The sequence below is a fragment of the Papaver somniferum genome, chromosome 6 (assembly GCF_003573695.1).
Source record: "Papaver somniferum cultivar HN1 chromosome 6, ASM357369v1, whole genome shotgun sequence".
Taxonomy (NCBI): domain Eukaryota; kingdom Viridiplantae; phylum Streptophyta; class Magnoliopsida; order Ranunculales; family Papaveraceae; genus Papaver; species Papaver somniferum.
Genome location: NC_039363.1, coordinates 6,497,845 through 6,566,985, shown reverse-complemented (window position 1 = coordinate 6,566,985; position 69,141 = coordinate 6,497,845). Strand labels below are relative to the sequence as shown.

General features: G+C 40.0%; 3 protein-coding genes across 3 annotated transcripts in view; all 3 read right to left on the bottom strand.

Moving 5' to 3' along the window:
* Positions 1-27,964: 27,964 nt before the first annotated feature.
* Positions 27,965-30,470, bottom strand: LOC113290400. The gene is made up of 2 exons (XM_026540008.1): positions 30,125-30,470; positions 27,965-28,473 (listed from the first exon to the last, which is right to left on the bottom strand). Exons 1-2 carry the CDS (start codon positions 30,468-30,470, stop codon positions 27,965-27,967), a joined length of 855 nt encoding a protein of 284 aa, XP_026395793.1.
* A 2,876-nt stretch (positions 30,471-33,346) lies between these two features.
* On the bottom strand, positions 33,347-34,018 carry LOC113290399. Its single transcript, XM_026540007.1, has one exon. The coding sequence runs from the start codon at positions 34,016-34,018 to the stop codon at positions 33,347-33,349; it is 672 nt and encodes a 223-aa protein (XP_026395792.1).
* Positions 34,019-68,606: 34,588 nt separating this feature from the next.
* The window catches only part of LOC113290398 (5'-3' exoribonuclease 3-like), a 5,617-nt gene continuing 5,082 nt past the window's right edge, over positions 68,607-69,141 (bottom strand). Inside the window, exons 3-4 of the mRNA XM_026540006.1 lie at positions 68,895-69,141; positions 68,607-68,798 (exon numbers count right to left, since the gene is read on the bottom strand). The exon at positions 68,895-69,141 is cut by the window's right edge and continues 76 nt beyond it. Of these exons, the coding sequence (XP_026395791.1) occupies positions 68,607-68,798; positions 68,895-69,141 (439 nt within the window). The remainder of the gene's footprint in view (positions 68,799-68,894) is intronic.

The following is a 69,141-nucleotide window of genomic DNA, read 5'->3' as shown; positions in this document are numbered from 1 at the left end:
TCACAAACTGGGGGTTGCTCATCAGGGTATTGGTCTGGCGGTTTACAACGTGCGGCGTACACTACGCCTGTTACAAGAAAGTGTCATAAGAGTGAAGCGGTTAGTAAATACAAGGAGTAATGGTGAAACGTTTCCTTCATTATGGGAACATCAATTCCAGGCGTTACCCGCTACCGCTTTCTTCCATTTAATCAACCGTTTCCACTTCTTACGAGACCAGGGTACATTTTATTGAGACTTGTATAAACAGGTCTCACATATTTCCACCAAAAACAGGTTTCGGTCAGGAGAATACAACACTCAGAAATCAATTATTAGCTTCCCAATCTGCTAGCATTTCACTTTCTGATACAAGTCGTCGAACAACCACTCTTGCAGAATGAACTATTCTGGTCTCAACACTCTCTTCGCTTGCCTCCCTAAGACCAACCCTTCTCTTTCACTTTGTGACAGAAGCAAGTCTGGAACGAACATTTCTTGGTTTAGGCCGAATTTGTACAGATTGATCTCTCGAATCAAAGTACTCCCTTGCAATACATTGTTTAGTGTTTAGACTCGTTCCTCACCCACACAGACGAAATTACCGAAATCAGCAGAAACCGTTTTCACCCTCAAACAATTGGCAACCACAGTGGGAGATTAGTCTCTCTTTTACAATGTCAATTTCCAATTCCCGATTTCATTCTTCAACCCATATTCTAAGATGGTGAAAGCAAACGATCCGCTCGGGGATCAATGGCTCAGTCACCAAACGGCTCAGTTACCAGTTATCACACGACAAGGGGTGACTGGGGACTTCTAAGATGGTGAAAGCAAACGATCCGCTCGGGGATCAATAGCTCAGTCACCAAACTGATCAGTTACCAGTTATCACACGACAAGGAGCGACTGGGGACTTCTCACGGTCAGGACGGCGTCGCCCATAAAACTATGGCGGACATGCCTATGGATAGGGTTTGCACCAACAACAGAAGAACAAAGAGAAAAGAAGAAACACGTAGATACGTACCTGGAATATGTCCGCCTGCTTTATTACTACCACTCTGCCGCTAGCACTAAGACATAGAAACGAAGCCAATAATACGAGCGCTAACAACTTGCGTCCTTCCAGCGCCGACAACTTGCATCTTTTCCAGCAGTAACAACTTGCGTCCTTCCATCGCCGGAAGCTTGCATCTATTCCAGCGCTAACAGCTTGCGTCCTTCTAGTGCCGGTAGCTTGCATCTTTTCCAGCTAACAGATTGCGTCCTTCCAGCGCCGGAAACTTGCATCTTTTCCAGCGCTAACAGCGTGCGTCCTTCCAGCGCCGGCAGCTGGCATTTTTTCCATCGCTAACAGCTTGCGTCCTTCCAGCACCGACAACTTGCATCTTTTCCAGCGCTAACTTCTTGCGTCATTCCAGCGTCGGAATCTTGCATTGCGTCTTTCCAGCGCCGACAGCTTGCATCTTTTCCAGCGCTAACAGCTTGCATCCTTCCAGCGCCGGCAGCTTGCATCTTTTCCACCGCTAACAGCTTGGGTCCTTCCAGCACCGATAGCTTCCATCTTTTCCAGCGCTAACAGCTTGCTGATAGACGCATTTATGTATCTATTTTGTTCTCAATTATGTATATTATTAGTGCTCGATTTTGTATTTAATTTGGCTTTTTATGTCTTTGTAGGTGTTTTTGGAAAAATAAGATTTTGCGGGGAAATTGGCTCGAAAAGTGTTTTTTTGCGTTCATGGGAGGATATTTGCTATTAGGACCCTCACTTTGGATAAGGGGTAACCTAATTACTAAGGGGCATCCCATTTCCAGGTAGCTGCTAATCACACCCCTACTCTGGATAGGGGGCGACCATCTTCTTCATTTGAAAAACACAAGAATTGGCGGGAAACAAAACCAGTTACGTGAGATTTTAGGGTTCAATCTCTGGGCAACTTCCGAAGAGATTCAATCGGAGAAATTCGTTGGTACGTACTTAAATGGAGTAAACAGGCATGGTATGTTTGTTTAAATCAAGAAACTTGGGCTGTTAACTCGGTGTTAGTCGAAACAGGGAGGCAAATATCATGGGTTTCTATTTTACGGAAACGTGGAGAGTTTTACTTGGACTTTCTCATGGATTTCGATTGGTTTGGGCTGGATATTTCAAAACAGGGTTCTTATGTGTTTGAGGCTCGACAAAAAGAAATTTACACGGAATTTATTCAAAACAGGGGGGGATTAATATTACGGGAATTTTTGGTTGTATTTGTGGAAGGTACGTAGTGAGATTGGAAGGATATGCACTCTGCAAGATTTACTGCTATCTTTAGAAGAAGTTTCAACAAAACATAAGACATAGAGAAGCTTGGCAGGGAAAGAAATCCCGAGACTTGAGGTGGAGGGAAGATAAGAAGAGCCGAAGATTTCTTGAAGTAGAATCGACCTGTGGGATATAAAAGAGGGTATGGGGTCGATAGAATCGGGGCAGAGAAGCGTAGGTGAAGTTGCAAGAATATTCACCTGCTGCTGGTGAAGAAGAGAAGCTGAAGAACATTGGACAGAGGAGGACAGTCGCAGAGGCAGTCTTATTCAAACAACATAACAGAAGTATCGTTGTTCAACAGATCTCATATATCACAAGCTTGTCATCTTTTCTCTGTAACAGTTCAAAACCCATTGTAACAGTTTGTTTGTAACGCCTTTCTAGCGTTGCAAACTTTCTGCTTTATTAGTTTTCTCTTGTTTTTCACACTTTTGAGCTATAAACACCTATTTTGGGAACGTGAATAATATGAGGATCTGAACTCCAACACTGGGATCACGGAGGAAGCCGTGTTTCACAATTGTTTGGTAACTATAATGATTCTTCATGACTTTTTGCATTGATTTAATTGTTTTATGATTTTTCTTAATTAGTTGTGAAGTCGTATGATGATGTATGCTTGGTCTAAGTGCTTTTGATGCATCATGATAGTGATTTACAATTAATCTTTTTAAAATCTACCCTGGCAAAGAATTAGAGTCAATAAACTAGTGCTATAATTGTCTAAGAATTGATTGTTGAACCACATGATATGAGGTTTGGTGGAATCCTGAGTCTCAGTAATCTCTCGACATTGTGATAAACCTTGTGTATATATTTTCTTTATTTTTATTGTTTTCTATTATTAAGTCTGAAATCGAGTCTACACAAGTCCGAGTTGAACGAACTCTATTTACCACTTGAAAAACTACATCAATTTTTGGCGCCGCCGACGCGGATTTGTATTTAGATTTGTTTTAGGTTTATTTTTAGTTTTATTATTTTTGTTTTTTTTACACGTTTTGATATTTTTCGATTCTTTTCAGATTTGGAGCGAAGTTAGAAGGAAAGAAAAATTTCTATAAAAGGAAAGCATCGCCAAAGAAGGAAAGAAAAGAGGAATCCGAAAGGAGTGAAGAAGAAGATTTTGTATATAGTTATTTTGTTTATTTTTAGACACTGTAAATAGGATTTTATTTTTGTAATTATTCTTTTCCTTTTTGGACATTTTTATTTTTGGACTTTATTTTTGGACTGGACATTATTATTATTTTGAAACCTTAAGGAAGGGTTAAAAATTAAATATAAACTGTTTGCAGGGAAGGACGACAGTTACGATACTGTCTCGGCCCCTCGGGTTCGTACACTGACATTGGAGTCGGTGGCCTGAGTCGATTTCAACGGTTCATCGCCCGTCTGGTACGGGAGGTAAGACTCTATCCACCCACGAATCCCCTGTCAGTGGGTTTTATTTTGTGTGATAACTCACACCCCTGCAGTAGAATGTCGAACTGGTATTACAATAGCCAATCAACGAATATCCGACTGGGTTTCAAAATGGACGTTACTACTTTGACCATAGTGTGAATAGTGGTTGGGAACATCAGCCTTTTGAATATTATGGTCCATACCATGGTGAGCCCAATTACTATCCACATACGTACCGCTCATATGAGCAAAATTCTTATATTTCTCCTTTAGAAGAGTCTCTCAGGAAATTAAAAGAGTCGACACGTAGGATAGCTGAGACGAATAACTTATTTTATGACGAAAGAAAACTTTCTATAGAGGAATCTCTCAATCTGATAGCTGAGACGAACGAAAGAATTGCTCGAAATAATCTTAATTTTCAATACAGTGTCTCCAATAATACCCTTGAAAATGAGGATAGTTATTTGCATAAACAGGATGACGAGGATAAAATTGGTTACACTACTTGTTTAGATGAGGTTCAACCATTTTCATGTTCTTATAATGATGATTATGATGAGGATAATGTTGATGAAGAATTTGAAATATGTAGGCATAGTGATCAGGAATTTGTTACTCCAATTAAGCTTCACGATGATAATATTATTTATAGTTCAAATCCAAATAATTTTAATAATTATTCACCTATTCAAAAGGACGAGGATTTGACTAGAGATACCCCCGTTTTAGACGATGTAGTATTTCCTGTTTACGAAGTCGATAATGGTTTAAATGAACGAGTTTATTCTGAGGATACTGTTTTAGACTCCTAGGAATTAGAAACATTAGTCTTAGACGAAGAAGATGAACTCGAAGAGATTTTAAATATGAGTGAGGATGCATCACCTGAGTACAATCTACACGAAGAAATTGAACATTTTCAGGATTCTGATGATCTAGAAATTAGGGAAATTGTAGCTAGTCTATCTAGAGACACCCAAAACTCTAAGTTTGGGGGTGATTATCATTCACCTTGTGCCTTACCTTTACCTAGGGGTTTAAAGGCTTATTGCATACGCTAAATGCAATCGATGACGCCTGCGACAGTGAGTTAGGATTTTATTTTCTGGATTTTATTTGATCGAGGACTAGCAAATAATAAGTTTGGGGGTATTTCATAGACGCATTTATGTGTCTATTTTGTTCTCAATTATGTATATTGTTAGTGCTCGATTTTGTATTTATTTTGGCCTTTTATGTCTTTTTAGGTGTTTTTGGAAAAATAAGATTTTGCGGCGAAATTGGCTCGAAAAGTGTTTTTTTGCGTTCATGGGAGAACATTTGCTATTCGGACCCTCACTTTGGATAAGGGGTAACCTAATTACTAAGGGGCATCCCATTTCCAGGAAACTGCTAATCACACCCCTACTCTGGATAGGGGGCGACCATCTTCTTCATTTGAAAAAACAAGAATTGGCGGGAAACAAAACCAGTTACGAGAGATTTTAGGGTTCAATATCTGGGCAACTTCCGAAGAGATTCAATCGGAGAAATTCGTTGGTACGTATTAAATGGATTAAACAGGCATGGTATGTTTGTTTAAATCAAGAAACTTGGGCTGTTAACTCGGTGTTAGTCGAAACAGGGAGGCAAATATCATGGGTTTCTATTTTACGGAAACGTGGAGAGTTTTACTTGGACTTTCTCATGGATTTCGATTGGTTTGGGCTGGATATTTCAAAACAGGGTTCGTATGTGTTTGAGGCTCGATAAAAAGAAATTTACACGGACTTTAGTCAAAACAGGGGAGGGTTAATATTACGGGAATTTTTGGTTGATTTGTGGAAGGTACGTAGTGAGATTGGAAGGATATGCACTCTGCAAGATTTACTGCTATCTTTAGAAGAATTTTCAACAAAACAGAACACATAGAGAAGCTTGGCAGGGAAAAAAATCCCGAGACTTGAGGTGGAGGGAAGATAAGAAGTGCCGAAGATTTCTTGAAGTGGAATCGACATGTGTTCTATAAAAGAGAGTTTGGGGTCGATAGAATTTGGGCAGAGAAGCGTAGGTGAAGTTGCAGGAACATTCACCTGCTGCTGGTGAAGAAGAGAAGCTCAAGAACATTGGACAGAGGAGGACAGTCGCAGAGGCAGTCTTATTCAAACAACACAACAGAAGTATCGCTGTTCAACATATCTCATATATCACAAGCTTGTCATCTTTTCTCTGTAACAGTTGAAAACCCATTGTAACAGTATGTTTGTAACGCCTTTCTAGCGTTGCAAACTTCCTGCTTTATTAGTTTTCTCTTGTTTTTCACACTTTTGATCTATAAACACCTATTTTTGGAACGTGAATAATATGAGGATCTAAAATCCAACAGTGGGATGACGGAGGAAGCCATGTTTTACAATTGCTTGGTAACTATAATGATTCTTCATGACTTTTTGCATTGATTTAATTGTTTTATGATTTTTCTTAATTAGTTGTGAAGTCGTATGATGATGTATGCTTGGTCTAAGTGCTTTTGATGCATCATGCTAGTGATTTACAGTTAATCTTTTTAAAATCTACGCTGGAAAAGAATTAAAGTCAATAAACTAGTGCTATAATTGTCTAAGAATTGATTGTTGAACCACATGATATGAGGTTTGGTGGAATCCCGAGTCTCAGTAATCTCTCGACATTGTGACAAACCTTGTGTATATATTTTCTTTATTTTTATTGTTTTCTATTATTAAGTCTGAAATCGAGTCTGCACAAGTCCGAGTTGAACGGACTTTATTTACCACTTGAAAAACTACATCACTTGCGTCATTCCAGCGCCGACAGCTTGCATCTCTTCCAGCGCTATCAGCTTGCGTCCTTCCAGCGCCGGAAGCTTGCATCTTTTCCAGCGGTAACAGCTTACATCTTTCCAGCACCAGCAGCTTGCACCCTTCCAGTGCAACTTCTCCGCACATAGACGATTGCACCAACAGCTCCGCGTCCCAAGCCGAGCCAACGACGTTGACGGCTCACCAATCCAAGATGGCGCACGCCGAGCCAATGCTAGCGGCTCCACTTCAAAAAGATCACCGGCGGCTCCATGTCAAGCTGACGCCAACAACTCGCGTCCTAGCCCGCAGCGCCATGGGACATTCCTTAGCCGGCCGGGGCAGCGCTATCCCCCTTTCCATAGCCATCCAGAGAACCATCTCACGGAACAAGTTGCAGTGCCACCGCTACCTATCAGTAGTCAAAGTTGCAGAGTTGACTCCAACACTCAATGACCAAACCAAATTTATGCAAAGATGCGAATGCAAGGATCACAGATTCTTCATGACTCCTAACAAAGTGATATTAATACGCCACCTGTCAACACCAGCGACACAGAAAATGTCCCTTCAGATGTTACACCTCCGATCACCAGAGCCAGAGCCGCTTCCGCCACCCATAACGTTTATTTAAGTGTGACATATCCAACCGTCACCAGAGCCGCTGCTACTCCACCATCAGGACGAGAGATTGGAGGATCCAGAAGAAGCCGACCTCCTTTTACCGCTATTGATTTGATGAAAAGATGAAAGGATCTCGTAAGGCTCAGACAGACATGGCTACAACTCAGAAAGATATGCATATTTTCCTCAAGGCACTAACGGAGCGTCCACCACAAGAGTTACGTCAACCCAATATGGAGATGGAAAGGAATACTGTTAACATCCGGTGCAGGCACTTCAGCATGACATGCATGTATAGACGAAGAGTCTCGCGTTGCTCTTGAACGCCAAGTATAAGGGAATCAGCAATCCAATTTCGTCACACGTGAAGATCAGGAACGACTTCTCCAAAATCGAGGCAGAGAAAATCAACAACCCTCCTGAGTTCACAAAGAATCTCTTCCTGTCAGAAGCTGCATGATTTTCGGGGACTTCTCCCACAAAATCGTGTTGTCTATGATGAAACACTTATATGAGATTCTATATTTCCCCAAGGCGCAGCGTCAAGACATAGTTACAGGCCTCAACCGAACTGTATCAGGAAAGCAGTTATTTCCAGCCAGAGAAGTCGTTCCCAAACCCCAACCTCTCCTGGAAAGCACGATTGATAGATGAAACTGGGGACTCCTAATCACTGTTCGCTTGAAGGGTGTCCAGTTTGACAACACACCGATTGACGTAGCCGCTCCGCTTCAACGTTCTCCAGCAGCGTCTCCGCTTCAACGTTCGCTCCAGCAGCCGCTCGGCTTCAGCGTTCTCTCTATAAGCTGCTATAGGATCCGAAGCCGAAGCTTCAACGTTTGGATCCTTAAGTTTCAACGTCCTCTCCAAGAGCCGAAGCCGCTTCAACGCCGCTCCCTCCTGCAAAGGATCGTACCGTTGCCGCCACTCCTTCCTGCAAAGGGTCTTGCCACCACACTCCCAATGTCAAGGATCATGATCGCAGCCATCCAATCTTCTTAGTCATGGCCACCTGTTGATCCATTCCGCCAAAACTTGTGATCATGGACAGTTTCCTCGCTTACACATCCAGCCAATCTTTTTACTTCCATGGATGCCCATACAATTCCAGCCAACCTACTTTGTTCCCACGACACTATAGTCTCTTCTGATTATATCTGCTACCAAGAACTGTTTCCGTTCATTTGTTGATACCAGTCAGAGCTTCACCGCAGCAGCAATCACTACAAAGGTAACCCGTACTCCTCCATATTTTATTTTCATGCGGAAGAAGTAACAAAATCACCAGTACGAACGCACAATGGTGATGTCTTTATCAAGGTGTTGATGGTGGTTTTTAGCTTAGGGTCAAAATCGTAAAACTGTACATCCGACATGACGTCACTATGACCATTAGCGCATTTATTGAATCAATCAGCATGCCTACGTAAGATTTAACGGGGTACCTTTTTTTTTACATGGTTCATGTTCCACGACAGAACCCTTAAGACTGACTGACATCATCTATGCCAAACCCTAATTCTCATGCTACCGCGCAAACGCATGCCAACCATGCCAGCCGCACCACTGTGCCAATGGCAGACCATGCCAGCCACATCTCCGCGCCAAGGAATGCCAACCATGCCAGCCACACCACTGTGCCAATGACATACTATACCAGCCACATCCCGCACCAAGGCATGCTAACCATGCCAGCCGAACCTCTGCGCCAAGGCATGCCAACCATGCCAGCCGCACCTCCGCGCCAAGGCATGCCAACCATTCCAGCCGCACCACTGCGCCAATGGCATGCCATGCCAGCCGAAACTCCGCGCCAAGGCATGACATGCCAGCCGCAGCTCTTCTCCAAGGCATGCCAACCATGCCAGCCACACCACATGTGCCAATGGCATGCCAACCACCTTTCCGCGCTATACCATGCCGACCTTCTCTATGCGAATACCAAAACGAAGGCGTGCGATTATCAACGGCCACCCTTCCATCTTAGATGCAAATCTTAGTCGTCCAAGTTCGCCAAACAACGCATGGTAATATTTGGCCAAAAACCCTAGTTTTGGCCACGCCAAACCGCGCCGAGGAATGCCATGCCACATGTGTCAATGGAATTCCAACCACCTTGCTGCGCCATACCATATCGGCCTTCCCTATGCGGCTACCAAAACGAAGGCGTGCGATGATCAACGACCACCCTTCCATCTTAGATGCAAATATGATCCGTCCAAGGTCGCCAAACAACGCATGGTAACCTTTGGCCCAAACCCTAGTTTTGGCCACGCCAAACCGCGCTAAAGCATGCCACATGTGCCCATGGCATGCCAACCACCTTGTCGCGCCATACCATGCCGGCCTTCCTTATGCGGCTACCAAAACGAAGGCGTGCGATGATCAACGACCACCCTTCCATCTTAGATGCAAATCTTAGCCGTCCAAGGTCGCCAAACAACGCATGGTAACTTTTGTCCCAAAACCCTAGTTTTGGCAACGCCAAACCCGCCAAGGCATGCCACATGTGCCAATGGCATGCCAACCACCTTGCCACGCTATACCATGCCAGCCTTCCCTATGCGGCTATCAAAACGAAGGCGCGCAATGATCTACGGCCACCATTCCATCTTAGATGCAAATCTTAGTCGTCCAAGGTCGCCAAATAACGCATGGTAACCTTTGTCCCAAAACCCTAGTTTTGGCCACACCAAACCGCACCAAGGCATGCCATGCCACATGTGCTAATGGCATGCCAACCACCTTGCCACGCCATACCATGACGACCTTTCCTATGCGGCTACCAAAACGAAGGCCTGCAACAATCAACGGCCACTTTTTCATCTAAGATGCAGATCTTAGCCGTCCAAGGTTACCAGTTAACGCAGGGAAACCTTTGGCCCTAGTTTGGTCGCGCCTAAACAAATCCAAAACCTTAACTTTTGGCCGCGCCTAAACTAGGCCATATTAAAGCCATACTGATCATGCTTTCATGCCACTGGCTACCAAAACGAAGGCGCGCGATGACCAACGGCCACCCTTCCATCTTAGATGCAAATATTAGCCGTCCAAGGTCGCCAAACAACGCATGGTAACCTTTGGCCCAAAACCCTAGTTTTGGACACGCCAAACTGCGCCAAGGCATTCCATGCCACATGTTCCAATGAAATGCCAACCACCTTGTTGCACCATACCATGCCGGCCTTCCCTATGCGGCTACCAAAATGAAGGCCTGCAACAATCAACGACCACTTTTTCATCTAAGATGCGATCTTAGTCGTCCAAGGTTACCAGCTAACGCATGGCAGACTTTGGCTCTATTTTGGTTGCGCCTAAACAAAGCCAAAACCCAAACTTTTGGACGCACCTAAACTAGGCCATATTAAAGCCATACTTATCATGCTTTCATGCCACTGGATACCAAAACGAAGGCTTGCAACAATCAACGACAACTTTTTCATCTAAGATGCAGATTTTAGCCGTCCAAGGTTACCAGCTAACGCATGGAAACCTTTGGCCCTAATTTGGTCGCGCCTAAATAAAGCCAAGACCCTAACTTTTGGCCGCGCCTAAACTAGGCCATATTGAAGCCATACTGATCATGCTTTCATGCCACTGTCTACCAAACGAAGGGTTAAAATAATCAACGACTACCTTTCCTCTTAAGATGCAAAATCTCGACCGTCGAAGGTCACCACCGAGTCGGCAAGTCTCCCAAGCTCAACTTTCCAGAAAACAACAACATGCTACATGTTTTCCACGAAAGCGCTCGAGACATCAACACATGTCACAAAATGGGGGACGCTTATTTGGTATTGGTTTGGCGGTTTACAGCGTGCGGCGTACACTACGCCCGTTATAAGATAGTGTTATAAGGATGAGGCGGTTAGTAAATACAGGGAGTAATGATGAAACGCTTTCTTTTATGGAACATCAATTCCAGGCGTTACCGGTTACCACCTCCTCCCATTTACTCACCCGTTTTCCATTTCTTAATGAGACCTGAGTACGTTTCACTTCGACTGGTATAAATAGGCATTACCTATTTCCACCGAACAATAAGTTCAGGTCAGGAGGATACAACACTCAGAAAATATTTTCTAGATTTCCATGTGTTAGCTTCCCACTTTCTGATAAAAGTCGTGAAACAACTACTCTTCCAGAATCAACTATTCTGGTCTCAAAACTCTCTTCGCTTCCCTCCCGAAAACCAACCCTTCTCCTTCACTTTGTGACCGAAGAAAGTATGGAACGACCATTTCTTGGTTTAGGCCGGATTTGTACAGATTGATCTTTCGAATCTAAAGTACTCCCTTGCAATATATTGTTTAGGGTTCAAAATCGTTTCTCACCTACACACCCGAAATTATCAAAATCAGCAGAAATCGTTTTCACCCTCAAAAAATTGGCGACCACAGTGGGAGATCAATCTCTCGGTTGCAATATGAACTTCCAAATTTCCGATATCACCTTTCACTTCCAACTCCAACATGGTGGAACCCAGATCCGGATCAGCCACCGAGAACACCAACGCACTCCTTCAGGTGTTAACGCTACTTCCAATGGGATCACTACGCCGCATACTAACCCCAGCAGCACCGAAAGCACTCCTTCAGGTGTAACACCACCAATCACCAGGGCCAGAGACGCTGCCGCCTCTAATGTTCCTGCAAAACTTCCTAATCCTGGCAGTACTGAAAGCGCTCCTTCAGGCGTTACGCCGCCAATCACCAGGACCAGAGATGCCGCTACAGCTCCTAACGCTTCGTCAAGCATGGCGCCTCCAACCGCCACTAAGACTCCAATTACCCCACCAAGGGGACGAGAAACCGGAGGAAGCAGAGGAAGCCGACCCTATGTCACCATCGCTGATTTGATGGAACGACATGAATTTCTCGCTAGATCCCAGACGGACATGGTCTCGGCACAGAAAGAAGTACTTTTTTTTCCTCAAATCCATGACAGAACGGCTGCAGCAGGATTCACTCCCTCCAGGGCCAATGAGAGACGCCTTCAACACCCCTGGAGCCAGCACCTCGGTGGAATGCATATCCACGAACGAGGATATTCGTGCCAGAACCCCATTGGAAAGAAATCAGTCGTCCAATTTTGTCACACGAGAGAATCTGGAGAAACATCTCCGGAATCGAATCAAGAATGATGAAATAGACATGCATCAGCATCAACATTCTTACCCACCTGAAATACAAAGAATTCCTCTTCCAAGAGGATACACCTCTCCTCAATTCACCCTGTACGATGGCACCGGAAATGCACGTGAGCATGTCTCTCGATTCTTGGAGTCCCTAGGCGAACATGAATACAATCACGTTCTTCGTCTGAGGGAGTTTTCGAAATCGCTTACCGGAAGAGCATACACATGGTACAAAAGCATCGCGCCAAACAGCATCCCCAACTGGGGTGGCATGGTTACCGCATTTTACAAAAAGTACTTATTTGTGTCTGAACAAGTTACCTTCTCGTACCTAGGAAGGATGTACCAACGGGACAACGAACATCCAAATGATTTTGTCAAGAGATTCAGGGTTCAAGCACTAGACTGTTATGACCCAAACGTGACCGAATAACAGCTGGTGAATTTATGCATCAACGGTATAGCTCCCATTTACCGCGCCTTGCTAGAAAACCTGCGTTTCCAGACATTTTCTGAGCTCCATGAATCTTCCAGGCGATCAACAACGACAACACCAGCATTATTATAAAGATCTAGACCAACCAGAGCCGAAGACGTGCGGGAAACTCGTAGGAGTAGACGTCTCATCAACAAGCAGTACAACGCTGGTCCCTCCTCTGTGAGCGTAGTAAACGAGGGAGGAAAAATGAAGGCCCCAGCTGTAGACCAGAAGCCTAAACGCGAAGCACCAGCACGAGGAGCAACTCCGCCACGGAAGGACGCCGCTAAAGCTCCCATGTGTCCTCACGAAGCTGAAGGAAATGCTCTGGATTTCCCGTTTCCCATTGAGGAGGTGATCGATCTCTTAGAAGCATGGATTCAAGATGATGTTATCAGACTACCATCTCCCAGACGCGCACCAACTGAGGCCGAGATGGCAAACCCCAAATACTGCCACTACCACGGATTTTTTTATCACCCAACCAGTGATTGCAACAGAATAAAACATATTTTCAAAGAAAAGATAGAGGCAGGGGAACTTCAGCTAGGAAACGAGGGAGTACATCGATACCCACTTCCGGTGAGGAATTGTGGAGTCTGTGGGGACTCCCTGCACGAGACTGTACGATCCATGATGCAGCACGTATGAGAAATTCTCTACCTTTCCAAGGTACAACGCCAAGATATCTTCACGGCTCTCAATCATGTCATGTCGGGAAAACGGCTTTTTCCCACTACGGAAGCCACGCCAAGAGCCCAAGCTTTCTCAGGAAGCGGAATCGAAAAAGAAAACTGGAGACTGTTGACCACGTCCTATTTAAGAGTTATTGAATTCGACGACACTCTAATCGACGCGACCTCTGACTTCAACATTGTTACCTTTAAGACTCTAAAAGCTGCGAGATTTACGAAACAAGAGGCTACCCATTCCCCATCCGTGATTAAGTGCCCGTGAGGGGAAGCCTTGAAAGCGTACGGCTACATGAAACTCGAGATCAGGATGGGAGACGCTATAACGCATAGCAAACTCCACATTGTCAAAGAACTGGTTACGACATGATATTGGGGAACTTGTGGGTACTCGACAACAAGACGAAATTGGGAACATCCCCTCTACCGATGTCAACGCCCGAAAGAATATCCAACAAACCGTCCCACCTGCTGCCGCATCGACGAGATACCGATGGAACTAGGTCACCTGGAGAAGACCCGTTGGCGCTAACTCATAGGTTCCAAACGCGAGTAAGTTTGGACGAACGATCTTATCTACAACCAGTCATTTCTTCTCCTATTCCGTCATGGGGACTCAGCGCGATTACCGGCGCGAACACTGTCAAGAGATGTGAGTGGGGCGTTGGGCCATTCAAACGCTTTGCAAAGAATTTGGAAGCTGCAACCGATACCGACGAGACCAGGATTCAAGCGGTTACACAACACCCGAACTCGTTTCAGATCGGAGATATGGTGGTCAAAGCGAACTCGTTTCAAGTCGGGAAGATGACGGTGAAGATAACTGTTCAGACCGATTCACCCAAGGAAAAAGAAGACGAGCCATATATGGTGGCAGACCTCCTTCTGGGGGTTACTGCAAGCTCATCAACAAAGAAAAGCTGGGAGGTGTGATAATTCACTCACGATGGCTCAAACCCTTCAATCCCTAAAACGATGTACTACTCTCTTCCAGCACTCTCCCTTTAGTATTTTCTTCAACAATTTCTCCTTCCACTTGATATTTGTATTTCCCCGAGATGAATGCACCATTTGTATTCTCCATTAGGGTTTCGTTTTTATTCAAAAGCATACCTTTCTTTCCGAATGAGTTTTCCGAATCTCAGAACAAAAAAACATCCACCAAAATAAATCCCAAATCATGGAGAAGCCATTAACCATCCAATCACAACCAGAAACATCAACCCATTCTAATGGAAAACTTGGGTCTTTCAAAATGAGAAGTTTTATTCAAAGATAGAAACCGCAAGCGGGATTCTAATTGAAGAAACCCTAACTTCGCCACAAATATAAGGAAGGTAAAAAAAATAAATCTGCAAAACATCAGGACAACTAAGCGACGAATAAAAATAATAAAAAGGGAGAAGCTAGTCATTGAAAGTTAATGCGCGAATCGCCAATGCCTCGGTCAGAGCTCTTTCAAACACTTTCCCCAACAGTCTTTCGGGCAGCGAAGATTCCTCCGGAAGCCACATCAACAATAGCAGCCTCAACATCCCACCCGGAAGTCTTCTTAGAAGCAACAACATACGTCTCTTTACCGACATCCGCCTCGACAACCAACCAATCCAAGGTGATGCATGTCCAGACTAAGCCGACGATCTTCATCTCACCACTTCACGGTCTACACCACAAATAGAATCTATGCAAGTCCGCCAAACACGAGGATCATGAACTCTCCTTACCTCTCGAAAAATGTTAGTCGGACCTTCCTGAACATCTTTTCACGACCTGTCGTTTCGATTTTTATCCACTCCTGTCACCATCTTATGCTTACCTCGCAACAATGCTCCTGTTCCGAGCTAAGCAGGAGACTTAATGTTGATGGTGGTTTTTAGCTTAGGGTCAAAATTGTAAAACTGTACATCTGACATGACGTCACTATGACCATTAGCACATTTATTGAATCAATCAGCATGCCTACGTAAGAATTACCAGACACCTTTTTTTTACATGGGTCATGTTCCACGGAAGAACACTTAACACTGACTAACATCATCTATGACAAACCCTAATTCTCATGCTACCGCGCCAAGGCATGCCAACCATGCCAGCCGCACCACTGTGCCAATGGCATACCATGCCATCCACATCTCCGCGCAAAGGCATGCCAACCATGCCAGCCGCACCACTGTGCCAACGGCGTACCATGCCAGCCACATCTTCGCGCCAAGGCATGCCAACCATGCCAGCCGCACCACCGCGCCAATGGCATGCCATGCCAGCCGCACCTCCGCGCCAATGGCATGCCAACCATGACAGCCGCACCTCCGCGCCAATGGCATGCCAACCATGACAGCCGCACCACTGCGCCAATGGCATGCCATGCCATCCGCACCTCTTCTCCAAGTCATGCCAACCATGCCAGCCGCACCACATGTGCCAATGGCATGCCAACCACCTTGCCGCGCCATACCATGCCGTCCTTCCCTACGCGGCTACAAAAACGAAGGCGTGCGACGATCAACGACCACCCTTCCATTTTAGATGCAAATCTTAGCCGTCCAAGGTCGCCAAACAATGCACGGTAACCTTTGGCCCAAAACCCTAGTTTTGGCCACGCCAAACACGCCAAGGCATTCCATGCCACATCTGCCAATGGCATGCCAACCACTTTGCCGCGCCATACCATGTCGGCCTTCCCTATGGGGCTACCAGAACGAAGGCGTGCGATGATCAACGACTACCCTTCCATCTTAGATGCAAATCTTAGCCGTCCAAGGTCGCCAACCAACGCATGGTAACCTTTGGCCCAAAATCCTAGTTTTGGCCACGCCAAACCGCGCCAAGGCATGCCATGCCACATGTGCCAATGGCATGCCAACCACCTTGCCGCGCCATACCACGCCGGCCTTCCCTATGCGGCTACCAAAACGAAGGCATGCAACAATGAACAACCACTTTTTCATCTAAGATGCAGATCTTAGCGGTCCAAGGTTACCAGCTAATGCATGGCAACCTTTGGCCCTAGTTTGGTCGCGCCTAAACAAAGCCAAAACCCTAACTTTTGGCCGCGCCTAAACTAGGCCATATTAAATCCATACTGATCATGCTTTCATGCCAATGGCTACCAACACGAAGGCCTTCAACAATCAACCTCCACAGTTTCATCTAAGATGCAAATCTTAGCCGTCCAAGGTTTCCAGCTAACGCATGGCAACCTTTGGCCCTAGTTTGGTCGCGCCTAAAGAAAGCCGAAACCCTAAGTTTTGGCCGCCCCTAAACTAAGCCATATTGAAGCCATACTGATCATGCTTTCATGTCACTGGCTACCTAACGAAGGGTTACAATAATCAACGACTACCTTTCCTCTTAAGATGCAAAATCTCGACCGTCGAAGGTCACCACCGAGTCGGCAAGTCTCCCAATATCAACTTGCCAGACAACAACAACATGCTACATGTTTTCCACGAAAACGCTCGATACATCAACACATGTCACAAAATAGGGGACGCTCATTTGGTATTGGTTTGGCGGTTTACAGCGTGCGGCGTACACTACGCCCGTTATAATACAGTGTTATAAGGATGAGGCGGTTAGTAAATACAAGGAGTAATGGTAAAACGCTTTCTTTTATGGAACATCAATTCCAGGAGTTACCGGTTACCACCTCCTCCCATTGACTCACCCGTTTTCCATTTCTTAATGAGACCATAGTACGTTTCACTTCGACTGGTATAAATAGGCATTACCTATTTCCACCGAACAACAAGTTCAGGTCAGGAGGATACAACACTCAGAAAATATTTGCTAGCTTCCCATCTGTTAGCTGCCCATTTTCTGATACAAGTCGTGAAACAACTATTCTGGTCTCAACACTCTCTTCGCTTCCCTCGCGAAAACCAACCCTTCTTCTTCACTTTGTGACCGAAGCAACTATGGAACGACCATTTCTTGGTTTAGGACGGATTTGTACAGATTGATCTCTCGAATCTAAAGTACTCCCTTGCAGTACATTGTTTAGGGTTCAAACTCCTTTCTCACCCACACACCCGAAATTACCAAAATTAGCAGAAATCATTTTCACCCTCAAACACATGGTCAACCCACTGACCATACAAAATGGAAACATTTAAACCATACTTGGGGACATAGGATCTACACAAAATCCCTTCACTATCAAAGCTCAGAAGACACAATCAACCAAAGGTCATATCCACAACAAGGTCATCTACTCTTCAAGGGTGTACCGCATGAATATTATCACCTCTATGTCTAGAAGACGACTTCAACACTCTACGAGGCCGCGGTTGATCCCAAGCCTTCTCAGAGGAAAACAACTTCAGAAACCAAAGAAAAATGCATCTGGGGACTGCTCATCGTAGTCCATACCGACGACCATCAAAGACTCATGAGATAACTCCAAAGACGCGGCTGAAATATTTTATTGAAGAAATATAGGGAGCCACGATAAACAACATAACTTTCTCATTCCTACCTCTTCGCTATCCAGATTATTTCGTCCATGTGATATCCTGAGCATCCCAGCGTCACACCCAGAAGAGTTCAATAAGCTTGTATTAAATCCCGGGACATGGATTCAAGGCGATGCAATGAAAATAGGCTACACATAGGGAATACCATCATGGGACGCTTTCACTCCCCTCAACCTGGTTATTTATGATTTCAACATCATCACTGCCGAAGTTTTACGAGCCGCAGGAATTTCTCAACATGAAGCCGTACATGTGAATCGAAGACTCCAAAAGCACGCCACAAAGATACATTCACATATTCATCCATACCATCAGATCTAATAGAAATATAACTGGGGACTGCTCACTGCATCCCATTCCATGCGATAGTCCAAGATTCAGAAGCTAGTTCGAAGGATGTCTCTAGGAACAAAGTCCTTGAAGACTTGATAGCAGCACACCGGCAACATAATGTCTCCCAACTCATCTATTTCACCCTATGGATTCAGAATATTTCTACCATACAATCATCCACAACATATCATCATCGCGATCAGAAGGTCCAGACACTGAACAACCTAAAGTCAAGGATGGACCGACAATGCAACCACAATCCCTAAGATTAGCTCTGACATGATCGTTGCCGAGCATATATTTCATCCATCCATCCCAAGAATGCAATGGAGTTCGGAAAATTTTGGAATCCACTGGAGACACTGCAGGTGAAAGCACGGATCCAGACGAGCAACATAAAATAGAAGAGGGTCGATACCTTTTTTCATGCGGACGGAGTTTCTAGAGTTTGAATAGAATAAAGATTCCTTCTTGCTCCATGAACGTGAATAGATGACTGGGCGCAACTATGCCACCTCGGGCCCGTAACATCCCTCCTGAATTCTTCCTGAGTTTTGCTGTCGGACTGTTTTCACCTCTTAACCGAGCTCGAAACCTAAATATTTCGGCAAAGGGGGATAGGAAATTCTTTTCCGTTCAGAATGGAGGGGTGGACCGTCAAAATCCGAGTTCGTACGAGAATTATACAACGATTTTAGTAAGGAGCGCTAATTAGGGTTTCGGCATGCCAAACCCTAATTTAGACAAAGTTGCCAGGCGCCATCATCACGGTTTGGTAGCCGAAGTTCCGAAATCAGTTCCCATCCTTCCACGGATCTGAAGCCAGACGTTATCCTTCCACGGAACTGAAGCTAGTCGTCATCCTTCCACGAAACTGAAGCCAGTCGTCATCCTTCCACGGGACTGAAGTCAATTTCCACCATTCCGAGGACTGAAGCCAGTTTCCACCTAGAACGAAGACAGTTTCCACCTGTACCACTCCGCGGCCTAGCTAGAAGCACCACGAGAAGAATCTACGCAAATCCACCAACACAAGAATCACGAATTCCCCTTACCTCTCGAAAAAGGTTAGTCGTATCTTCCTGACCATTTTTTCATGACTTTCCATTTCGATTTTGTCCTTGTCTGTCACCATCTTATGCTTACTTCGCAACAATGCCCCTGTTCCGAGCTAAGCAGGGGACTTAATGTTGATGGTGGGTTTTAGCTTAGGGTTAAAATCGTAAAACCTTAGTCAGATAGTGACGTCACACTTGAGTAATAATGTCGCCACTAGCACATTTATTGAACCATTCAACATGTCTGCGTAAAATTACCGGGGTACCTTTTTTATATGCCATGCTCCACGGCAGATCCCTCGGTACTGACTGGCATCATCTCTGCACAAGCCAGCCGCGCATGCTAGCCAAACGTGCCAATCATGCGTGCCACATATTTTAAACTAGGGTTTCGACACGCTAAACCCTAATAGCCATATCTCCACGCCAAAGACATGCCAACCACGCCATCCGCACCACCGTGCCAATGGCATGCCATGCCAGCCACATCTTCGCGCCAAAGGCATGCCAACCATGCCAGCCGCACCACCGTGCCAATGGCATGCCGTGCCAGCCACATCTCTGCACCAAAGGCATGCCAACCATGCCAACCGCACCACCGTGTCTATGACATGCCATGCCATCCACATCTCCACGCCAAAGGCACGCCAACCATGCCAGCCGCAACACCGTGCCAATGGCATGCCATGACATCTACATCTCTGTACCAAAGGCATGCCAACCATGCCAGCCGCACCACCGTGCCAATGGCATGCCATGCCAGCCACATCTTTGCTCCAAAGGCATGCCAACCATGCCAGCCGCACCACCGTGCCAATGGTATGCCATGCCAACCACATCTCCGCGCCAAAGGCATGCCAACAATGCCAGCCGCACCACCGTGCCAACGGCATGCCTGCCAGCCACATCTCCGCGTTAAAGGCATGCCAACCATGCAAGCCGCACCACCGTGCCAATGGCAGGCCATGCCAGCCACATCTCCGCGCCAAAGGCATGCCAGCCATGCCAGCCGCACCACCGTTCCAATAACATGCCATTCCAGACACATCTCCGTGCCAAAGGCTTGCCATCCATGCCATCCACACCACCGTGCTAAAGGCATGCCATGCCAGCCGCACCACCGTGCCAAAGGCATACAATGCCAGCCACATCTTCGCGCCAAAGGCATGCCAACCATGCAGCCGCACCATAGTGCGATTGGCATGCCATGTCAGCCAAACCTCCGCACATAAGCCATGCCGGCCATGCCTCCATGCCGCTGGCTGCCAAACGAAGGGTTGCAACAATAAACGACCACCCTTCCTTCTGAGATGCAAATCTCAGCCGTCCAAGTTCGTCACCAAGCGCGTGGCAACTTTTGGCCCAATGCCAAGCCCTAATTTTGGCCACGCCTAAACTATGCCAAAACCCTAATTTTGGCCGCGCCTAAAACTATGCCAAAATCCTAGCTTGGCCGCGCCTAAACCATGCCAAAGCCACGCCGGCCATGCCTCCATGTTGCTGGCTGCCAAACGAAGGGTTGCAACAATCAACGACCACCCTTCCTTCTGAGATGTAAATCTCAACCGTCCAAGTTTGCCACCAAACGCGTGGCAACTTTTGGCCCAATGCCAAGCCTTAATTTTGGCCGCGCCTAAACTATGCCAAAGCCCTAATTTTAGCCGCGCCTAAAACTAGTCCAAAATCCTAGCTTGGCCGCGCCTAAACCATGCCAAAACCACGCCGACCATGCCTCCATGCCGCTGGCTGCCAAACGAAGGGTTGCAACAATCAACGACCACCCTTTCTTCTGAGATGCAAATCTCAGCCATCCAAGTTCGCCACCAAACGCATGGAAACTTTTGGCCCAATGTCAACCCCTAATATTGGCCGCGCCTAAACTATGTCAAAACCCTAATTATGGCCGCGCCTAAAACTATGCCAAAATCCTAGCTTGGCCGCGCCTAAACCACGCCAAAGCCATGTCGGCCATGCCTCCATGCCGATGGCTGCCAAACAAAGGGTTGCAACAATCAACGACCACCCTTCCTTTTGAGATGCAAATCTCAGCCGTCCAAGTTCGCCACCAAACGCATGGAAACTTTTGACCCAATGCCAAGCCCTAATTTTGGCCGCGCCCAAACTATGCCAAAACCCTAATTTTGGTCGTGCCTAAAACTATGCCAAAATCCTAGCTTGGCCGCGCCTAAACCATGCCAAAGCCACGCCGGCCATGCCTCCATGCCGCTGGCTACCAAACGAAGGGTTGCAACAATCAACGGCCACCCTTCCTTCTGAGATGCAAATCTCAGCCGTCCAAGTTCGTCACCAAACGCATGGAAAATTTTGGCCCAATGCCAAGCTCTAATTTTGACCGCGTCTAAACTATGCCAAAACCCTAATTTTGGCTGCGCCTAAAACTATGCCAAAATCCTAGCTTGGCCGCGCCTAAACCACGCCAAAGCCATGCCGACCATGCCTCCATGCCGCTGGCTGAAAAACGAAGGGTTGCAACAATCAACAACCACCCTTCCTTCTGAGATGCAAATCTCAGCCGTCCAAGTTCGCCACGAAACGCGTGGAAACTTTTGGCCCAATGCTAATCCCTAATTTATGATGTGCCTAAACTATGCCAAAACCCTAATTTTGGCCGCGCCTAAAACTATGCCAAAATCCTAGCTTGGCCGCGCCTAAACCACGCCAAATCCATGCTGGCCATGCCTCCATGCCGCTGGCTGCCAAACGAAAGGTTGCAACAATCAACGACCACCCTTCCTTCTGAAATGAAAATCTCATCCGTCCAAGTTCGACACCAAACGCGTGGAAACTTTTGGCTCAATACCGAGCCCTAATTTTTGCCGTGCCTAAAACTATGCCAAAATCCTAGCTTGGCCGCGCCTAAACCATGACAAAGCCATGCCGGCCATGCCTCCATGCCGCTGGCTTCCAAACGGAAGGTTGCAACAATCAACGACTATCATTCCTCCTGAGATGCAGATCTCAGCCGTACAAACTTGCCACCAAACCTCTTATACCAATCTCTTGGCTATGGTGCCAACTCTTGGCCACGGTGCCAAAGCCTTAATTTGGCCACCCCAAAGCCATGACGGCCATGCCTCCATGCCACTGGATGCCAAACGGAAGGTTGCAACAATCAACGACTATTCTTCCTCCTGAGATGCAGATCTCAGCCGTACAAACTTGCCACCAAACGACTTGTGGCAACCTTTGGCTACGCTGCTAACTTTTTGGCCACGACACATACTTAGCTATGCCAATTCTTTGGTCACGGCACCATACCCTAATTATCCATGCCAAGAGCATGCGCAAGTCATGCCATCACCGTGGCCACGCCACTGGCTACCAACGGAAGGTAACCACAATCAACGGCTAACCTTCCTCTCAAGATGCGAAATCTCGGGCGACGAAAGTCGCCACCGAACCGGCAAGCCTCTCAATCTTAACTTTCCAAACAATAGAAATATGCTACACGTTTCCCACGAAAACACTCGAGACATCAAAACATGTCACAAACTGGGGGATGCTCATCAGGGTATTGGTCTAATGGTTTACAGCGTACGGCGTACCTACGCCCGTTACAAGAAAGTGTCATAAGAGTGAAGCGGTTAGTAAATACAAGGAGTAATGGTGAAACTTATCCTTCATTATGGAAACATCAATCCCAGGCGTTACCCTCTACCGCTTTCTTCCATTTACTCAACCGTTTCCACTTCTTACGAGACCAGGGTACGTTTCGTTGCGACTTGTGTAAACAGGTCTCACCCATTTCCACCAAAAACAGGTTTTGGTCATGAGAATAAAACACTCAGAAATCACTTTTTAGCTTCCCAATCTGCTAGAGTTTCACTTTCTGATACAAGTCGTCAAACAACTACTCTTCCAGAATCAATTATTCTGGTCTCAACACTCTCTTTGCTTTCCTCCCTAAGACCAACCCTTCTCCTTCACTTTGTGACCGAAGCAAGTCCAGAACGGCCATTTCTTGGTTTAGGCCGGATTTGTACAGATTGATCTCTCGAATCAAAGTACTCCCTTGCAGTACATTGTTTACGGTTTAGACTCGTTTCTCACCCACACACACGAAATTACCGAAATCAGCAGAAACCATTTTCACCCTCAAGCACCAACGAGAAGAATGAGATTTTTAAAGATAGGGCGAGGGTTCTTCGAGAGAATTATGAGCTTCACGTAATTCTTGAGAAAATCCGGAATCGTCTTAGAATTGATGGAAATAATAATTTTGATAGGGCCTTAGGCGAGATTGAGGAGAATATAGTTGTTGTTGCTAAACATGTTAGTGGGGTTGAGAAACATCAGAAGACATTTGATTCTGTTATCATGTACAAAGAAGGTATCCTTGTTAGCTTGTCTTTACTTTTCAATTCGCTTTTTTCCTTTGCGTGTTCTGATTTTATCTTTGTTCTTCGCAGAAAATGAGAAAAATCTGAAGTCTGAGTTGGGGATTCTATCAGAGAAATTTGAGAAGTCCCAAAGAATTGGAAATGCTTAAGGGTGGTGAGGGCTCGTCTTCGCGAACAGTAGCTGACTTATCTGAGAAGATGACTCTGGCGAACAATGAGGTTCTTCGGATACAAGCAGAAGATGGGCAGTATAAGGAGAATATGGAAGCTAGGTATGCCTTGCTGAAGCGTCGCAAGAATGCTCATCTTGCCAATGCTAACCTCCAGACATATAGGCTTTTTAATAAGATTACTAGGGATACCGCTGATCGCATTACTACCGTAAAAAATCTTCCTACTAGGACGTTTCCTGGTATTTTTGTTTCGGATGATGAGTGTTTGGAGCGTGGGTTTAGCGATGAAGAAGAAGCTGATGAACAATCCAGTGGTGAGGAAGATATTGACGAGGAGGAACCTGTCTCAGAGGATGAATTCGCTGAGGGGAGGGGTGAAGCCGATGTTAATGATGATCAAGGCGAGCCTAAACTTCCTTTTGTCGCTGAGGATGATCAGGGTCCTACTTCGCCTTCTCAAGGTGGTGTTTCGCAATCTGAGGCCAAGAGTTCTTCGCAAGTAACTTCTCCTTCCCATGATTGGGCAGAATTCTAAGTGTGCTCTTTTTCAAGCATTTTAACTTGTTAAATAGTTTCTTATCGGCGCTCCCAAGCTTGGGGGAAGGATATGGTTTTTTGTTGATTCACGCTTTTCCCTGTTTTTAGAAATTTTGAACAAAAATAGATGTATATGTGCAATAGTTTATTTTATAAAATATGCCTCATGATATTTAAGGTTTCCGACTGAAAAGGTGGGAAGCATATAAATTTAACATCCCATACTTGCCTCTGCTTTCCACCTTTAGAGGGAGGAGCCTTAAATATTGTTCTTGGCTTGATAGAGTTATTGCATAAAGTGGGTGTCTTAGAAAATATAATTTTTTATATGTGAGTTTATAACCCCAGCATGGGACTGTTCTCTGTGAATAATACAAGGTGTTAATGATAACCTGGGCATGTTATATTATACAACTACATTATCACATTAAACCTTAAAGTTTGTTTGAGTATGATGCTTAGTTGAGACTAAGGGAGGTTCTCCTTGACCCCATTCGCGTTTTAATGCTTTCGTCAACGAGGTTCTGTATTATTCTGACGGTTCTCCTATCTCCTTGATTTTCTTCGCTCCTTTATTTTTGCTTAATTTTATTAGGTCTTAACTGCCTCCTAGTTAAGGTTTTACTTCCTTCCCCACGTAAAACTTTAAAGAACTTATGGTCGCCTTGGGTAGGGTCTTCCACCTGTTGGGCGACGAGATCTCAGTTCCATGTGCTCTCGCGAGTCATTGGCCATCGATCTCTCCTTAACTGTGTTAGTATTCTTACCTCCTCAGGTTATTCTGCGACAATGTACTAAGTAGAAAGCCCAGTAAATTGTCGTCTTTGACACAATCATCTTCTTAATGGAAGGTGACGTCCATTTATATTCCCCCTGAATCTCCCCTTCAAGGAGGTTTCCCCTAACCATTTCAGTTGGGCTCCTCCCATGCAGTGATGCAACAACCAGTGTGGTCGCAACCTCATTCTTTTAGCCTATGTAGTTTATTAGGCACGAGATCACACCATAGGTGGGGTTTCTTTGGACCGGGTGTATCACACGTTCCAGGCCATCTTATATCTCCTCTGGCATGCTTTTACACCCATACCGGAGAACTTATTCGCTGAGTGGTTCGTTCTCAGTTGCCTCTAGCGGATAGGCATTTCGCCCCAATATAAGGAACTTTCCCAGGATCACCAGCTATGACGCGCGTTAGGGCTTAAGGGTCGCCTCTTTCACACTGTGCAGTCCTACGGTCGCACAGATTTGTGCGAACTAAGCTGACACACCACAACTGTTGTCCCAGCCTCCCTAGGTAGAGGTTTTAATAGTATCTTGTTGCCCCTTATTGAGGTCTTACGAGTAATTCTTGCTGCTTCGCTTTGTAGCTTTGGTATCGCCTTTGGCTTGCTCACTTTCTTGTCAAAAGAACTCGTTTTGTATTTAGAGTTTCTTTCGGTCGATACATGGTTTACTTCTTCTGCCTCAGCTTTTCAGGTTCTTTTTCCTTCCTCGGGTAGTCGTTGCAAAATGAGCAGCGTGTGACTGACGATATTTTCTTTTCTCTTCATCAGGCTTGTGTTGAGGCATGGTTCCTGGTGAGGTTGTATTTATTGTCTTCGCGGATTTTTCCCTTGGTTCTCTTTCGCGATCTTCCACCCCTCCGATTTGTGGGTGTAAAGTGTGATATGTCTTAAGTTTCATGATTTCCTCTTATAGCGGTTTGGGTGTAGTTCTCATGCTGAGCCATTTTTGTCCATTGTTTATTCCGGTGCACCATTATCCTGCTCATTCGATATCCCTTTCGATTTTTCGGATGCATCTCGCTCCATAGATCCCTGTCTGTTTGTCTCATTCTCCCCGTCTCTCCGTTCCTACAGGTCCTCTTGTAGTTTTCTCCACATTCTATTCCCCGTTCGTATTCTTGTCACCTTCTTCTTAGGTTCTGATTTTTTATCTTCAACCATCTATGCTCCTGTGTAAGGTTGATTCGTTCTTCTATCAACATTTTCTACGTTTCTTTCCATTGTGTGAATCTTGCTTCGTTTTCGTACTGGAGTGCAAAGATCTCCTCATCTTGGTTCTGATAGCGGAACCGACTTACTCTTCTTCCACTGCCTCTGCTGATGTCTATCATTGGTCTTTCTGGGTCATACGGCTTAACCCACTCTGTCCAATATTGTGGATCTTCCTCTGCGGTAGATGATTCTTTTTCATACCAACTGTTCAAATTTTCCCTTTGCATGGCTAGGTTTTTCAGTGTTTTTTAGAGTATTGAGAAGATGTGTTGCTTTTGAAAGAGTTTTCTAAAGAAATGAGTTTCAAAACCATGATGACCTCAAATAACCATGGTGTATTCTTGCGACGGGGAAGGAAGATGGTGGTAAAATGATAATCACACTTGGACAGATGGTGATTTTTATCTGTGCATCAACAGGCGAGGATAAATCCTCCCTGTTTCTAGCGCCAAAATGTAGTTGCGGAAAATACCACAACTACACCCAATGAAATGGTAAGAACACAAAAAGTCATGGAAATAAAGTTAAACATTAATGATATCATACACCTCTTGACACTAGATATGATCTTCACACGAGCTTTTTATTAAGGATCTGGTGTTCTTACAAATATGGTGAAGATTCAAATATATAACAATGAAGATGACAAATAAAATATTAACTCTAAAGGCTTCTTTCCTCTCTTCTAATAGTGGCTTTTTGGTTTGATACTTGACCAAATTATCTTTTTGGCCTCCCTCTCTCTTCATTATTTGAACCCTTATATAAGAAAATACTATGGTAGAAGACAAATGGATTCACGTGCAAAATCTCTACTAGCTGATCTCTGTTCACTCTGTCTTATTCGCCAGGCTTTGGGGAGATGTCGTTGTCCTTCGCGCTACTGCTTCGTTCTTTTCTTGATATACATCGTGCCATGCCTATCGCATGGTTGTTCTTCGTGCTTCTTTCTCCTTTTCGCATAATTTCTCTTCGCCTAGTTTCTCTCTTCTTAGTGTTGATAGTTGTCTTAGTCAGGGCGAGGTCATGTTTTAGCTCTGTGCAATATTTCTCCCCTACAATTGGTCCGGATTGGAAATGCCCATATGGGATGCAGGGACGTTTGTATAACTTAGAAGTTAGAATCAACCTTTAAGCATTTGCACTTTAAGAATCTGTCAGCTTGAATGCGGGTAGGAAAGATAACTGAGCAAAGTAACTAACTATCCTCATTTCATGTTTAAGGTATGTTTTGTTTTTCCCTTACATGATTTGATCTAGTCAAGCAGATAAATTTGAATCCAATACTTGAATGATGAGATGAGATACAAACATATAGAAATTAATGCTTTTTTTGATTCTGTTTTTTTTGGAAATGATCTTTTCTTCTTCTTTAAGGTAAGTATTCCCCTTGCATGATTTGAAGCTGTCGAAACAGATAAAAATTGAACCCAATACTTCAAAGTCAATGACAGACACTCTTAGGTTCAAGAAAAGAAAACCATGTATAATCAATACACAAACCAGTATCACTAAAACCACAATGTACAAATTTCTGTATGTAATGTCACAAGCTTATCAAAACCAACCAGTACCAAACGGAAAGGAAAAAAAACAAACTAAACTTCCTCATTTCTCCTGCCCAAAGTGACATAAGAAATGTCTAGGTGAGCAGCAATGTTTGATATGTCCTCATTATGGTAAGCTTTGCAGACAAAATAGGTAATTGCTTGGAGTACAAGAGAAAAATGAAACAAAACAGGCAGGAGCAAATAACAAGCAATTCCTACAAATATATTACCCACCAAATTCAATATGTTTCTGTTGAGCACCAGTAAAGAGAACGCGATAATTGTACCCGCAAAAATGATTTCAAGCACCACAAAGACAGCAGAAGAAACCCATATCTTGCCGTAAATCAATTTCATACTTTCTACTAACGCTTTTATACCATAATCTTTTTCCAGTACTGATATTACCATAGCCATATTCCAAACAATAGCCGTGTAAACAAACACACTCAAGTAAGGAGTTGTAAAAGCAATGATAATAGAAAATGCTTTATAATCTGGCCCATCAAAAGTTGCCACAAACCAGTATAACAATCCGAGATACAGGATGGTGCATACTGCCAAGATAAAGAAAAACAACAAAAATGTTATCAAAATCCTTCCCCATACCTTAGACAATACATCAATGACTTTCTTGAAGTTGGTATCTTTCGAGGTATAGAAACAAGAAATAGTATAAACTACCGTAGAAGTTGACAACAAATAGAACAAAAGGGTGAGGATTGGGTAGATGACTCTAGTTATTAAATGAGCAGTATTTTTGGCATTTCTATTGTTTTGATATGTATGGTGACCGATGAAATAGGAAATTTGGATATCAGACAAGTAAAGGAAGGATGGCTAGAGGGAGGATTGTAGCTAGAAGAATATTTGAGAAAAGTTTTTTCCATGAGAATGTGATTTTATCGGCTTCCTTAAACATGCCGAAAAATCCCATGGATTTATGGGGTGGTTCTCTATTCATGATTTTTGTAGATTGAGAGAACATAGCAGAATCAGATGAAAAATAATGAAGAAAGTGGAGAGATTATATGGTGTTTGGATTGCATTTTGCACTGAAACATATTTATACACAAACTAAATGGGGAAAGTCTGCTGGGCAGATGTCTAGTTGACTATCTATATTGGACTTTAGGTTTAGACACAACAAGTTGAGAAATAAATTCAAATGTTTGGAATCAGTCATTTCCAATTCAATAAGATTAACAAATTTATTCAAGGTGAATTGGACTTATTCACAACCTTTGGAGGATTGTTAAAGATTTGAATTGTTCCTTGACTGTTCATTAGTGTCAATAGCTCATAAAATTCTTTTGGGTAGGCCGGAGATACATTTGTAATTTTTCTTAACTTTCCGGTGGCTAGTTCGTATCGGCTCAAAACTTAACCATCCAATTGACTCATGAAGCAAGGTATATGGCCGCCTATAATTCTTTTGAAGTACGTAACATCATTTGTTTAGAACTAGAGCTATCATATACAAATGTTTATGCCTAGTATAGCTAATAGTTTATAAATGTCTTTGATTTATTTATATCATTAACTTACTTTGTAAGAAAAAATGGGTCAAATGAACCGATCCAAGCATAATTAACTTATTCTGATTGAATTAGCAATTCAATTCGCCAAGTCAAACGAGGATTGGAACCTTAATAATTTTTTTAGATGCATTCAGAAACCTAGAGAGTTTTGAATACTAGAAACAAAAGAGCTTTTTATTTCTGGAAAGATACCACAAGCACACAAAACAGCAATAACAAAGAAAATTGAGCAAAGTAACTAATAGATTCAATAGGACTTCCCATACAAATTAGCTCCCATCTTTATTTCATGTTTAAGGCATTCCCCCCTTGCATGATTTGAACTAGGAGATAAAACAGATAGATTTGAATCTGGTACTTAAAAGTCAATGACACACATGAAAAGAAAACCATGTATAAATTATAATCAATACAATACACACCTTCTGTATGCTATCACCAATTTCATTATACAACTCTTGCAAATTATTCAAAACTGAGACAAACTAAACTTCCTCATTTCCCCCAACCGAATTAGCATTAGAAACGTCTAGGTGAGCAGCAACATTTGATATGTCCTCGTTGTGCTTAGCTTTGCAGACGAAATAGATCACTGTTTGGATTACAAGAGAAAAATGAAGCATAAAAGCCGCTAACAAATAACATACGATTCCCACAAATATATTACCCACCAAATTTAGTATCTTCCCATCAAGCACCAGTAAAGAGAATGCGATCATTAAACCTGTGAAAATGGTTTCCAGCGCAACGAAGATTGCGGATGAAACCCATATCTTTCCCTTAATCAGTTTCATACTCCTTACTAGCGCTTTTACCCAGTAATCCTTTTCCAGCACCGAAATTACCATAGCAATATTCCAAACAATAGTGATGTAAACGTATGCAATAAAGGAAGGTATCGATATACAAACAAGAAACACCAGTACTTTATAAGCTCCTTCACCTTCGGGTCCAAACTCACGACTCACAAATAGTACTAACGATCCAAGAGTCACAAATATGTATATTCCCATGATAAAAGTAAACAACAAAATTGTCACCAAAAGCCTACCCCATACCTTAGAGAATACGCTAATGACTTTCTTGAAGTTGACATCTTTCGAGGTATAGAAACAAGAAACAGAATAAACTACACTGGAAGTTGAGAACATAAAGAGAAAAAGGATGAGGATTGAATAAATGAGTTTGGTTATTCCGAATGCAATCCATTTAGCTTTTTGTTGTTGTGATATGTATGGCTTGTGATGAGGTCGGAAACTTGGATATCAGACAAGTAAAGGATGGTTGTAGGGAGGATTGTAGCAAGAAGAATATGTGTGAATAATTTTTTCCATGAGAATGTAATTCTAAAGGCTTCCTTAAACATGCCGCAGAATCCCATGGATTTATGAGGTGGTTCTCTATTCATGATTTGCAATTCTAGAGATGATATAGATGGAAATACAAAGAGAGGAATTGATGCAAATAAACCAAATTTAATTATGAGAATTGATATTATAATTAGACGAATACTAATATGACAGACGTTGGAGTTTGAACGCATTTATATACAAACATATATGGGAAGCACTTTGGATAAAGGACCTTGAGACAAACATGATAAACAGCAATGCATGAGGTGTATATGATGGCTCACTAGTGAGGCGTATGCACAATGATTGCATACTTATGGTCGGCCTTATTTGGGTCTGCTTCTGGCTTAACAACCAGAAGTAGTTTTCTTAAGTTCTCCTTTACTAGTTTAATCCGTATGGGTACATGCTTGTATGAGATAGCTTCAAATGTGATTAGCTGGCAAGATATTGATTTTCTTTCAAGATTGTAATCCGTGGCCGACTGGTTTTTAGGGAGGGGAGTGGGAGAGGTGATGACTTTTGAATGATGAGACAGGGACATATTAATATAGATGGCTGCTTGGAGGGCAGGGGACCAGTTTTTGGCAAGTAGCTAATTAGCCAACTAAAATATACCCCCCAAAAAATGATTTACTGGCTTAACAGTTTCCACTTGTTTTTATTTTGCAATCCGTAGACAATAGTTTGCAAGTGAGAAAATATATTTTGGTGTTGGTTTTGATTGAGCGGAATGGTAGCGCATAATTGAACTATGAATCACTAGCGAGAGAGAGAGACAGAGATCTTGTGCAATGATTGCAGATTTTTTGGTCGCATCGGGCGTTATTTGTGTCTGCTTCTAGTTCAACAATATCGGCTAAAGAAGTAATTTCTTAAGTTTTCCTCAACTAGTATAATCTACGGGACATACCTGTATATTAGTTAGCTACAAACGTGATTAGCTGGGTCAGACTCAGAGATATTAATTTTCTTTCAAGATTGCAATCCGTGGCCAACTGGTTTGCAAGTTATGAGATATTCTAATGTTGTTTTGGGCGATTGGAGTGCGAGAGGTGAAGACTTTTGAATAATGAGACGGAAATATATAAAAATGGATGGCTTCCAGGAGGGGACAAAGATGAATCCAATAATTAAAAGTCAATGACAGACATGGTTAAGTGCAAGAAGAGAGAACCATGATTATAATCGATAGAATATACACCACAAATTTCTTTATGTACCTTCACAAATTAATCAAAACCAACAAGCATCAAATGGAGACATGGAACTAAACTTCCCCATTTCTTCCCACCAAATTGACATAAGAGTTGTCCGGGTGAGCAGCAACATTTGTAAATATTAGAGAATATATTATACTGCTTTACTTATTTTTATTAAGGAGAATATCTCCTGTCATAGTTATTGCCATGAGGAGATTATCTCCGCCATAATTTTTGTATTCCCAAAAGGGATACTATTGTTTTATATAATAAGAATCCTGGTGAATAGAAATCACTAAGAAAATTATCATCAAATCCAAGATGGTATGGCGGAGATAATCTCCTCATGACAATAATTATGACAGGAGATATTCTCCTTAATAAAAATAAGTAAAGCAGTATAACATATTCTCTAATAATCAAATGGTGGAAAAGTAATGGAATTTGATTCATAAAATGGTAATCTAACATGTTTACTAACTTGACATGAATGACAAAGTTTAGAATGTTGATTCTTATTACAATGAATAGAATTATTTGTTTGAAGAACATCTAAAACAGCCTTGCCGGGATGACCAAGGCGGCTATGCCAAATATCCGGCGAAAAGACAGCAAGAGAAATGGGGGAAGACTGGGATGATATTTGTGGTGGCACGATAGAATTGGTGATCGGATAGAGCTCCCCGGAACTATTACATCGAAGGATAATTTTCCTCGAACTCAGATCTTTCACAGAAAAATCAGAAGGATCAAACTCAACAGACACACGATTATCAATGGTGAACTTACGAACGGAAACTAAGTTTTTGATAATATCGGGAACAACAAGGGTATTTTTGAGTTGAAGAGTACGAGAGGGAAGGGTCATGAACTTGGTACCACTGGCAGTAACTGGAATACTATTGCCATTGCCAACTAAGATAGAGCGTACATTGCTAGAATTGAAAACGTTGTGTAGATTACCTGGATCAGCAGTGAGGTGCGACGTAGCACCGGTATCCATGTAGAAAGCATCATCGGGTTGCTGTAGATGCATATAACTATATGCCTCGGCAATGTCTGTGAGCTTCAGTTGTTCCCTCGCCATTGATTTTTAATGACAGGAGATATTCTCCTTAATAAAAATAAGTAAAGCAGTATAATATATTCTCTAATAGCTATGTCTTCATTGTGGTAAGCTTTGCAGGCGAAATAGATAACTGCTTGGTTTACAAGAGAAAAATGAAAAATGAAACATAATAACCATTAACAAATAACAAACGATTCCCACAAATATTTTACCCACCAAGTTCAGTGCTCTTCTTCCGTCAACCACTAGTAAAGACAACGCAAAAATTATGCCAATGAAAATGATTTCAAGGCAACGAGTATAGCAACAGATACCCATATCTTGCCGTAAATCAATTTCTTACTTCTTTTCAATGCTGTTATACCGTAAGCTTTTTCCAGTACCGAGACTACCATGGCGATATTCCAAACAACTGCTATGTATATGAGCACAATTATGTAAGGAATTGAGAAGCAGATGATTAAAGCCAATCGCGCGTTCCCATCAAGCCTTGTCACAAATATTAATAACAATACGAGATAAACGATGGTGAATACAACCAAGATAAAGAAAAACAGCAAGCATGTTACCAAAAGCCTTCCCCATACCTTTGGGAATACACCAATAACTTTCTTGAACTTGGTATCTTTGGAAGCATAGAAACAAGAAACAGTATAAACTACGCTAGAAGTTGATAACAAATAGAATAAAAGGGTGAGGATTGCGTAGACGATTTTAGTTACTATGTGAGCAATATATCTGGCTCTCTTGTTGTTCCGATACGTATGGTTTTCAATGAAGTCGGAAATTTGGATATCAGATAAGTTAAGGATGGTTAGAGGGAGGATTGTTGCTAAAAGAATCTGAAAGAATAATTTTTTCCATGAAAATGTGATTTTAGAGGCTTCCTTAAATATGCCGAAAAATCTCATGGATTTGTGGGGTGGTTCTCTATTCATGATTTGGAATTCTATAGATGGTAGAGACAGAGATTAGAGAGAGACAGGGAGATGGAATTGATAAAAATGAAACTGGTATTAGAATTAGATGAATACTAATGAGGAAAGCAGAGAGAGATGGCGGTGGTTGAATTAGAGAGAGATGCATTTATATATATAGAAAATATGAGAAATAGTCAGACTGACATCACTCACTGGGCAGAGCCAGATGACTTGGAGTTTGAGTGATCTTATGAAAAAATAGACGGAGTCCGAGATATAATTAAAAGAGACAACATGCACTAAAAACAGCAGCACATCGGGTGCGCCCAAGTTCCGGACTTAACGGTCACATTGGGCGTTATTTCGGCTTGCCTCTGGCTCAACAATTTCGCGCAGAAGTATTTTTCTCAAGTTTCATTCAGCTAGTGGGGATCTATACGTGTATGATATTTATAGATCAGAGATATGTAATATTTTGCAAGATTTCACAATCCGTAGACGATTTGTTTGCAAGTTGAAAAAGATTTTGTGTATGTTGGTTTTGGATGAGAGGAGTGGGAAAGCATGACAGAAAATTGGTCATTTGACCATTAAAGTAGTTTTTCCCGTTGATATGGATGAGTAAACTTTCCGTCCGGGTGAAATGGACGGGAAAAATTAAATAGTATGTTGGCTATAATATCCTTAAAGCATCTTTCTTTTTTTCTATCACATCGTCTCAAAAACATCAATCGTCTTCTATCTTTCTTCACGAGCAGAAAGTTTGCCCAAGCTTTCTCCGCCATTAACATCAAGACTTTCTCTTCTTGTACATCAAACTTGCTTCTTCACCACCAACTAAATCCCACGCCATTAAAACTTTCTTCTTGTACATCAAAACTTTCTCCCCAAGACATGAGCACCACTGACTAAATCCTCTTCCTCCACTACCACCAACACCACCGTGCCATCTCCGCCACCACCCCAACATCATCTTCCTCCACCACCATCGCTAATAACACCAATTTGACTTTCCCAAATTTATAGAATGCCCTAATTTAATTGAAATTTCTCAAAATTCATAAACTTAAAGAATTAGATATTTGTGTCAAATCAATTTCACAAGATTAGAATTGAAGAACATGTTCAAATCGTTAAGTTTCCAAACCCTAATTGTCTTTTTGATCATAATTTGATTTCAAAAGGTTTCGTCTTAGTTTATGAATTTTTCATCTTAGTGTATGCTTTGATATTTTTCATGTGTTATCACTGGATGAAATTGGTTTCATCATGTGATGCCACTGGATGACCTAGTTTTATCATGTGTTGGCAAGGATGAAATTGGTTTCATCATGTGTTATGACTAGGTGAAATTGGTTTTACTATGTGTTATCACTGGATGAAATTGGTTTCATCATGGGTTATCATTGGATGAAGTCGTTTTTATTATGTTTCTCACTGGATGAAATTGGTTTCATCATGTGTTGCCATTGGATGAGCCTAGTTTTATCCAGGTTTCATCATGTGTTGAAATCTGTTACTGTAGTTCATTATGACATACAAACTAAATCAAGACTTGTTTTTGTAGTCCTAACTCTGGAATATATGTTCTCTACTTCATAGAATGAGTAATGACTAATAGTGACGCCTTTGGAGACGAAGCAATTCTAAGGAAGAAGATAAGCATCGTGTCATTAGGTTGTTGGAAGTTGAAAAAGAACTACGACCATCGTGTGATTAGGTTGTTTAGCAATATGGGTCGTTACAAAAAAGAAGAAGAGATATTTATGTATTTAAGATAGGTTTTTTGTTTGTGAAAATCGATCTTTGCTTGCAATTATAAAAATGGATTCATTTAAGAACGTGTATATTTTAATTGCAGGTCCATTAACATGAAGAAATTTATTTGAGTTATCTAGCTTACACTATAATTGTTGTTAATTCATTGTTAATTTGTTGTTAAATTCATATAAATTTGAGTTAGCTAGCTTACACTATAATTTCGTAGAATATGCAGGATGAAACCAGATACATCCTGACAAAAACATATCCTCGCCAAAACGTAGAGGATGAAACAGGTTTTTTCCACTCCAAAATTATCTATTCCTGAACGTGCATAATCAAAGTGTCTTTTTGTATATAATATATGCATGATGAAAAACCAGTCTCATCTTGCTCATTTTTTTTTTAAGAATATGCAGGGTGAAACTGGTATCATCTAGGTTTAATCTGTGAGGCAATTATGAAATCTGTTTTGTTCAGTAATATCAATCATAATATCATAAACGTGAAACAAAGAGAATTAATGGGAATCATGTGTTTCCATGACCAAACTATGCAATTTCCAATCAAAGTTTGTGTCATCTCCATTATCACGTGTTTTCTTCATTAAGTGTTGTCTCAAAGAATGTAACATATCTCCAACAAGAACAAAAAAACAAATTTAATTCGTTAAATCGAAATCCATTTGCAAGAAGTATATAAACAACATTGTATCCACAATGTTACTCAATTGAATGATAGATGAACAGTTTCCTTAGCAAACACATAAATCTAGCAACGGAACTGAATAACTTTACTAATTCAATCCATAAAGACGATTACCTTGAAGTAATTTCCTTTAAGCAGTTGAGATCAGTTTCTTCTTCACTTTGATATCTTCTTTGACTTCCTCACTGAAACACTAATTTCTTTCAATTTCACGATTAATCTTATTTATCACAAATTAGCACAATAATTTTTTCTTGTCTTAATGATAAATTTATCAATCCTTCTCCTTCTGGTTTTATTCATTAATTCCCAAAACAACACTCGACACAGAAACCCTGATACTTCGGTTCTTCATGAAATTGATCCATAATAACAATTACACATCAAACCCTTTCGTTTTTCATCAGCAACTCAACAATCTCATCAATTCCATAAAATTTCAAAACCAAATCTAGAAAAAAAAAACCCTAATCCAACTCTGTAAGATGTTTTACTTCGCACCCTAGTTGCTTAGCTTCATAATTCACAACTTGATCACCACCTTAATCATATTTTAGTTACACTGATTGATTCGCTTCGATAAATTCTCATAAGCATCATGCGATTCAATCTGGTATTATCTATCATTCGAAGGTCTCCACAAACATTTAAAGAAGATAAGGGCATATTGGTCTTTTCCAGTTAATTAATAAAAATAATTCTTGGTGAAATATTTAAAATGGATAATTGAACAGTATCTTTTTGATTCATGTCCATATAAACAATATCAAAATGTACAAGTCTGTTTCACCCAGAAATTGTTGATTTTGGTCTTTTTAACCAATTTTGTGAAAGCATAATTGATTTTGAATCGCCTGACATCTCAAAATATTTTAGTCCGTGTTTCACGATGATGACAAGGTTTATTTTACATTGTCAAGGTTTTTCTTCTTTTAAATTTTATTTCTTATCGAGACTCGAGGAAGGATCTTTAGATTGAATTGGTAATTCGCTAAAAATTTCTTTTTGATAGATTAGATTCAGAATACTTTAAGTAACTGATTGACCATATATCGTAGAAGATTGTGACGGCATGGAGCCAGCTTTCCTATAGAGGTGAACTCTAGTAGTGGAAACTGTGAAAGTACAACGCAATCAATTGGAATTAATTAGCAAAATGATTGTAGGTCATGATGTGAGTTGCGACCATGCATATAGTGTCCAGCTATTAGCAACGTAAAAGGATTATTTTATTTTTGGTACTTAGGTTTTGTCCAACTCTTGAGTTTGGTCTAACATTTGTCCAGGTTGGCGTTTGGTACCTGGAAAAAACGTTGACCTGAGTTGACTGTTATTGACTTGATTTTAATTAATTTTATGTAATAAATTATATGAGTTTACAAATATATCCCTGGTTTGGGCTTAGCATCTAATGGCTATGATGTCACTATCAAACATACGGTGACTATCCAAACACATGTCTTACACCAACAGTATAGATCTGGGGCTTAAAAATCTCCATCTTCTCTTTACGGTTCATCTTCTTCTATTCATCTTCCCAAACAAAGAAAAAAGAGACCAGAAAAAATCACATCGAGAGTTAGGAATTTTTCAGTAATACATATCTTTTCTCTTCGTGGTCATGTTCGAGAGATGGCTAGGGTTGGTGCTTTTATTTGAGCTTATTTAGTTCGTGAAGATAAAAAGAAGAAACCACATATAGATTTTCAAAAACCATTGACGATATCCATCGATGAATCAAATCCATGGGTCATGAAAATTGTAAATACATGAAATTAGGGTTTACAACAACGAAAGATGAATTTGGGTTTATGTGAATTGATTCTGATTTTGCAACAAGGAAGTGGATGCTCTTGTGGTTTTAGAGTTTTCGATGGGTGAGATGAATCTAAATTTGGTGAAATTAATTCAACAAATCAATTGGGAGAAGGTTAGGGTTTGAAGAACATGAAGAAGATATCAGGGAACAAATTGAGATGCTGTGGGGATATTGTTTTTGAAAAGGGTTATTGTGCAATTGTTCTGGTCTGAGATATGAAAGAGGGTTGCAGCAGTGTGATGAATCATAAAGGATAAAATTGAAGAGATTGAATAATGGTCGGAAGATTCAGATGGTGTTGGTGGTTACAGGTCAGATATGAGCTCATACAGTAGATGGCAGTGGTAATGGTTTCAGCTGGAATTGCAAAAGAATCTGTAGAGGATAGAAGTTGGTGTTGATGCAATAGAAAAGGATAAAGTTGTGATGCTTTTTATGAGTTGAAAAAATGAAGTTACAGGTTGATGATTGATTGAACTGGAGGATTGTTGGAAATGCTGAATAGATGAATGATATGATCTGTATATGAATGAATGATTGTGCAAGAAAGCATTAGAAACAATTGACTTGGAATTGTGGACGGAATTGATCTAGAATTGTGGACGAAATTGATCATATTTAAGATATAACTCTGTTGAATTTATGTATCGGCGAGTAGACTTGGACGATTCAGCAAATGAAGTTAAGGGTACAAGAGTAAATTTGTTTAGCTATTAGATATTATTTAATTCTTTTTGTAATTACTAAACATAAGTCAATATTTAACATAGTCAATTCGGGTCAACGTCTTTTTCAGGTACCAAACACCAACCTGGACAAATGTTAGACCAAACTCAAAAGTTGGACAAAACTTAAGTACCAAAAACAAAATAACCCAAAGTAAAATTACACAAAGTGTGACGTTTTGAAGAAAGTGATACTCTGCAGCGTTCTAAAAGTCCATGATGGCCGCTTGGGTTCTCTGAACCTCTGACTGAGTGTGCGTGATCTAACATTTTTTAACTCTAATATCTATGTTTACATGGATATTTTTGTCTTACGTAGATTACACAAACCTCTGACTGAGTGTGTGTAAACTGGACATGTTTGTCGGATTTGAGAACCCTTCCTGGTAAATTTGTACCCCCATTAGCAGCTGTGATTACATGGACACTCTCATAAGGTCACAACATTTGTTAGGGTGAATACAGATGACCGCGAAGAAGTCATGAATCACACAAAACAACAGGTAAATGAACAAAGTAAATAAAAGCATCCTTCAACGTATTTGTTTTGTCCAATTGCTGGTAGGAGATTGTGACAGCATGGCGACAAGTTTTTACCGGATACCACTAACTATTCCATTCTATCAGTCGTTCTGGACCGTAATCCTTTTAGAGCACTGAGATTACCATAGCGACATTCCAGACGGTAGTTACGTATATCAGCACAATTGTGTAAGGATTGTAAGGCAAATAATGAAAGCAACCCGCGTTCCCCCATTAAAACTCGTCTTAAGTCCTACTTAACAATCGGAGATAAAGGATGGTGCATATAGCCAAGATAAAGAAAAACAGCAAGAGTGTTACCAAAAGCCTTCCCCATACTTTAGGAAATACGCCGATAACTTTCTTGAAGTTGGGATCTTTCGAGGTATAGAAACAAGAAACTGCATACACTACACTAGAAGTTGACAACAAGTAGAAAAAGATGTTGAGGATTTAGTAGACGAATTTGGTTATGCGGAAAGCGATTCATTTGGCATTTTTGTTGTAGTTGCATGAAATCCCACAATTACACCCTAAAAATAATCAATGAAATAATCTAAGAAATCATTGTGAAATTCTCAAGATCTTTTATTATAACTTAGAACAAATACAAAGATGATAAAAGAAAATCGTAACTTGGAAAATAAATAACTCTCTCCCTCTCTTAAAATTCTATCCTTAGCTCACCAAAAGGTCCCCCTTTACGATGGTAGTTGGTCCCTTTTATAGGAGTTTACATAGTGGAGGACAGCTAATAAAGCCCCTATTTTCGGATCTGATGTGCGTCAAAATCGCTTGGACATTTATATTGCCGCACAGATTCTTCACTAAAGCATAGATCTTCACACTTTTATCATGACTTAGTGACATCATTAAATTCGTCATCCTAGATATATAATGTGCATTCGTGTTCGCATAATCACTAAATATATTAATTCGCGTAACTAATGAGTGTGTGGTATTTTGCACCCACATTTTGCCTCTTCTCTTATCGTACTTTCAAAGAAGGAGCGATGAGAGAAACTCTAATTTTCCTCTTTCCACACCCATTCATCTTTTAATATTCCTTTCAACCGACATTTTTTCGGGTTTTCAGCTTGACCGTCTACACGTATTGACTTTTACCTTTTCAATCGACACGTTCTGATTTAATCGGCTGTCCCTCTCTGCTCAGATTCCTTACTTATTAACCATGGTGAGGAGAGAGACTTTTCTTTTTTCTTTACTTTCTTCTTTGTGAATTTCCTTCATCTTCATCCTCTCGAACTCTACAATCCCTACTTTCTCAGAAAATCTTACTAGTGTTGATCTTCTTTGGGTTTTATGTAATCTCATCAAAGGTTAGTTTACTCTTTCTACCACTGTCATCTTATTTTCTTGGTTTTAATTTTTAGTCCGCTATTGTTGTTTTGTTGCTGCTCTTCTTGCTTTCTGTTCTTCATATCTGTTGTTGTTCTTCATGTTCCCCTACTGATTTCGTTGCAGAAAAAATTCCCCATAGAGTGTTCTCCGTATTAAGGTTTCAAACCCTAATCCTTCTTCAATCTCTAAGAACGATGAGTCTCGCAAGAGGAAACCTTCGCATGACAAGGAAGTAAGAAACACCTTATTTTCTTTAAAACAATATTGTTGCCTCTGTTTCTTATCTGCGTTGTTATTCAAAGGGTACTAAGGGTGAAGTTATTGGCAAGAAGAAGAAGGTCAAGAAATAGTGTCGTCCTCCTGCAATCAATACTTCTCTTATCTTGCCAGATCTCAAATATAAACCTCGCTCTCAGCCACACGTCTCTTTTGGTGATGTTGTTGACTCTTTCGCCACGGGCTCCGCCCCTAATGCTACTGCGAATATGTCTACATCATTGTTAAGTACCTCCCTTCTTGATGATACTATTGGTGCTTCTTTGAAAAACATTGTTGCCTCAGCTTATATGGATATTTCTGCGTCTTCAAAGGAGGTTAATATTTCTGAGAAAGCCACGCCAACTGAGCATGACGTCATTTCTACTTCCGATGATGTATCCGCGTCAATGGTAGATATCTCTTCCTATGCTTAGGCGAATGTCTCCGCGCCCATGATTAATTCTTCAATTACTGTTTCAAAGGATATTGTTGCCGCCTCCTCTATGAGCATTGTTATGACTACTTCTCCTCTTCCCATGCTCGCTACTGCCGCTCAGATGTTTATGTAAGGGTTGACTCTGGTACTAAACCTTTGTTGGATATTATCAGTGTCGCTCGTTCATCTATCAATGATCCCTCTCAAGTTCGTCTTTGTGATGCTCTTGATAAACTGTTAAGTGAGTCTCCTCCATATAAATAAAGTAGGAGCGAAATCTTCTCTCAGCTGGACCCTAGTGTTACTATTTCCTTTGATATGTTGGTAAGTGTTTCCTTAGAAGTATCTTTTCAACTTGTGCTACTTTACCTCACCTTCATGTCTAAAACTATTTCTTTCTTAGGAATCTCGTCGTCGCTTAGTTCAAGTCGAAGGGTTCTCTGAGTCTAGTTATACCATTCAAGAACTTTCTCGTCAAAATGCTAAGCTAAGGGATGATCTTCTTGCTGAAGCTATTGTACCTGAGAATATTCGCAATAAAAATCAAGAACTCATAGGTGTGTTTTACCTTTTAGCAGTTATTTTATGACTATATCGTACTTATGTTCATGAAGAAGTTAACTATGGAGAATGAGAAAATTATTAAGAATAAAATAAAGGTGACTGTGAACATGAATAAGCTGCGTGAACAACATACACAATTATGGGAATCTCATGATATTCTGATGAAGAAGAATGCCTCTCTTTCCCAAGATGAAATGAAAATCTGGTCTCGCCTTCAAGGTTTAATAGGTGATGATTTTGATAAGTATATGGAGGATATGAAAAAAATGGTCTTGCCTTGTCCCAATATTTTATTTCTTAGTAGGAAGGTAGTCATATTGGGCTGACTGCCCCAGCTTTATTTTTGAAATTTCCTCGTTTGGCGCGATTTTTTCGCTCTTATGTTAATTTGATGTCCTTTGTATTCGCAGCGTCTGAGAGATCCTTCCAGTCTACGATGCAGAAGTTGATTTCTGACCTGACTAAGGCTCAAAAAGTGCGCGGGACAAGGCGAATAGGAGATGCTTGTATCTTGAGAGATTGATTGAGGTTTACGTGGAGAATGCTAAGAGAGGTGCCGCACGGTAATGCCATATCAAATCCCAGTCTCTTGCCGATCGAGTTTGTCTCAACAATTCATTCCCTTTGTTGGATGTGAATCCTCTCGATGTGGTTGATGATGATGAAATTCTTGAACCTGAAAGCGATTACGATTATGATTATGATAGTTGTGATGATGAAGGGGCTCTTCTTCTCGACGATCCACCCAAAGAGGATGAAGCTGGTAATGATCTTCCTAAAGACCCAAATCCTGATTTTGTTCCTAATGTTGAAAAAGATGCTGGAATTGTTGATAAAGAAGCTGAAATTCCCGCAAGTGATGATTTGCCTCAAAATGATCTTTAGCTTCTTTTCTTCTTTTGTCTTTTATGTTTTTGGATATTCTCTAGTATTTGAGTGCGGGTCACATTAAAGAAACACATTTTTATTTCTATGCAAAATTATTTCTAACAAGGAGAATAATACCTCCATATGTTATTCCCATACCGACCTCTGTTATTTGCACTATGAGAAATAATTTGCGCGTCGATTTAACTTTTAGCATGTTCTGCACTTCTTTCCGTCCTTGTGCGTTATTTATCTTATTCAATTTTACTTATGCGTTCTTTAAGCATTAAATATGTACTGTCTTGCTTTGTGCGTCAAATTCATCACCTGCAAGATAATAAGCGTTATGTTTAAAGTGGTCTTTGTGTTTTATAGTGAGGTCTTAATCAGCCTCCCCTTGTTGATTTGACCTATCTTTTCCCCAGGGTATTATTTTGGTCGTGCGGCAAAATCGCAGGTGGTCATTACCTTTGCAAGTAATAACCCATTAATCTTGCGTTATCATCTTTCGTATTATTTCCTCTGCAGGATATATTGACGCGTCAATACGGCAATTCTAATTACTCGCGTGAGTAAAAGTGTTGTGATATTGACGTCTTTGACACAATTCAGCTCCCTAGTGGAGGGTGCCGCCCTTATATCCCCCCTGAGTGCCCATTCAAGGAAGCTTACCCCTACCTGCTTAGGGTGGGTCTTCCCATCCAGTGATGCCAACAATAAGTTGTGTTCGTGGCCTCTTGTCCCTCCGCTGATATGTCTTATGGTTACAATACCACACCCTAAGTGGGGTTTCTTGAGGACCGTGTGTATCAGAGTCATGACTTGTCAAGAATGGCCAGGTACGCTCCAGACGCCCCAGGCATCCTTGACTCAGTTGTGTACCGCGGCGCCCTGATCGATTTTCTACACTCCTTAGGAGAGAGATTAGTACCTTAGTGTTTCGACTAAGGAGTCTCTGCTGGATAGGCTTTCGTTTCGCCCCAATTCTCCAGGACTTAGGTTCCAGAGAGGGTATGGCTTTCACCCGAGTCATGCATTACTAGGTGCTCCCCAATTATGAGGTGGGTTAGGTCTTATTGTTGCCTCTTACATTTATGTGAACTAGGATGCACGCCACAATTGAATGCCTAGCCTCCCTAGTTAGAGGTTTTAATTTTTGCTGCCTCCTATTAAGGTCTTATTGTTGCCTCGTTCTTCTAATTGTATATTTTTATGGAATATTCATTGTTTCTCATAAGAAATTTTGTTTATTAAAGCCTTCGACTTTGGGTCGTACCAACTCTTAGTTGTGGGAAAGATCAGCTAAGGGAATCAAGTGCGTAGTATCCTGCTGGGATCAAATACATAGGAGCGCAACTGTACCTTGGATCAATATGAGATTGATTGGGGTTTAACTACAGTCTAGACCGGAGTTAGTATGTAGTAGGATAGTGTCTGTAGAAGCTTAATACAGTGTGTGTTCCATCTGGACTAGGTCACGGGGTTTTTCTTCATTTGCGGTTTCCTCGTTAACAAAACTTCTGGTATCTGTGTTATTTATTTTTTCAGCATTATATTTTGTTATATAATTGAAATATCACATGTTGTGCGTTTGAATCAATCAATTGGGAAATCCAACCTTTGGTTGTTGAAAATTGGCCTTTGGTACCGTTCAAGTGATTTATCTTGTATTCAATTAGACTCGCAGATTTCTATTTGCTTGAGTAAGTATTGAATCAAGAAAGAGAGATATAACTCCTTGATATACTTTATTAAGATAGAGTCTGACTGTCTAGTTGATTCTCTCAAAAGTATATTGGAGTTAGTCCATACAGATTACTAATCCAAATATTGAGTGTGGTTGTTAGACCCACGCCTTTTCAAACTACATCAGACATAGCCGCTTCTACAGAGCCAAGTTGTTCGATCCATCTTCTTCAGCATGACGTCTTCGTGAAGCTACCCCCCATTCACCAGAATAGTATCAGCATGATGCCACCTACTACACATATCATGACGTCATATCTCACACAACATCTTAACATCAGTATGATTTCCAAGTCATCTTCGGCGTCGACAATCACCATTTATCCATCGATATTCATCATCTTCGGATGCCAAGGCAGGCAGACTTTGTGAACGGTCGTCCAAAAGTCATTTAGTGAAGCTAAGCCGTTACATCAAGTCGACACCTACAACCACGCCGTTCTTTCAACTGAGCCGCATACACCTTAGACGAACCACCACGTCAGAGCCACCTATACATATCCATGAGCTCTCGAATATTTCCATACAACTACAAAAAAATTTGTATAATATTGTCCCAAGACGAAGTGTGAGCTAAGCCAGAATAAACTGGACATCTCCGATCCATTCAATTTTACCTACGGATAATTCCTCCTAACCTGACCAACTGAATCTGGTCAAACTATTTCAGTTAGCACACTATCAACGTAAATCATCATAATATCAGCTATCACATCAATACTTTCTCCGATCATTAGCGTCACATTAACGATCAAGTCGATTGACTCGCCGATTTTTGGTTCATTGCGTTCATAGCTTTCAATCCCCACCAACATGGAGGCAAAAATTATTCATTTTTGGAAAACTTAATATAAGGCATGGTGCGGCTACACCGAAAGAGGTCATCAACCACCGTTAAGTGAAAACTCTATATCATCTCTAAGTCCACAACATGATCTGTTTCCGAAGTTCCTGCTAACTGTTGTGTCTACTATGGCCCACAACTTAATCAAATCCAAAGTTCGTGGAAACTGTTGTGTAGACTTTTTGTCCACAACGTGTTTGAGATTACATTTCATCAAGATATTTACCTCGAGAGTTCGTCGGTAGCATGATCGATCTCGAGAAACTTGATTGATTTTACAGTTCGGAGGTGCTATTGCCTGAAAATTTTCACAACATACTGTCCGACAGTCATCACCACTGGAAAACGTCAACTTAGCCAGTAGAAATCCTAATCACTGTATAAACAGACTCGCCATAGCACTTCTCGTAAGTTACAAATACAATTTAAATATTTCGTATCATTTCATATAATCATGCATACTTTTGTTCAATGGGACACCTACAATGTGGCGAGAATTTTCGCATGCCAAGGCATGTGGAGATGCACACATCTCAATTCTGTGCGCATATGGAATAGTGGTATTTGCCACCCTGCGCGAATTCCTGATAGAAGAAAAACTTTCAACCTCATTCCATGCGTGATCCATATGCAACAAGGAAGTGCACCCTTGTGCGAGCATTAAGCAGCATGACAACCAATGTCTTCTAGGGGCGAGTTGCATATCACTTCAACATGGATGACCATCACTTAGGGGCGAGATATGTAACACATCACGGTCTAAATTAACTCTTTTGAGAAGAGCTGATAACACTCCACACACTTGGGGGCGAGTTACGTAGCACCTAAATGTGATGCGAAATTCAGCTGCTAGAAATCGGAACAAAAGGAAACCCGAACTTCTTAATACTACAACGAGTTACAGGATTAAGATGGGGCGACTATACACCATAATATTTTTGATATAATTATCGCAAACATCAACGTTAATAACTACTACTATCTAGTTGATACAGTTCTGCAGAAACTACTACACTGCAGTTGATCGAACTGATGTAGTCCAGTTTCTAAGCAACTGCTGCACTCAGTTGGACGCAACTGATGAAGTCCAGTTTTTCTCATAGATGCTGCACTCAGTTGGACGCAACTGATGTTGTCCAGCTTTACTCGAAGCTCTTGCAGTCCAGTTGATCGCAGCTGTTGTAGTGCAGCGTTTCTCGATGCTCATGAAGTCCAGCTGATCGAAGCTGCTGCAGTCCATCCTTTCTCGACGCTCCTACGGTCCAGCTGATCGGACCTGCTTCAGTCCATCCTTGCTCGACGCTCCTGCGGTCCAGCTCATCGGAGCTGCTGCAGTGCAACTTTGCCCGCAGCTCATGCAGTCAATCCGATCGCAGTTGCTGCAGTCTGTCTTTGCTTGTGTCTTTTGCAGTCTAGCTGATCGCAGCTGTTGTAGTCCATCTTTGCTCGTATCTCCTGCAGTCTAGATGATCGCAGTTGTTGCAGTCCATCTTTCTCCTGCATTCCAACTGATCACAGCTGTCGTAGTCCATCTTTGTTCAAAGCTGTGGCAATCCAGTTTTTCTCATTACTGTTGTAGTGCAGTTTTATGGCTGTCGAAGTCCAATTTACCGTAATCGTTGCATTCCAGTTCCGCTGCAAATATTGCGCTCTACTTTTACATCACTGTTGCTATCCTGATTCATATAACTATTTACGACATATGAAGACCGCTGTCAGATCCAATAGCACATCCAAAACCGATGGTAAGTCTAGTAGCATACAAAGTCTTTTAGCATCCCAACGATTAAAAGGTTTTACCAATGGGTGTCTCCTTTTCGCTTAAAACTGCTGCATCTCAGACTGTAGTTGACAGAAGTTTAATACCAACATCTACTGCTCGTTGCTGGACGGAAAATATTCTTCCCGCAAATTCAAGTTTCGCTTGCCATAACAGCCGACACAGATTCTAGCTCAGTAACTGCAAAGATAGCTCGTCTTTTCCAAGAAATGTTACCAATCTAGTTCTACGCAACAGTTGTAGTTCAGTTTTGCATCAACCACTGCATCCCAATTTCGATTCAACTATTGTATCTCAGTTTTGCATCAACAGATGCATCTCACTTTCAACAATATAATTGTTTTGCATCAATCATTACAATCCAGTTTTACCAGTAACTATTTGGGTCATCTTTCACCCGCAATCATTGCACTCTAGTTTCATGCAGCTACTCCGCTCCAATATCACGCTTCTGTTGCAGACCCAGTTGATCCTTCATCCCAGTTTTTGTCTACAATAATGGTTCGTGCTCAACTGATGTCTGTCGATCTTTCAATCACAGTAGGCTCACTTGGGGGCGACTTGGTAATGATTTCCGCAAACAGTGAGGGAAGGTTTCCATACACTTCAACAACAATAATCCACACTTAGGGGCAAATTTTGTCATTAGCCAAGGAAAACGAAACTTCTTAACCTCATAACAAGTTGAGAGTTAATATGGGGCGATGTTTGTACCATGAGTAAAAATGCCACAATATTGGACCAGATTGCTACTGGAACCACCATTTATCCCTCATTCAAGTCTCCCATTCAACCAACCAACTCAATATGCAGGCTACCGAATCTTCTGGCCAGTCAATGGTCAAATCAACAACTGGTCAACGATCAAAGTCAAAACTTCGGTCAATGGTCAAAGTCAACGATTGGTCAAATTTAACCATCGGTCAATTGTCTAAGACAAGTTGCCAGTCGTGCTTCCATCCAAATTCAAACCCAAGTTGCCAGTCGCGCTTCTGGCCAGTTTCTATCCATGTTGCCAGCAGTGCTGCCACCTAGTTTCCAGCCATGTTGCTATTGGTGTTGCCAACCAGCTTCCAGCCATGTTGTCAACGGTGCTTCCAACCAGCATCCAGCCAAGTTATCATCCATGCTTCTAACTAGTTTCCAGCCAAGTACTCAGTCACGCTGCCAGCCAGCCTCCATCCATGTTGCCAGTTGTGATGTCAGTCAGTCTCCATCCAGTCTCCAGCCATGTCTCTAGTCTGCCAGTCAAAAATCGATAGTCGCAGTCAACAATGAAAGTCAACCCTTCCAGTCAAAGTCAAGGTCATTGGTCAAACCTGCAAGCCCATGTCAATTTGTCCCGTTTCCGCCGATCCAGTGCAAAAACCCTGGAAGAAGATTTTGGAAGTTTCTAGATGACTTGCTGGCCAAGTTACTTCCATATGAAGTTTATCTCGAAATTAGGGTTTAACCCATTATTCAATTGTATAAATACAGGAGATCTCAGCCCTAAAGGAGGCCTGATACAGGAAAATACATCAACAAACCCTAAAAGAGATTATAAATCATTGTATTAATCACATCAATAAGTCTCTCCCTACGGGGGTTCGTCCGTGGATGTAGGTAAAACTTGTCGAACCACGTTAAATTCGTGTGTATGTTGTTCATGTTTATTTCGTGTTATAAGCCCTAACTTTCACCATCATCATCAAACCGATTGTGTTTTGCGTCTGCAAATATTTCTGGGTACAAACAATAATGTAATGATATTAGTATTGATCATATGAAAAACAATGAGGGAGAGATTTTGATGTTTTATCAATTAGAGAGACATGCCTAATTATATAAAAACTACATGAGACTTTTGAGTTTAGACACCGAAATCAGAGAAATATATTCTAATGTTGTTTTGATTAAGTCATAAGTTAGTGGTGTGAAATGTGCTGGCGCAGCACCGCCCATGAAATCACGTGCTTAGCGTGATGTGTGTCGTGCGGTGTTGTATCGGAGATTAAGTCGTGCCGTGATAGAAGGCGTGTTGTGCTGTGAAAAAAAACTAAACGTGTTGTGTCGTTCTGTGCTGTACCGGGCACATTTATTTTATGTTTTCCAATAGAAATATTTTCCAAATATTTAGGTATTATATGTGTTGTGATGGAAGTAAGTCAACATAACGATAGTAAAATGTCAATACTTGGTTAGAATAAGGGCTCTTTTGTGAAATATACACAAAATGTGATGTATTATGTCATGTTATAGTATTTTATACATTTTATGATGTGCTTTCTTAACGTGTTGTGTTGTGCCCACATGATATGCTGGGCTACTGAGTCAATTAGTCTAACCCAGCCCGTCCTCTGAAACTAACGTGATGTGTCGTGCTGGGATAAGTCACGTGCTGGGCTAAGATGTGCTCAAATTTTAACGTGTCGGTGTTTTGCTCGTGCTGGCATAGCCCAATTTACACCTCAGTCATAAGTCAGTCAGACCAATATTTTCCTGTTAACAAATCACTACAAGGTAACTTTTCACTCTGTCACTGTGTCACAAATGATTCCCACAAATAGGAGAAGGATGATGAAGTATGCACAAGAGTTATCAGTTCAATTTTCGTGTTTCAAATGGATGCAGAGTTAGTTATCAAAGCAGTCAATGGAGACATCCAGCGCACTGCGTGGAAAAATCATTCTATGATATTGGATATGAAACACATCCTTGCAAAGCATCCAGATTGGATATGCAAATATATAAGTAGGAAAGTTAATCTTCAAGTTTTATTGGAGGATATAGGCAACGTAGTTGCTTCAAGTTATAATCAGTAATAATCCCCTGTTTTGAATCAAAAAAAAAAAAAATCTTGATTAAGGGTGCACACGGTACGGTTCCGCTTGGTTATTGACGAGACCGAGTACCCGTACCTATATAACCTCGGTTCCTATTTTTTGGACCGGTACCTGTACCTTGTACCTCGGTTCCGGTACTATTCGAGACCAGTACGGTACCAGTTACGGTTCCGGTACCTGTCTCGGTTCCTATGTTGATATAATATCTCTTGTTATTGATGCCGCTTTGTTGGACGGAAAATTTCTTCATAAACCTTAGATACCTAGCCATAAGTAACCTACCTAGATCAATCTGTCTAATTTCTTTGTTGTAGATCAATATTTCTTTTTGAGTTTTCATTTGGTATGTGTTTTGTATGAGGAAATAAAAAGACCTTGATTTCATTTTGCACTGTAAATGGATTGCGAAGTTATAATAAAGACATAATCGACTGACTTTGATGTCAATCTGTCTTGATCAGCCTAGTACATGATATGCAAGTTGAAACTTCAATCAACGCTGACTTTCTCGATCATGGGTGGTATTGTTCACGGAGCCATGAATAAGGTGCTTTAGGTAAATGAATGAGTTATTGAACAAGTAGCGAACTAAAAAAAAAGTTATTCCCGAAAGGGAGTTTATTGCTCTGAATGGAGTTCTTCTCTGTAACTCTAATGGAGTTCTTCTCTTTCTTAGAGAGAGAAGACGGAAAAAAAAAAAAAAAAAAAAAAAAGAGAAACCCTAACCAAGTTTTCTATATATACCACCCCTAAATCTAATGGCTATCATTAGTCTACTACCCCTTTATAAGTGCATAATTCATATGATTTTAGTATCCATTGCATACTTGCTTTAGCTATTATTCTTGCATAATTATTACTCTTGTTTTCTCTCAGTTGCCTCTAATAGGTGAATCATCCAAAAAGGAGCTACAAAGTGCTGAAAAGAGCTAAGAAGAGAAGTATTTCAAGTATCCAAGTGCCCAAGTCGAAGAGAAGTGGAAGAAGTGCGACGAAAAGGAGCAAAACGCTCAAAATCAAGAGACGGGCTAAAGACGGATTTTAACTCATTCAAATTAAGGATTTCTCATCACTATCTTGAAGAGAATTGAAAGATAAAAATAATGCAAAAAAGAATGAAGTCATTCCGAGTTCGGATGAAGAAGTTGTGGCCAAAACAAGCTTTTACTGAATACCGAAGACAGTAAAGTTCACAGACGGGTTTCATACTTTAATTCCGAAAATATCTGCTGGAATTTGAAGTTCGCGGACTAGGTTCGCGAACTTAGCAAGTGGAAAACGTGTATTAACACCTTGGAAGGCCTAAGGGCACGTTTGGCGTCGTTATTTCGGGTCGGGTTCTTGAACCGAACTAAATACTTGGAGACCAATCAATGTAAACCTATAAAAGGGTATTAGGTTATGTAAAAAGAATCGAATCTCGTATAACAAGTTCTACATCAAAACTTAGGGTTTCCCCCTTTAGGGGTAAACCACCATTACTGTTTTTCATTGTAATATGAGTAGCTAAATCCTTTGTTGATTAAGGATGAATTCAATGTTCTAAGCGTGAAGATTTATTAATAATACAAACCTATTGAGAGTTTGTATCATCATCGTTTGTCTTTACCATGTCTAGGGTTTATGAGTGATTCTTAGATTGATTTGGGTTGCATACTAGATTAGTTTATTGATTGTTTTATTGCTAGTAGAAGTTATGAGATAAGTAATCGTCGATTAACTCTCTACACAAGTAGAAATCGCGAGACCTTACAGAGGGATTCTGTGGAGCAATCATGTGTGAAGAAAACACTAGCAAGTGAACCTTGATCTAAGAGTCTAACTACTGGGATAAACCTAAATTCACAAATCTTAAGGCGATCGATTGGATTACACCTTGAGTGATCTACTACTTGGTGGTTCGTTGGACAAAATCTGGTAGTCGAGAACTTTTGTATCCAGTGATTGAAGGAGTTTTGGGGATAACACTGATCTAGTTGTTATTCTACTGTTGGTGATGAATGGTTCTTACGGACAGTAGATAAGTATTCTAATCATGTTAACGCTTGGTAACGGCGAAGGATTCCTTCATCATCTCTTTTCTTTATTGTCTTTATATCTATTTTACAACCAAACCCCCTTTTGTTATTTACTTTATTTTGCTAATACAAATAACCTATCAGTTACACATCTCTCTGTGGGAACGATCTCTTACTACCGCTATATTACAAGTTAATTATTGGGAAATATATTTATTAATTTTTTGAGCCTACGACAGTCCATACAAATTTTGGCATCGTTGCCGGGGAGCAGTTGCTAATTGATTTGTTATTTGTTTAGCTTGTTTTTGTTTTTAGATTTTCTTTTTTATTTTATTTTTATCTTGTGACTCGTCATGTTTCCATACAGAAATAACATATAGGGAGCACAAGATCAAACATATAACAGTGGTAATAAATATGGTTTTCAATCGCATTCATATGAAAACTACCAACCATCGTATGGGTATAATCAAAACCAATCTTTTGGGTATGATCAATATCTCAGAGGACCTTATGGATATTCTCATACCTGTCAACAACCTTATGACGGGCATGTAAGTGAACAATCACAAGGATGGGAGGATAGTTGTGCTTCTAATCGTTTATCTTATGAACAAAAGCTTGATTGGTTGATTCTTCAGTTAAAAGCCAGTTTGTCCACGCCGGAACACCTTAATGAACAACCAAGCGCGGAGAACAATTTTCCAACTGAATCTTACTTCAATATATCTAATCAAACTCATGATCGTTTTTATGATCATTCACTTATTCCAACTGAACCTGGAAATAGTGTGGTGAGTGAAAGTGTAGGTTTTGATGAATATCTGGACCAACTAATTCAAGAGATGACGCAATATCAACAAGGTTTGAAACAACACATTCAAAATTTGGATGAGCGCAACAAAAAGATGGAAGAATCACACCAAGAATTTCTAAGGAATATGGAAAAGATAAAGATACAAGATGCTCAACTCATTGAGAATAAGAACGAGAAATAAGTTTGGCCTCAAAACCAAAACGATTCTGAAATTCCTATGGATGACGAAGATTCCGATGAATATGAGCAACCTTTCGAAAGTCCTTGCAACGATGATACGATTATTCCAACTCCGGAACATAATAACGATCTTTCGCCTATTCAAAATGAGGAGATTGGATATGACATATCTATTGTTATAAATGGTGTAACGTACTCAAACGAAGAAATTAGAAGTTGCATCAATGAACTAGACGTTTTAGAAGAGGGTTCCAATGTCGATGACGAGGTTGTTGAAGAGATTGAAATTGAGAATGAAACCAAATTGATTGAAGTTGTGGAAGACCCAATTGAGCTAGATAATAATAGTTCAATAGAGGACCACGATATACTTGAGATAAATAATTCACTGGCGATAATTAGTGAGGATCTGAAACAAGGTTTGTCTAATCCTTTGCATAATTATATATATATTGATCCCTTTCCTCTAATCGAAGTAGATTCTAAAAGAGTTGTTAACCCAACTTTTAAGAAATACCTCACTTAGGATTGGAGTTGTGTGCTTCCAAAGTTTTAACGGATTATTTTGTTTCTAAGTATCCACCACTTAATGTGTTTGATTCGAGTATTGTGCAGGTTCTCCAAGCTGAGGAACCTTTTGAAGTTCCCGAATTTTATGTTCTCTATCCACTTCCGAGTGTAGAAAGGACTAAGTGTGGGGGAAGCTTCAATATTTATATTTTGTGCTAATGTTTTTGTGAAGTTGTTATTTGAATTGGATATTGTTATTTGGAAGGATTACCAAATTTTCAGATTACTGGTGTACGGACGATAACAATAATGTCGGGCTGACGACGTTAAACCAAGTGCTTAATGGGAGGCAACCCATTAGTTTTGTATCTCTATCCCTTTTGTTTTTAGTTTTCTTAGTTTTTCATATCATATCTTGCATTCCCATCTTAGATTTTACAAAGTCCTATATCTATAATGAAATTTTTGACGAATTCTCGTCAGAAAATTCTGACCGCGCACTTATCACGAAAATAGCTCTCGAGACTTCATACGGAGTCCGATTTGAGTGGTCAAATTTTAAATAGGACAGACATAACTTTCTTTTCCGAAATGAAAATATAAATTTCGAGTCTGTTAAGTTGGAGCGATAGGCCTGGACATTTGAGTTTCGGTATTTTTCCAGAACTTTTTCAGATTGCATGTCAGTCAGTCTGGAGGCCATAAACGTCAGACCGTTTATCGAAATACTGTGCCCTTTTGAAACCATATACAAAAGATGTAGGCGAACAACTTTCATTCAGTATGTTTTTCCTAGTTCCCTACCAATTTGTACAGTTTTCGAGTTTAATTGTCTGTTACGTCAGAAATCAGAATTTTCGGTTTTGAACATTGAGGACAATGTTGAGTTTAAGTGTGGGGGAGTAGTTAAGCATGTTTGGATTGCATAAATAAATAATACTCTTTGATTTCTTGCATTCTTGAGACTTTATCTTTTGGAGTTAATTATGAGTTATTTAGGATGACACACTAAACCTTTTCGGGTTGTAACAGTTCTTACGGCTATAGATTGAGTTCCATTTATTACAATCCTTATATATACGTTCATAATTGAATGAAAAACTAAGCTGTGGGAATCGTTTGAAAGATTTATACTCGAAATTAATCACTACTGAATCACTTTCTTTTTATTTTTGCAGTTATATGTTTCTCTAAAGTGATTTGGTGGGATCATGATACTGCCATGGATGTTGTAGCAAGGTAATCATTGGTTGAGCATGTAAAGCCCCATATACATTTGTCTTACACTCTTAAAGAGTAAATAGTGAGCCAGAAAAAAAAAAAAAAAAAAAAGAAATATAAATAAGGTTCCTCTTCTTTTATTGACACTAATAAGTGATAGGTCCGGAATTTCGGACTAATCATAGTCGATGAAAACAAAACCAATATCATCATTATATAGCAAGTTAAAAGACTATTGATGAGGTTCTTGACACTTGCATAGCAGTATGTGTGAAACATTGTCCCTGTCTCCGTCGCCTAAGCAAGCTTGGAACGCAGGATCCAAGACAACTATCACATACTTGATGAAAAGGAACATGCGCTTAGAGTATCTAATCATGTGGTCGAGTTAAATGGGTGCTTCTCTCAGCTATTGTTCTATAAATAAAGATCCTTTGAGGACATTCATACAAGTATTGTGGGTAACATCTTTCACTTTAGTCAACATTTGCACACTTCACTTTTCTATTTCCATTTTCTTATCTATCCATGTGATTTCAGTATGCGAGTTTTGTGACAAAAGTTGCAACAAGTACGATGACTATCTTAGTAGAGTTTTGCGATCAGGTTGAATGTCATACGTAAGTAATTGCTTGTTTGTGATGATTGGAATGTATGTGGGATGTTTGCAGCTAAAGAACATATACAAGCTAATTATTTGGCTTTTTTCTTTGTGTATATCCTTAGTGGTTCTTCCAAGGCAAGAAATTGGAGTAGGTTTTGTGGGTATACTTCTTGTAAGCCCTCACGAGACTATAACTCGTCTACTAGGGACATCTAGGGGTTTAAAGGCCTGTTATTCATGTTAAGAGTAACCGTTTTCTCAATGAGATGGAGTTGTTGTATTTAAGATTAGTTTTATTTAGTTTGATCGAGGACTAGAAAAATCTAAGTTTGGGGGAATTTTATAAGTGCATAATTCATATGATTTTAGTATCCATTCCATACTTGCTTTAGCTATTATTCTTGCATATTTTCGTATTATTACTGTTGTTTTCTCTCATTTTCCTCTAATAGGTGACTCATCCAAAAAGAAGCTACAAAGTGATGAAAAGATCTAAGAGAGAAGTATTCCAAGTATCCAAGTGCCCAAGTCCAAGAGAAGTGGAAGAAGTGCGACGAAAAGGAGCAAAAAACGCTCAAAATCAAGAGACGGGCTAAAGACGGATCTTAAATCATTCAAATTAAGGATTTCTCATCACCATATTGACGATAATTGAAAGATAAATTTAATGCAAAAAGAATGAGGTTGTTCCGAGTTTGGATGAAGAAGTTGTGGCCAAAACAAGCTTTTATTGAATATTTGAAGACAGTAAAGTTCGCGGACGGGTTTCATATTTTAATTCCGAAAATATCTGCTATCCAAGTGGAAAACGTGTATTAACACCTTGGAAGGCCTAAGGGAACGTTTGGGGTCGTTATTTCGTTCTTTCGGGTCGGTTTCTTGAACCGAACTAAATACTTGGAGACCAAGCAATGTAAACCTATAAAAAGGTATTAGGTTATGTAAAAAGAATCAAAACTCATATCACAGGTTTTACATCAAAATCTAGGGTTTAGAGCAACTGCAATGGACGGGTAAGCCCAAATTTTTACTCGAGTGGGCTGGCGTAGTGGGACGGACGATCGATCAAAATTTGATCAAAGAGTAAAATCCAGACCAAATTTGGTCGGCGATCAAGACCAAATCCAAATATAATCGGGCGTTAATATAATCTCCGCTACACATCGGGCGTTGATATAATCTCCGCCATTCATCGCGCGTTGGTATAGTTAACGTCCAACGAACAGGCGTGCATATAAACTTCGCCTGAATGGGGCGTTGTAAAGATAACGCCCGATGGGACGTTCATAAACTTAACGCGCGAAATGGGGCGTTCATATACTTAACGCCCCACTCCATTTTCAAACTTTAAAACTTTAAAACTTTTGAAACTTGCATGGGGCGGGCTTTATACCTCCGCCCCATTATCTTTTTTTTTGTTTTTTTGTTTTTTTGTTTTTTGAAGCGTATACTATACCAACGCCCCACGTCGGGCGTTATCTTTACCAACGCCTGATCCCAGGCGTAATCTTTATCAACGCGCGACCAAATTTAATCTGCAACCGCTACGTCACACGATGGACTAAACCCAAATTTGATCTTTTTTTTAGTCTTTGGTCTTTGGTTATACTCGCACCACTGTGGACGCTCTTACCCCTTTAGGAGGAAACCACCATTACTATTTTTCGTTGTAATATGAGTAGCTAAATCCTTTGTTGATTAAGGATGAATTCAATGTTCTAAGCATGAAGCTTTATTAATAATATAAACCTATTGAGATTTTTTATCATCATTGTTTGTCTTTACCATATCTAGGGTTTATGAGTGACTCTTACATTGATTTGGGATGCATACTAGATTAGTCTATTGATTGTTCTATTGCTAGTAGAAGTTATGAGATAAGTAATCGTCGATTAACTCTCTACACAAGTAGAAATCGCGAGACCTTACAGGGGGATTCTGTGGAGCAATCGTGTGTGAAGACAACACCAGCAAGTGAACCTTGATCTAAGAGTTTAACTATTGGGATCAACCTAAATTCACAAACCTTAAGGCGTTTGATTGGATTACACCTTGAGTGATCTACTACTTGGTGGTTTGTTGGACAGAATCTGGTAGCTGAGAACTTCCGTATCCAGTGATTGAAGGAGTTTTGGGGATAACACTGATCTAGTTGTTATTCTACTGTTGGTGATGAATGGTTCTTACGAACAGTAGATAAATATTCTAATCCTGTTAACGCTTGGTAACGGCGAAGGATTCCTTGATCATCTCTTTTCTTTATTTTTTTTATATCTATCTTACAACCGAACCCCCTTTTGTTATTTACTTTATTCTTGCTAATACAAATAACCTATCAGTTACACAGCTTTCTGTGGGAACGATCTCTTACTACTGCTATATTACAAGCTAATTAGTGGGAAATATATTTATTAATTTGTTGAGCCTATGACAACCCATACACCCCTAAATCCAATGGCTATAATTCTTCGGTGCATTCGGTCCGGGACGGTACGGGACTAGGGAAGGACCGTGTACCTGCTTAGTCTCGGTTCCTATTTTCTGGACCGGTACCTGTACCTCTTTCTCGATTCGGTACAAAAACAGGTACGGTTCCACTGATTCTGGAACGGTCCGCAGGTCCGGCTCAATTCCTTTGCACCCTTATTCTTGATAAGACGATATGAGAGATGGGAGAGGAGAGAACGTGTCAGGATTAATTATTAATTGTCAAACCGCCGGGATATGTTTACTCGGTCATTTCAAATAAAGATTCAACCAATCACTGGAGCAGTAGCCGAGACAACAGTTACGCATTAGAAGATTGTAATATGTGGAACGTTTTTTTAAATGTGTGACGATAGATGTGGCTTTTTGTTGCTACGAATCGCTCATCGTGCAAAACGTGGTTACGGTCCACATATAATAAGATACTATCTCTTCTTTAAAAAGGAGGGGGCATTATACTTTTTGGTCGCATGTCGCTCCAATTTAGGTGGCATCGGAAGTTTTTGCCTGGGTGAATACGGGAAAAAAGGTTGAAACATGCAGAACAAAAGTAACAAGAAAATTCACAACATGACTAGCAGCTTTAACTAGAGTCGTAAAAATTATCTCCTTATTTCATTTTAAGGTAAGTTTTCCCTTACATGATTGGAACTAGCTAGTCAATAAAACAGATTAAGTTAAATCCAACCCAATACTTAAAAGTTAATGGCACATCTGAAAAGAAAACCATGTATGATTAATCGTATATACACCCTGTATTGTCGCAAATTACAATTATACAACTCTCGCAAATTAATCCACACTAACCAGCATCCAACGGAGGCGAACTAAACTTCCTCATTTCCCCTAACAAAATTGGCATCATGAGAAACCTCTAGGTGCACAGAAAGGTTTAATATGTCCTCGTCGTGGTATGATTTACAGACAAAATAGACAACTGCTTGAATTACAAGATACAAATGAAGAAAATAAGCTGATAACAGATACCAAATGATGCCCACAAATATCTTACCCACCAAATTCAGTTTTTTTCTCCCAAGCACCATCGAATAGAATCCAATACTCATACCCGTAAAAATGATCTCCACTGCAATAAAGATGAAAGAAGAAACCCATATCCTACCCTTAATCAATCTCATACTCTTGACCAACGCTTTTCTACCATTATCTTTTTCCAGCACCGACATTACCATAGCGATATTCCAAACAGTAGTCATGTAAGCAAACACAATGAAATAAGGAATTGTAAGACAAATAATAAAAGCCAATACTTTTCGCCCATGAAAGCTTGCCACAAACAATAATATCAATCCGAGATACACAGTGGTGCATATTGCCAAGATGAAGAAAAGCAACAAGAATGTTACCAAAAGCCTTCCCCATACCTTAGGAAATACCCCGATAACTCTCCTGTAGTTGGGATCTTTCGAGGTATAGAAACAAAAAACTGAATACACTACACTAGAAGTTGAGAACAAGTAGAAAATAAGGATGAGGATTGAGTAGACGAATCTGGTTATGCCGAAAGCAATCCATTTGGTTTTTTTGTTGTCTTGAAACGTATTGCCAAGGATGAACTTAGAAATTTGGATATCAGACAAATAAAGGATGGTTAGTGGGAGGATTGTAGCCAAAACAATCTGTGAGAATAATTTTTTCCATAAGACCGTAATTTTACAGGCATCCATGTACATGCCGAAAAATCCCATGGATTTATGTGGAGGTTCTCTACTCATGATTTGCTGATAAAGACAAGATAGTATAATGATATTAGTATTTACAATGAGAGGGAAGTGGAGAGATTATGGTGTTTGATCATTTACAGAGAAACAGAAACACATCCGTATACAAACTACATGAGAAAAAAATCCTCAGTAGATGTCTAGATGAATTTAGACTTTTGAGATTAGACACAAGAAGAAGAAGAATATATTTTTATGCTGTTTTGAATCAGTAACATTAAATCAAAATTTCCCTAATTGGACTTAGCATGGGAAGATTGTGACAGATTTAGATTGTTTCTTAACAGGCCGCGCATTACTGTTAATAGGATGATATGACTTATTTTATTCTATTTCTAGGGGGTAAGCAACGGTTTGGACGGGGTCATCTGGAACAATTTTAATGGGTCGCATATAATTCTTCCATGCGAAGTGGCATTAATATTTGCTTTTAATTAGAGCTTGTTTTTTCAATCTTGTTCTTGTATTTCTTTCACAACATCTCTTGTTCTTGTATTTCTTTCACAACATCAATAACATGTACAGTCTATGCAAGTTACACCACAGATTTACTGTAACACAGTATTAAATGGAAACTAACTAATGGTCGTCATTTCCCCTGACCAAATTAACATATGCAACATCTAAATGTGCGGCGACGTTTGATATGTCTTCGTTGTGGTATGCTTTGCAGACAAAATAGACAACCGTTTGGATTACAAGAGAAAAATGAATCAAAATAGTCGCTAACAGATAACAAACAATTCCCACAAAGACTTCACCAACCAAATCCAATATATCTCCAGCAACCACAAGTAAAGAGTATGTGAAAGTTATACCAACAAAAATGATCTCAAGAGCAAGAAAGACAGCACAAGAAACCCATATCTTACCCCTAATCAATTTCATACTCTTCACCATCGCTTTTGTACCATAACTTTTTTCCAATACCGAAATTACCATAGCGATGTTCCAAACACTTGTTATGTACAATAACCCAAAAAAGAAAGGGACTGATAGACAAATCATAAACGCCAATACTTTATACCTCCCTTCCCCTTCAGGTCCATTAAAACTTGCTGCAAACCAATATATCAATGCAAGATACACAACAGCGCATATACCCAGGATAAGAAAAAGCAGGAAGAACATTACCAAAAGACTTCTCCATACCTTAGGAAATACACGTACGACTTTCTTGAAAGTGGTGTCTTTCGAGGTATAGAAACATGAAACGCAACAAGCTACAACAGAAGTGGAGAAGAAAAACAAAAGAAGGATGAGGATTAAGTAGACAAAGCTGGTTATGCTGTATACTATCCATTTAGCTTGTACGATGTTCGGATAAGCCTTGCTTATGATGAAGTCGGAAATATGGATATCAGACAAATAGAGGATAGTTAGAGGGAGGATTAAAGCTAAGGTAATCTGCGAGAATAGTTTTTTCCATGAGATTGTAATTTCGTAAGCTTCCTTATAGATGTCGAAAAATCCCAAGGATTTATTTGGTGGTTCTCTATTCATGGTTTGCAACTCTAGAGAAGATAGATATTTTGAGAAAATCAAATTAAAAAGATAAGAATGTTTGAATCTGAATCAGAGATTAGCATAGTTATATAAAAACTAATTGTGGATAGAACTTCAGGATGTAGACGACTTAGACTTAGATTTTAGTCCTAACAAGGAGTATGCATTTCCCACGCAGGGTATTTCCGTCCCGGTTGCTGGAATATAATTAGAGCTTCTCTTAAATATAGTCCATGCTTTTACTAACTATCACCCATATAAAATAAGTCATTAATCTAACCAAACGGATCCTTATAATTATTCAACATAACCAATAAAATTATATACAATTTTTATATATAGCCCATAATATTATATGAATCCTCAAACCCTAAATCAAAAGAAAAAATTTAATTATATATGTTCATATTAAATTTAGAACACCAAATTGGGGATACATGGATTAATTGGGGGATATATGCCGGCATGGTTTTTTGATGCTACCGGCATGGTCAAGGTTGTGAAATCGTAAACCGTGGAGCGAATCGTTTTTCAATTTTGAGAATCGAATCGTATTTTAAAGCGTAAATCGAAGATTCGCGGACGATTATGAATCGTATGTATATTTCTGAAATATATGGAGTATTTAGCAAAAATTATATTTTCTTGCCAAGTTTTGGTCCCTGAAAGTGTTTATACTAATTAATTTCGTTGTGTATCAACAAATACCAAAGCGGAACATTGGTTAGAAGTCACCCTTATGACATGTGAGGTCTTGAGTTCGAAACTCTTCAGGTTTCCATTTTTGAAAATGTTTATGGCTTCAGAATCAAGTCAAGAATCGTAGTCAAATTAGTTTGACTATACGATTCAGAGCAAAAACGATTTGAAGGTGCATATCCCCCAATTAATCCATGTATCTCCCAATTAATTGTTCTAAATTTATGTATGATTTGTGACATAAAGTATTTGATGATTTATAAGAATACTCAATTTAATGTAATCATGATTGAGAAAAAAGATCATCATCTTAGAATTTCATATAGAATAATAATGCTAATGGAGTTTTAGAAAATTGATTTTAAGAAAGGAACCAAAATCTATCATTTTTGAATTTCGATTGATGTTGTGGAGATTAGTTTAAGGGAACAATTAGAATATATAAGATCAGTCGATATTAGTGTAGTCAATTGAGGAAAAATAACATCATCTTAGAAAAAGATAAAAAAAATTGGGTTCAGTTTGTTTAGGAGGAAAAATAAAAATTAAGGTTTATAATAGGAAAATTTGTGAGAATAGTGAAAGAATAATTAGAGATAAATTAAAGTATAATTTAGTTTAGATTTCAAAAAATAAAGTTAAGATTTATATTTTGATTTTGGGAAGAAGTAGGATTGTTAGTAGAAAACTAAGATTTGTTTGGTAAATTAGATTTTTCGTTTAACTTAAATATTTTGGACTATAATTAATAAAACCGTGGGCTATATTTAAGAGAAGTCTATTTTGCTTGTTGGACTAAACAAGTAGACTGAGACAGAACAATAAAATTGAAGAGAACATGATAAACTCGCATACAATTCATATGGTTTTTGTTCTAATTCTATGGTTATGGACTTAAAGAGTTGAACTTGGCCTTAATCCGAAAGGATGTTTGGGTTCTTGATCAATAATTTTACCATGCCAGTGTTTTTCTTGAGACAGTCAGCTTAATAAATGATTAGATTAAAGATATTATTTTTTTCTCACTTCAAAGAGCAATCATGAGTCATATGAAATGGACATTCTGGGGGGCTTCCACATTAAATCAACTTGGTTTTGGGAATTTGACATTTCCAATTGCAATGCTTGGCCACTGATTTGCAAGTAGAAGAGATATTTTATTGTTGCGTTGAATCATTCTATTCAAACAAGATTATTAACTAATCCGTGGATATTATTACAATATTTACAATGGAGAGTTGTACTAGGAAGAAAGACACTGTCAAATAAATTTCATACTAAAGCTAGACTTAGTTGCCTTCTGTCGTCATTTACCGTAACCAAACTAACATAAGAAACATCTGGGAACGGATTAATGTTCCGTATATCCTCGTTGTGGTAAGCTTTGCAAATAAAATAGATAACAGTTCGGGTAACAAGAGAAAAATGGACCACAAAAGTCATTAACGAACAGCAAACAATTCCCGCAAATATTGTACCGATGACACTCGATATGCATTCATGAGCCACAAGTAAAATGAAGGTGGAAAGTATTCCAATAAGAGTAATTTCAAGCAGCAGAAAAACAACACATGAAACCCGTATTTTTCCTCTGATCAATTTCATACTCTTTAGCAGTGCTTTCTTACCATAATCTTCTTCTAGTATTGCAATTACCGTTGCGATATTCCAAATACTAGTCATGTAAACTAATCCGGTTAAGAAAGGGATTGACAGACAAAAAATCAACATCAAGCATACTTGTTTCCAGCCTTCCCCTTGGGCTCCTTTGATTCCGAGAAAATACCAGAGTGATGCCACACCGGCCATTGTGTATACGCGCAACATATAGAAACACCACAATAACGTGACATAAAGTCTCTTATACACCTTGGGGAAAACACTAATAACTTTCATGAAAGTGACATCTTTAGAGGTATAGAAATAAGTGGTTGCATAAACTGCATTAGATGTTACGAACAGAGATAAGCAGGAGATAATGACCGTATCGATAAATACAGTTACGGCTATCCTGTAACCGAAAGCACTCAGCGTGGAATATTGGCTGTTTCTATTAGTCTTTTCTTGGATCAAGTATAACATATAGACTTGAGACAAGTAGAGAATGGATATAGGGACTAGTACAGATAAGGTGATTTGTGCAGAGATTATTTTCTGTGAGACTAGAATCTTGAAAGCTTCCTTAAAAATTGCGAGAACTCCCATGGATTTATACGCTTGTTCTCTATTCATCATGATTTTGCAACTCTAGATTGAGAGACAAGAGATGGAAATTAATGAATATGGAACAAAGTCTTGAGAGATGGAGGTTAACGAATATTGGATTTCTATTTTGGAAAGTGGATATATAGGTGACGGTGCTTGAAAACAAATGAGATCAGAAGCACGGACTTGGTGCGATAGCAACTTGCAAGTAGGTAAGGCCTTTTCATCAGATGGTATTTGAAAAACCCATTATGAATACGTAAAGACACTTTGTTAATTTCCACAATGGATACGTCTTTTATTGAACTAGTCCGAATGAGGTGACCAAGTCACTTGATGGATGCATTGGTTAACAACTGAACCAAAGCAAACCACAATTGTATACATGCCAACAGTTCGAATGGCACGGAAACCTAAAAAACCAAACGTATAGTGTGCTTCTTCTTTTTTTTGATTAAGAATAAAATTTTATTTAATGACTAGAGTTTTGATCTCCTCACAGGAGATTACATATGGTAGAATCAAAATTACTAAAACAATCAGTAGTTTCTCTAGCTGACTTTGCTAATGAATCAGTCACTTGATTGTCATCTCTACTAACATAATCAAAAGTGCATAAATTGAAAGTAGAACTTAAATACTTAATCATTTTAACTAAATTCTTATTCTCCCACCGGATGACAAGTGAATAACTATTAATGGATTATATCACAAGCTTTGCATCTGCCTTTATCTGGATCCTTGAATGATTCAGTCTTTTTTCGCCTAACAACGCCTCATGTATAGCCATGCACTGGACAGCCTCTGGACTTAGTGCTCCATTTCCATATGTTCTTTTTGTCCCAATGTAGTGACCTGTAGAATCCCGCAACACAATGCCAGTTCCAAATTGGTTAGTATGATGATCAAAAGAGCCATCTATATTGTATTTCAAAATATTATCTAATGGAGGCTTCCATGAAGACACATGAGTATTAATTAAAGAAGCAGGATGAGATTCATGCATATGTGAAGTAATATGATAATGTATTCTGTGTAATGTATTGCAGGGGTTAAGAGAAACTCCCTGAAAAACAACATCACAACGATCCTTCCAAATTATATCCATGCTCCAATCATAAGAGAATAAAGCCATCTTTCCTCTTTGTTTTGATTTTGATGAGAAAACCAACTGGTAACCCATTCTGAAACTGACTTGTAGTTGGCTTTAAATGTATCTATACTGATGTTTATCCCTCTCCAGACTGTTCTTGCATGTATGACATGCTCAATTGTTTCTTCATTGTGACTACAAATATCACAGTTGGCTTCCAGACTGTTGTTGAACAAAGCCCTCTTATATTTTGTTGAGTGAAGTCCTCTTATACATTTCGATGAAAAGATTTTTATTCTCTGAGCAGCTTTACAACTCCAAAGAGCCTTCCATATTTTACTATCAATTATCCTTCCTTCTACCTGAACTTCTCTATCATTGTAAGTCAACATTTTGTAGGTACTCTTCACATAGAATAATCCATCTTTTGCAGGCATCCAGATCATGGAATCTTCATTGATATTATCTATATAGAGTGCTTGAATCTTGAGAGCAGTGTCAGTATCAAATAATGAATTGATAAGATGAATATTCCATTGTGCTGATCAGGGATCATTAACTCTTCCACAAATTCATAAAATCTAAAAAGATCATTTTGAGGAGCAGGAGGATGTAACATACCAGGAATCCATTTGTCTTTCCAGATTTTTGTTTTCCTACCATTGTTGATCTCCATGAAATAATTTTGTTGCACTATTTCTATCCCTTTTGAAATCCCATTCCATGTATATGAGCAGTTTTTAGCTGTGATAGTTTGGTGAAGCAAATCTCCAGTTTTGAAATATTTGCTTGAGAGAGTCTTGGCCATTAATGTGTCAGGTTCACTGCATATTCTCCATGCCAATTTGGTGAGAAGAGCCAAATTGAGCTTTTCTAGATCTCTATAAGAAAGGCCTCCCATTTCAGTGGGCCTGCAAACATTCATCCAAGCTGTAGGATTGTACCCTCTGCTGTTATGATATCCCCAAAAGAATTTCTTTCAATGCTTGTTAGTTGCTGAAGTCGATTAGCTGGTAGCTTAAAAGTTCTCATTTGGTAGATGGGGACAGCATAAGAACATCCTTAATCATTGTGCCTCTGCATGTCTGAGAAAGAGAAATAGAAGACCAAGCATTAAATCTGTTTTCAAAGTTTTCTTTTATACTTTTGAAGGATTGTTGCTTTGAATCACCAATAATAAGTGGTGAACCCAAATACTTCTCTTTAGAATTCATGGTTTTAACTCCAAGAATCTGTTTGATAGCATCTGCAACATCTGGATTGGTTTTCTTACTGAAGTAAACTGCACTTTTTTCAAAATTAATAACTTGCCCTGACTGAGATGAAGTTTTGAAGCAGTTCCAGTAAGTTGTTAACAGTGGTGACATTTTCTTGAGTAAAGATCTAGCAGATGATTAATGGCTGGTGATAAAGCAACCACTTTAATACCTTTGATTTTGTTTTCCTGCTGAGCTGCAATAAGTTGTTTTGAGAGAAATTCCATTGCAAGAATGAATAAGTAAGGTGACAGTGAGTCACCTTGCCTGATTCCTCTTGTTGGAGTGAATGAATCACAAGGAGACCCATTGAGCATAACTGAAAGCTGAGTTGTGTTGATGCATCGTTGTATAAGATCACAAAAATCTTCATTAAAACCAAAGTAAGAAAGTAACTTTAATTAAGAAAGGCCACTCCAACCTGTCAAATGTCTTTGACATATCAAGTTTGAGTGCCATCCATCCATTCTCTCCTCTTTTTTTCTTCATTGAGTGTATAATTTCTTGAGCAATGACAATGTTGTCACTGATGAGCCTCCCTGAAACATAAGTTGCTTGGTAGGGTGAGATGAGTTTCTCCATTATTGGCTTCATTCTATTTACTAGAACTTTGGAGACTATCTTGTAGGAGGTTTACATAATCCAATTGGCCTATATTCTGTTGCACATATACATTTCTTGTTTTTTGGAATCAAAGAGATATATGTCTTGTTGATCTGCTTAAGAATAAATTTAGTCTCAAAAAATTTCTTGACCATGTTGCAAACATCTTCTCCCACTGTTGCCCACTGACTTTTAAAGAAACCAGCTTGAAACCCATCTGGACCAGGAGAGCTCCAATTTTCCATGCTCTTGAGTGTGGTAAAGACTTCTTCGTTACTTGGTATTCTGGTAAGTGATTCATTTTGCTCTGCTATAATAATTGAAGGAAGAACAGTGTAGAGACTATCATCAATTAATGGATTGCTGGTAGTGCTGATACTTTTGAAGTGCTGAGTACTGAGCAATTTTTTCTCTAGTTTGCAGCCAATTGTTGTTGTGATCTTGAATAGCATCTATATTTTTCCTTGTTCTTCTTTTGTTGACTTTTGTATGGAAGAATTTGTTGTTGGAGTCCATGTCCTTGATGAAATAATCCCTGGCTTTTTGCTGATAGAACTCAGACTTGATTTTGTGCCACTTGTTGAGCTCATTATTAACTCTGATGATATCACCTTCAGTGTTGAGATTTTGAGGAAGCTCCTGGAGTTGATTAAGTTCACTTTGAAGACAGTTTACCTTTTGGTTGATGTTACCAAAATGCCCTCTATTCCATAATGAGAGATCCCTTCTAGTTGTGGACAGTTTAGTTACTAACTGATATCCAGGAGAGCCCGTAACACTAGATTACCAAGCATTAGTAATAATAACTGAACAAGTTTCATCATTGAACCAAGTTAGAAAAAATTTAAAGGGCTTCCAACAGTTTGGGAGTGTTATATCAGTATCTAGCATGATGGGACTGTGATTACTTCCTAGTTGAGTAAAATGCAAGAATCTAGTATTAGGTAAACTTAGATTCCAGCTACCATTAACTAGTGTCATGTCTATTCTAGATTTAATAGTATAAGTCCCTATATTATTATTACTCCAGGTATAGTCCTTGCCAACAAAACCTATATCCTCTAAGCCACTACTTGATACTATGCTATTCACTGAACCATTTGTAGAAGAAAAAATGCCAGTGTCATTGTCAAGTAAGTGAAAGTTTAGGTCCCCTAGAACTACCCAAGGATTTCTATTGTTCTCACTTATTTGCTGAATGTAATTCCACTGCTCTTTCTTCTTAGTATAATTGGAAAAGTCATACATGCAAGTTAATAAAAACTCTGGCTTGCTAGGATCAAATTGAACTATGGCATTAAACATACTCTAATGAGTATCAACTATTTCACACAAAAAGCCATTCTTCCATAGTAAAACTAGACCACGTGATAGCCCTTCAGGTTCAATGTATCTCCAATTAGGATATTGATATTGCTTTAAGAGTGGCTGACACTTAATGCTACTTATTTTTGTTTCAGACAGGAATATAATGTCTGGGTTTGAGCTCTGATCAAATCACATAAATGGTTCCTAGTAGAAGCAGTTTTAAAACCTTGAACATTCCAAGAAAGGATTTTCATATTTGCAAGAAAAATAACAATGAAAACAGAATTCAACCTGTGGGGATTCTTGAAATATTGTGTACGCAAAGTACACTGTATAAAAAGTTTGAAACAGATAATATAGTGAATAAAAATGATTTTAGAAGTAATGTAATTCAGGGAATGAGTAAAAAAGTATAGTGTGTATACCTGGTTCTCTATCTCTGCATTTACTGCTTGGTTATCTCCAGTGGTGACCCTGTGAGCTGCTGAGGAATTTGCATTTGGAGCCATTATGGTACTGGTGGATTCAGAGTTTTGATCAACAGCCTTATTATCATCAACTCTTTGCCTCTTTCCAAGTCTGTTTTCTTCTTCATTGTTCCCCTCCGTTGCCTTGGTTAGTAAGAAATCCAAGTTGACTGCAACACCATTTTTAGGAGGTACAAAAACTGCA

Excerpts from the sequence above, each read along its gene's own strand:
- LOC113290400 (XM_026540008.1), bottom strand. The coding sequence starts at position 30,470 with ATGGGAATATACATATTTGTGACTCTTGGATCGTTAGTACTATTTGTG. Across the intron at positions 28,474-30,124 it reads GAAGATACTAAATTTGGTGG|TATGCACCATCCTGTATCTC; the intron begins GTAATATATTTG and ends TTATCTTGGCAG.
- LOC113290399 (XM_026540007.1), bottom strand. The coding sequence starts at position 34,018 with ATGAATAGAGAACCACCCCACAAATCCATGAGATTTTTCGGCATATTT.